Below are 72,089 nucleotides of genomic sequence, written 5' to 3'. Positions count from 1 at the left end.
AAATGTGGGAAGTATTTGTCATGGAAGCTGTTGTCAAATATGAATCAGAAGAATTAGTGTCAGTTCAAAACTGAAACTAGTCCAGAATAAGAAGTATACAGTGAATTTTAACAGTAACAATGAATTTTTTTTACAAGAGTTAATGCATACAAAATACTTAGCTGGGAAAACATAAGCTTTGTCTATCTCTCATTTTATATGAACACATTCATTTTGCAATTCTCTGTGAATCCTACTGAAACAAAAATGTGTTTACAATGTTACATATTCCATAAAACATGTTTGCTACTCAGCAATCTGCTTCCTTCTCTTAAAATGTATTTTTCTGACAAACAATCATTAAACCTCACAACCACCGTGTGCAGATAAATGAAACTAGAGCAGATATTACCATTTGGTTGACACATTTGTTTTGACATTGTAAAAAGTGTTACGGTTTTTTTTTTTTTTTTTTTTTTGTATAAAACTCTTCCTTTTTTTTTTTCCTCAGAAACAATAATATGTTCCTGCAAATGCTGCAAAAGATCAAAAGCTGTTCAGATCATATTTACAGTACTAAAAGCACAATGAATGCCCCTGTAAATGACATGTAAATTACTGAACGATGATTCAACTTCAGTCAGCTTTGCAGATGAATTGAAGGACCTTAATTCCACTTTAGCTTAGAAATCTGATTATTCTACTACTTGTAAGAAATCAGCTTTAATCCTCTTTTAGATGTCATTCAACAGGTTCTTTCTGCACAAAAGATGTAAGTGAATTTTCCTTTGTAATATCTTTTCAAATTCATTTTCTTTCCACAGGACGTTCTTAGAAATTATTTAAATCTGGCCTATCAAACCAATAACTCTCCTTTTCCATATCTATTCAAGACAAATAGTCAAAATTCATATCTTAACTTTCAGGATGGTATAATTCTGTTGATCTGGTTTTCATTCAATAGAAACAACATCAGAAGTTGGATCCCCCATAACATAACAGAAGAATGTGTATTTAATAAAACAAGAGAGTTATCTTCCTTCAGTGTTAAATTTGCTCTGGAAATAATGCAAACAAATATATATCCCTAAGTAAGTCTTGTAATCCATGTAAAATTGAAAAATTTAAAAATCTTTCATTGTCATTTTGGTTTAGTTCTTCAGTTTCCTTTATTCATGGAGTAATTCTGTGCTACACCAAGATGCTTCTAAATTAAGGACTGTCTTTTTGGCACTTAGCTGTACAGTAGATCCCAGTTCCTGATTAAAGATACACTTATCACAGGGAAATGTGTTTCTATTTGTGAAGAAAAGTGCTAAAAATCACAGGCTGGATGAGCAACATGTCCAGTGGGTGTAAAATCAACACGTCCTTTGGGAATTGTGCTTGTTTGCACCAATGGTGTATCTATTATCCCAGGTTAGGATGGTGTTATTTAAGAGAAATCTTCTAGACAGTCCACTTAAGCAAGAAAAAAAAAGAATGTAGCTTCACAGACCATGTGGCATTTAAGCACTTGTTCCTTCTGTTCCTTATGAGAGCTTTTCCTGTCTTGATGGCTGAAAGAAAGTGGTCAGAACTTCAAACAGTACAAAACTGCAAATGAGAGAAACTTCACTCATCATCAACATAGGAAAGTGAAATCCATGCCTGAGCTAGATTTGTGATACTACTGGCTTGCAGGTTAACAGCAGAAGCAGTTTACTGGCAAAGAGATTCCATGTGGCTGGAATCCAGAGACAGGAAGAAGGGGTGTGGGGTCAAAAGTGGGAAACTTATGCAAAGGACGAGGACTTCTAACTTTAAGCTTTACTGGGTGGCGAGAAGACAAGGAGATATTTTTTTCTGTACCATAGGAATGTTTCCTTTCTTGTAGACAATTCTGGGCCTCTTTGTAATTTTAATTATGGTATATACCATGGTAGTATTTTGTTTACCAAAGGAGACCAACCAAGAAGGCCTACAGCTTCTACTGCCAATTGCAGTAGAATATGTATTCTTTATATTGACCTGTTAGATAGGCTGCGACACATCAAAGAATCTCAGGATTAGGTAAAAGAGGGAGAAGTCTTTAAGCAAGTCCTGATGATTCAAGATTTCATCCTGTTTGTTGTATTTATTTTTCTCCAAGAAAGATGTAAAACTATAGGTATTTGTATTATGAGCAGTGTAATGAACAAATCAAGGTTCCCATTCTCCCAAGTAATGTACAACAATAAATACTCAGCCATCACCCAGCAGATCTTTTGGTACAAAGAAATAATAAAAAAAAAAAAGACATAAAGAGAAAGAGAAAGACATAAAAAGAGAAGGAGAAAAGGGTATAACACACATGCAAAAGATGAGGAATGTAGTAGTAACTTCATGATTTGTCCAAATGACCCAGAATGTCAGTACCAAAGGCAAGGAGTCATCGTAGGTCTCCCACATATTGCCCCAAATCTTTGCCTACCCCCACCCCAATCGCCCACTGTCCTATAGACACATGCAGTACCCACTGTGTCACATCTTGCAGCACACATCACAGTGACTTGGAAAATTCTCCCCTTGGTCTGTCAAGCATAAACTTAGAGAGTGTGCCTGTAACACAGTTCTAAAGGCTTTGAAAGCATTAAAGAGCCTGTCTGCTAAGGATGTGTTAAGGTCACAATACCAGGAACTGCTCTTGAAGGAGAGACATTTTTCTACGTGACTTTGACAACAAACAGCATCCAGCTATACTCTATAACAGGTGTAAATGACTTGCACCAACATTTCTCTTCCTAAAGTCCAGGGGCACCACTTGCAAATACAATCTAGAAGAAGCCGATAAAATTCAGTGACACAAATCATTAGTGTGACAACCCAGCCTGCAGAATAACAATAAATAATGCAAAGAAGATGCAAATGTACTTCATTTTAGCAAATGGCAACACAACCCCATTGAAAACACCTGCACCAACTTTGGACTAAAAGGGAATTCCTTTCAAGGCAGGAGAAGTCTTCACATTTAAAATGATTGTGTATAAAAATGATTAACCAACCCTATCTTTGGCCTGATGCTTTCAGTTTGATATGATGTGACCCGAATTTCTGCCCTAATGTAACTCTCTTATCTAGTCCTCATCCAAGCAGTCTCATGGGCAGCAGCGCTTATGCTTTGAATACGAGAAACTATTCTTTGCTTTTGAGGGGGAAAAAAAAAGCACAAGGCACAAAAGTCTCATGAAAAGACACCATTTATGTCAAGGGCAGGGTGATATTCAGGCAACCCCTCAAAAAATGAAATCAAACTGGCAGCTCTAGTAACCTTTAAATCCAGAGGAAAGTGTTCCACAAAATAAATAAACAAACAAGTAAATAAATGATAGGAATTGATTATAGGAAGACAAAAATGGGGGAAAAGATAAGAGTCAGAAGTCTTTCAAAAGGAAAATGGCTCTCAGGTCATCCTATTTGTGTCAAGTCTTTATTCTTTCCTGACATTATGTGTTGATCTGGATTGTTGAAGGAAATCTCAATATGATGAAATCCCTAGATGTCTGATTATTGTCCTAGTGACCTTGTGCCCATTTTGTTAATGCCAAGCATTAACAGAGGTATAAAATGGAACTTAATTTCACTCACCTCCCCTGAAAGTCCTTCAGGTGGGTTGTATTACTGATCCTTTCTGTAACAGGACAGTAATAGTAGTTGATATCTTCAACTACACCAAAGTGCATAATCTCTGTTCCATGCTATTAATTTTCTACTGATGGCTTTCTGAGCAGGCTTTCTGCCTGCACGTCTGGTCCATAGGTGTTCCTCAATACAATGAGTCTTCAAAGATGCTCTGGAGACACACTTGAGATGTCCTCCAGTTCTGCCTGGATTTGAGACTGCAGGGTCGATAACTACCAGGACTATGGGTCTAATCATGTTGGCTGCAGAAGGGACTGCAAATATATCATTTAATGTCCACAAGCATGATGGCTCGATGAGAGTAGTTTGACAGATTGTGTTAGTGAGGTGCATTAGTATGTGACTAGTCACACCTTCCTGACAGCAGAGCATGGTTAGAATCTCTGCTATAAAACCTGCGTAAGGGACAAAACCTCAGAAATTAGAGCACATAAGCAAAATCTGTTCACTCCTTCTCAGCCATTAAGCACATCATGCTTTATAAAACACTTTAGTATGCACATTCACAAAATCCATGCTAATACAGCAGATTTGTAGCAACCATTCTCAGACCCAGTTTTCAAGGAATAGCTCACTTCTGTGAAATCCAAATATTCTGAAAACAGAGTGGTCATGGTCAAAACTCTTCAGAAATTTAATGGAGATGCTTAATTTGTAATGCTACTCTGCTGAAAGCATTTATTGGATCAGAGGTCAAGTAATATGAACAGTCCATGTCCTCACCTTCTAAACAGTGCTTGAATCACAGTGGCTTACTGGGAATAGTGTCTGATTTTACTACATCCATTATTATGACTGAGAGTTGCTTGGAAGTTGATAGCAAAGGTGACATCCTTGTTTGCAGCCTAGTTGGGATTCTTAGGAGACTCTATCAGTGACTTTAAATAGGCCTTAATATTCAGAGGAGGGATAGAACAGTGTCCGAATTAAGTTAAGGAATTCACTATTCAGTGGCTGTGCTTGGAAAGGGAACCCGTCTGCTACAAGTATCTATGCCTTTGATCCAGTAGATAAAGGAATGTCACAGAACTAAGACAGCCAGAGACCACTCTGGCTGTGAAGACGAGTGATGTGGTCTGGCCACATTCACACTGTGTATCGCCAGGTCATCAGTACCCATCACTCATACAACTCTTTGTGTTTCTAAGGAATAATTGCTCAGCATGCACATACAAGTTTGTGCATGTTTCCATTCAAAGTCAAAATGAAGGTACTGCTGACACCCCTCAGAACGATGTAACAAACCTTTGCTGAACTAATCAACGTCAGTACATCCCCTTCCTCCATAGCAAGTGTCTAAATCATTGGTACATTCTAGTGATTTTTAGATATTCAGATCTCTTGAGAACTTACCTACATAACATATCACAAGTCACGGTGTAATGAATGGTTTTCTTTATGTTTGTTATTCCAGCAGCCAGAATGTCTTTCAATCAATTCCCAGGAACACTCTCCTTTCACAATATGCAGGAAGACTTACCAGGTAATAGAGGCTGAGAGAACTAGGTCTGTTCAGCCTAGAGAAGAAAAGACTCGAGGGAGACCTGAGAGCAGTCTTCCAGTACCTAAAGGAGGCTATAAGAATGAAGGAAACAGATTTCTTTCCAGAGTCTGTTGTGATAAGACATGGGGAAATGGATTCAAACTAAAGGAGGGAAGACTTAAGTTGGATGTAAGGAAGAAATTTTTTGCAATATGAATAGTGAGGCATTGGCACAGGTTGCCCAGAGGGGTGGTGGAAGTTTCATCCATGGAGACATTCAAGGTCAAGCTAGACCATGTTCTGATCATCTGATCTAGCTGCAGATCATAGAATCATAGAATCATAGAATCACAGAATCACAGGTTTGAAGGGACCACAGGTTCTAACCCCTCTACCACAGGCAGGGTTGCCAACCACTAAATCAAGTTGTCAAGGATCTCATCTAACCTGGCCTTTCCAGGAAAGGGGCATCTCATAATGTATGTATATCATAATGTATTCCTCTGGGCAACTTGTTTCAGCACTTCACCACTCTCTCAATGAAAAACTGCCCCCTGATGTCTAATCTAAATATTCCCTCCTTTAGTTTAAAATCATTCCCCCTTGTCCTATCACTATGTACCCATGTTAGAGTTGATTTCCCTCCTGTTTATAACCATCTTTCAAGTCTTGGAAGACCATAATGAAGTCTTCCTGCAGCATTCTGCTCTCTAGACTGAACAAGCCCAACCCCTTCAGCCTGTCCTCAGAAGAGAGGCACTGCAGCCCTCTGAGCATCTTTATGGCCTTCCTCTGGATTCCCTCCAGAAGTTCCACGTCTTTCCTGTATTGGAGGTCCCAGACCTGAACACAGTATTCCAGATGGGGCCTCACTTGGGTAGAATAGATAGGGACAAACCCTTCACTGTCCCTACTGGCCACCCCTCTTCTGATGTACCCAGGATAGCATTGGTCTCACGGGCTACAAGTGCACACTGCTTGCTCGTGTTAACCCTAACCCTAACTGTTACCCCAAAGTCCTTCTCAACAGGGTTACTCTCAAGGAGCTCTTCTCCCAGTCTGTACACATACCTGGAATTGCATCGTCCAAATGCAAACCTTGCACTTTGCTCTGTTGAATTTCATTAGATTCTTAAGAACCCACCTTTCGAGTTTATCAAGGTCGCTCTGGATGGCATCCTTTCCTTCTGGTGAATCAACTGCACCACTCAGCTTGGTGTCATCAGCAAACTCTGTGGGTGCACTCAATCCTATCATCTATATCACTGATAAAGAAGTTAAAGAGTGTCTGTCCCAAGGCAGATCTCTGACAAACACCACTCGTTCACTGCAGGGAAGTTGGACTAGATGAACTGTAAGAGTCCCTTCCAACTCAAATGATTCTATGATTAATCCTAGCATAAGATACTCATTTCCGAATTCAAAATAACTTGGTGCCTAATGCCTTGAGTGTTACCCATGTCTCAATCCATAACTATTCCTTGCAGAACAATGTATTTTTTGATTCAGCTGGGTAAAATCCAAATTTATTCAGTACTGAAATTGTATTTCAGATTATTGTCATATGTGTGTTCAATTTAGTGACAGAGAGAGTGCACGGTGAATTTTATTCTGTATGCTGACATAAAGACACTGGCTCCTTGTTTTCTGTTGTTGTTTTTGTTGTTGCTGGTTGTTTTGTTTTGTTTTTTACTTTCCCTCAGAGGTGCTTATGCTGTTATTTCTAGAGGTTCATTGACTCAGGGTGGTAGCCAAGAGGAATTATTGTGAGATTAGTTGAAGTCACAGCAGAATTTCCAGTGAGACTTCTGTTAAGGGTGATAACTCCACTGATGCAACAAAAATGAATGGCTGAGGGTCATTCTGCCATTTCAAACAGCAAAGTGAACGGAGAACCTGATTACAGAACTTTCCTCAATTTCTTCTTTCCTGGTTATGAAAGATCCAGTCCCTGTTTCTAAGATATAATAAATGCACACAACTCCACTGTTCAATTTTGTTCTTACAAAACTAAGATGTTTGTGGAAATGTACTCACTGACTTAAATGGGACCAGAATTTCCCTCTACACAACATTTGTCCTTCCCATTGAGAAGATCACAGTAAGGTATTTCTTCACCTGATTTCATTGGATTTATGGCTCCTGATCTCTATGTAGTAGAAGTTTTCTTCTTTTATATTTTTTGGGGAAAAAAAATTGCATTTTTAGCTGTTATTTTTGAAGTAGGATTACAAATGAATTGCATGCCTGTCATAGGGAAACTGAGGCTAAATGAGGAGATGACTTTAAAAAAAGACATCATCTCCCCTATCTTAAAACTTGTGTGATCTATGAATTTGGTCTATTTTCCAAAGACAAAAGCTCCTTATCTCTCCATCATCATCATAATGAATAAGCAACAGGCAGTGGGAAGGAATGCTGTGCTCTAATTCATGCTGTTTTGTTTTGTTTTGTTTTACCTTAAAAGTCCCTTTGATATTTTTATACCACCAGACAGCAGCTAGCTCTTTTTTTTTTTCTACTTTTTTTTTTTTTTTTTTAACTTGTTCCCTCTGGACAAGTAGGATATTAATATTATCCCTGTAACAAGCAGCAGAAGGAATAAAACATCTAGGTAAATACTGCAAGCGAGATTAAAACTCTCTAGCTTTCTGATGTAACCTTGTGACATAGCGTTTCTAGTGAATTAAACCAAATGTACAAGTATTTAACGACTAATCCTTTTAAGTATTTTAATGCCCCAATGAAGATTTCTTATAGGGAGAGGCAAAGCATATGTGGTTTCCGTTAGAGTCTGCCTGCAGGCAGAGGATTGAGCAGATTGGCTTTTTTTCTTTTTTTTTTTTTTTCTTCTTTCTTCCTCTCCCCCCTCTTTTTAATTAATTAATATTTCCCTTCTTTTGTTTTTTGTTTTTTGTTTTTTTTTTTTCTCGTTGTTTGGGTTCTTTCGGCGGGCGGGCAGGCAGCACGTGGGCGCGGGGTGCTGAACGGACAGCTCCGCTCGGCGGGGCTGCGGGGGGCTTCACCAGGGGGAGGGGAGGGAGGGAGGGGGGAGGGCGGGGTGCAGCCAAATCGCAGCCTGCTTCTCTCTGCAAGAAAGAAGAGGGATACCGAACAGGCTTTCTTCCTCCCCTGGGTTACTACAAACAACTAACCTAGCTGAGGGGGCTCTTTGAAGACACCAAAGAAAAGTAACTTTTCATTTCAGAAACCCATCCTGCAGGGCAGCAGGTATTAAGCTGATGGTAACATTCCATGTATGTATCTAAAAATATGTATGAAAAGGGAAAAAAAAAAAAAACACGCACACGTATGTATGGCTTCTTTTGATGTTATTGAACTTCCTAGCCATAGGGAATAATATTTTCTCCTCTATTAATAGCCAGGCTAGTGTCGTGCACCGTAGGGAGAAAAATCAATGCTCATAGCTATAAACAAAATTGATCTTCTGTTTAAGTTAATCTTTAAGGGTTGCAAATTTAGGGTCAGGGTTAAGGTTACATAGAAAGCAAATGTTCAGATTTCAACTTAGGGAGATGTATCCACTTTCTAAGCACTTTAGATGTAAAATAACCTAAATTAGGGGAAATATTAGTATGGATGCAATGTCTGTACCACAGACTTGCATATATGCAGGCAGATGAGACTGATAACAGGACATCAGTCTCACTTATTTGTGTGATGAGCAATTGCAAATACAATAATTATGTTTCTGTGTATTAAAATCCTAGATCAGAGGTCTTGCTGATAGAAATGGAAGATGAACTAATGGCATTAACTTAGCTACGTTTATTCATGTAAAATCATGATATAAAATAGCTATGATAAGGATTGCAAAGTCTCTCCTGAGACTTTGTATATATTTATTGTATATGGCATACGTAAAGAGAGATGGATTTTCATTGTGGCCATAGACTTGTTTCATTAAGGAAATGCATAGAAACACTTTCTTTTAATAACTTGAAATAGCAATGAGGAGAGAAGAGAAATAGTCTTCACTTGACCATCATTTAATAAATGGCCCAGTGCCTCTTTTTCCTTACAAATATATAAACTAAAATTATATCCTCATCTCTGCAATCTTGAATACCAGTTTATTTTTCCATTCTGAACTAATGTTGCTTACTCATGTTAAGTGCTATTCCTTGTTTGTTTATGTTTGTTTATTTGTCTGGTTCATTTTTTAGTTTGCTTTAGTCTGATTTTATATTTTTTTTCCTGCTACACAATGAAAAATTGTTAAGTAGTTGTGTAAGATAAGCACTTTGCTGCATGGGGTCAGTCAGCTACAGCTCATTATCTTTAAACAATTCAAAACATGGTACTTCAATTGCAGTCATTTTGTTGCACAATCAAAAGTTGCTGATTGTCCATGTTTCATTCACTGGTCTGCAAATAATCATTTCCAAGCAGCCAGGCAACATGAATAGAGTAAAACTGCCTCAGAAAATCACACATTAAGTAACAGTTCAGAAATTCATTTATTAGGCTGTTCACAGTGCTACTACATACACGTATTTCTCTATAGTGCTATAACTATATAGGAGAGTTGAAGGAGGAAGGGAAGGGAAGGGAAGGGAAGGGAAGGGAAGGGAAGGGAAGGGAAGGGAAGGGAAGGGAAGGGAAGGGAAGGGAAGGGAAGGGAAGGGAAGGGAAGGGAAGGGAAGGGAAGGGAAGGGAAGGGAAGGGAAGGGAAGGGAAGGGAAGGGAAGGGAAGGGAAGGGAAGGGAAGGGAAGGGAAGGGAAGGGAAGGGAAGGGAAGGAAGGGAAGGGAAGGGAAGGGAAGGGAAGGGAAGGGAAGGGAAGGGAAGGGAAGGGAAGGGAAGGGAAGGGAAGGGAAGGGAAGGGAAGGGAAGGGAAGGGAAGGGAAGGGAAGGGAAGGGAAGGGAAGGGAAGGGAAGGGAAGGGAAGGGAAGGGAAGGGAAGGGAAGGGAAGGGAAGGGAAGGGAAGGGAAGGGAAGGGAAGGGAAGGGAAGGGAAGGGAAGGGAAGGGAAGGGAAGGGAAGAAGGGAAGGGAAGGGAAAGGGGAAGGGAAGGAAGGGAAGAAGGGAAGGGAGAAGGGAAGGGAAGGGAAGGGAAGGGAAGGGAAGGGAAGGGAAGGGAAGGGAAGGAAGGGAAGGAAGGAAGGGAAGGGAAGGGAAGGGAAGGGAAGGGAAGGGAAGGGAAGGGAAGGGAAGGGAAGGGAAGGGAAGGGAAGGGAAGGGGGATTTTTTTTCTCATGATTAAAAAAAAAAAATAGCCTAACTTTGAGAATATGGAAGTCAGACTTCTTTTTTCAGACATTTTGTATTGCATTTTTTATTGTCTTCCTTCATCAGATATTTTAGACAGAATACAAATCCAAATACTTGCTTAGGCCATTTTCCACAGCCCATTGAATTCCAGGGGAAGAATTCCGTTAACTGGGATGATCTTTGCATCAGGTCCCTCAGACAAGTGCAAGAGAGCACTTGTCTTTTACTACCTGACCCTTCTTCCTTCACTATCATGCTCAGTACCACAGAGGTCAGGGAGACAACTGGCTTATGCAGGGATTACTGACCTGAGCCGAGGTTGCAGAATGGAGTTCGCAGTGAGCTCTATCAGCACGCTCATTATCAGTCCTCTAGTAGCTATTGTCAGGATGTGAATAATGTCTCCTTCCAGAGATACCATTCCAAGTCAGATTTTGCAGAAAGGATCTTAGTTCCAGAAATAAATAAATTAAAATAAAATCTCCTTCTCCAAATGAATTTTAATGTTGAATTTTAAAGTAACAGAAATCCCAAAATCTCTTGATTTTATGCATGACCCATTATGATCAATTGGGAAATTAAAATATGTTTTTAAAGCATAAATACCTATTCCCTTGGTAGAATCTTGTGTCTCTGAAGTAGCTGGCTTCAGTTTTGGGGATACATCTTATGCATTTTAATAGCAAATGCCTGAATACCAAACCAGTATAAAAAATACACCGTGATGGGGTTTTGGGGGGAGGTTTGTTGTGTGTGTGCTTTTTTTTTTTTTTTTTTTTTTTTTTTTTTTTCCATAGCTACCCAGGATTCTTGGGTCAATACAAGTCTCATTTTCAAATAAGTTAACAAATATATGTGTTCAGTGCAAATTATATATTGCTTAACCTAAATACAGATTTATTTGAGCTATTCAGAGCAATTCCAGACTCTTGAGGAAAGAATTTATTTAAAATATTAATACTGTTACACCTAATTTTAAAGTGTTAAGGCTACAAATAACTGTATGTAGTAAAATAAATCCTTGGAAATGTATACCTACACAGACACCCAGTTGGGGAAAATTCTATCAATACATGGCTTGTGAGCTGAGGATGCAGATGTCAGTCTTACCTTTGAATTTGCTCTTTTAAGTTTGTGGCACAACCTTAACGTCATTTTAACATACAGCAGTGCTCTGTGTTTAATTAGGTAAGGAAACTTGCTCACTATTACTGTCAAGGTACAAGTATATGAACACAGTGGAGTACACTCAATAATCCAAAGAACCTGACACTGTATTATTTATTGGAATGTCTGAATTAATTATGGATGATTCTAATATAAGGTACATCTTTAATACATCACAGTCTACAGATGTTTTCATTCTCCACTACCAGAGAGAAGTTTAATGATAATATTTTGCCTCAAAAATCGAAAGGCATCCGGAAAATTATATGGATAATGTCATTTTAACCAGTTTGTGAACAGAAGCATTTCCAAAGGCCTAGTTTAGTTGGTTATATGTGGGAGAGTGTGCTTTAAAATCACGCTGTGGTCCAAGGCTAGCAAGACACACACACTGAGAAAGAAGGGAGGGAAGGAAGGAAGGAAGGAAGGAAGGAAGGAAGGAAGGAAGGAAGGAAGGAAGGAAGGAAGGAAGGAAGGAAGGAAGGAAGGAAGGAAGGAAGGAAGGAAGGAAGGAAGGAAGGAAGGAAGGAAGGAAGGAAGGAAGGAAGGAAGGAAGGGAGGGAGGGAGGGAGGGAGGGAGGGAGGAAGGGAGGGAGGGAGGGAGGGAGGGAGGGAGGGAGGGAGGGAGGGAGGGAGGGAGGGAGGGAGGAAGGGAGGGAGGGAGGAGGGAAGGAAGGAAGGAGGGAAGGAAGGAAGGAGGGAAGGAAGGAAGGAAGGAAGGAAGGAAGGAAGGAAGGAAGGAAGGAAGGAAGGAAGGAAGGAAGGAAGGAAGGAAGGAAGGAAGGAAGGAACAATTCTAGATGTGCTAGTTAACAGCCAGATTTTGAGCTTCAAACCAGTGTTTCCTCCTGAAGAGCAAAACACAATTGTAACAAGCATTCCCACTGAATTTTGATGGACTGGTATGAACTTGGAGAGGAGAGGAGAGGAGAGGAGAGGAGAGGAGAGGAGAGGAGAGGAGAGGAGAGGAGAGGAGAGGAGAGGAGAGGAGAGGAGAGGAGAGGAGAGGAGAGGAGAGGAGAGGAGAGGAGAGGAGAGGAGAGGAGAGGAGAGGAAGAAAAGAAAGATAAGAAAAGAAAAGAAAAAAGAAAAGAAAAGAAAAGAAAAGAAAAGAAAAGAAAAGAAAAGAAAAGAAAAGAAAAGAAAAGAAAAGAAAAGAAAAGAAAAGAAAAGAAAAGAAAAGAAAAGAAAAGAAAAGAAAAGAAAAGAAAAGAAAAGAAAAGAAAAGAAAAGAAAAGAAAAGAAAAGAAAAGAAAAGAAAAGAAAAGAAAAGAAAAGAAAAGAAAAGAAAAGAAAAGAAAAGAAAAGAAAAGAAAAGAAAAGAAAAGAAAAGAAAAGAAAAGAAAAGAAAAGAAAAGAAAAGAAAAGAAAAGAAAAGAAAAGAAAAGAAAAGCAAGCTACTGAAAACTGGAAACAGAAGCAAACTTTGATAAACAACGCGCCCAGCCACAATGAAACTCAACGCGAAGTCTGTCAGCTCCGACCATGAGCTTATGGCACTGGTTGGACAACCAGAGAGATCCCAATTAACTTTCCTGAAAGAATTTCTTTGAGAGCAATTAATAAGTGCTTTGCAGTTTGACTCATGTTATTAATTGGACTGGGGAGGAGTTAAAAGCACAAATGGTCTATATGATTTTTTAGGGTCTGTAAGCGAAGCTAACAGATGGAACTGACCAGTAACGTGCATCTGGCAAGCCGGGTTTCTTATAAACTTTCCTCCAAACAAAACCAGTTTGAGGGCTCTGTTGTTGTTTGAAGCGAAGTTGGGCTCCGAGCTGGCTGGTGGGGTCTGTCGATTTGTCTGTCTGCTCTGTGCGCGTGGGGAGGGGGAAGGGCTCTGGGTGATCGCTCGCAGGACGGATCCCTTGCAGCTTGGGGATCTGCTGGCAGCTCGGGCAGTAACCTGTCCTTATTCCTGTCCGTGTCCCATTCCTCGCTCCCAGGACTGGGCAGCCCCGGGACACTGCTCAGGTGCGGAGTGATGAGTGCCTCGTGAAGCGACTCCCTCAGATAAGGGAATCAAGATAAGGGGCATATCGTGTAACAGCCTCTCCTGTAGTTTCCCCATCCCCTCCGCCTCCTCCCAACCAAAAGGATGAAATTTAGTAGGCAGACGAAGCGCCCTGTGACTACGGCACGGTGACATCTCTGCCGCCCGATTGCGATGGGGATCCCTGCAGGGACAGCGCTGCCCTCTGAGCTTCCCCTGCTCGAGTGGCACCGGTTGTGTCCTATCTGCGTCCCCGTATGTGCACTGAGATTGGCAAGAGCCAGGAAATGCCTTCCACTCCCCATTTACAAAAATAAATAAATAAATAAAAAAGAAGACACTCGGCTGCACTAAAGGAGAAAATAACTGGGAGGAATCTGCAGAGCTACAGGGTGCAGAGCTTTGTGTGGGACGGGGTTTGCCCTCCTTCTGGAAAGAAAGGGACAGATCCCTCTCGGTCAGGAGTGTGTGCTCAAGGTGACTGAACTTTTTTTTTGGCGCACGTCTAAGCCATCTTGTTGGAGTCTCATATGCTGGTGTTGCATTCATCATTCTCCAGAGTTTGCCTATTGCTCTTCGATTCTCTCAGCCACCAAGATCTTGAGAAGTCCAAACAGAATCTGAATTTGGAAAAGTTCCTATGATTTTCTGAAATAAATAATGGGGGAAAATATTTCATTAACATCAGAACAGTAACAGTAGGAAAGCCAAATAAAAAGAAACAGTTCCTTCCTTCCTTCCTTCCTTCCTTCCTTCCTTCCTTCCTTCCTTCCTTCCTTCCTTCCTTCCTTCCTTCCTTCCTTCCTTCCTTCCTTCTCCTTCCTTCCTTCCTTCCTTCCTTCCTTCCTTCCTTCCTTCCTTCCTTCCTTCCTTCCTTTCCTTTCCTTCCTTCCTTCCTTCCTTCCTTCCTTCCTTCCTTCCTTCCTTCCTTCCTTCCTTCCTTCCTTCCTTCCTTCCTTCCTCCTCCTTCCTTCCTTCCCTCCCTCCTTCCTTCTCCTCCCTCCTTCCTTCCTTCCCTCCTTCCTTCCCTCTTCCTTCCCTCCTTCCTTCCCTCCTCTTCCTTCCTCCTCCTTCCCTCCTTCCTTCCTTCCTTCCCTCCTTCCTTCCTTCCTTCCTTCCTTCCTTCCTTCCTCCTTCCTTCCTCCTCCTTCCTTCCTTCCCTCCTTCCTTCCTTCCTTCCCTCCTTCCTTCCTTCCTCCTTCCTTCCCTTCCTTCCTTCCTTCCTTCCTTCCTTCCTTCCTTCCTTCCTTCCTTCCTCCTCCCTCCTTCCTTCCTTCCTTCCTTCCTTCCTTCCTTCCTTCCTTCCTTCCTCCTTCCTTCCCTTCCTTCCTTCCTTCCTTCCTTCCTTCCTTCCTTCCTTCCTACCTTCCTTCCTTCCTCCCTTCCTTCCTTCCTTCTCCTCCTTCCCTTCCCACTATCCACCTTTTTCCCTCTCTGTTAAGAAAGGTGTGTGTTGGGGAGCACACAGCTCTGCAGAGATGAGCTCGCTAGCACAGCACTGGAGAGGTAGAAAGTGTTTGCTGCTGACCCCTGTGCACGCCTGGATAATCGCACTTTTCCATTTCAGACAATGCATTTCAATTCCAGTCGTGTGCCTTTGTCCATTTGTATAAAGAAAAGAGGGCTGAATGACAGGTCCTGTTAGCCTGCATGAACAGATACCAATAAACCCTCCCAAAACCTGGACCTTAAAAAAAAAATAAAAAGAAGAAGAGAGAGAGAAGAAGGAGAGAGAGGGAGAGAGCCACATGCCTATTTGCCCGCGGCTTGTTATTAAGACACCTTCTCTGCTGAAACACTTAAAAGCAAACCAAATTAAATGGCAATTAAAGGCGAGTTACACCCTCATCCTATCTCCGGGCTTATCATTTGTGGAAACTAACCATCAGCACAGCCACCCCGGCGGGAAGTGCCATTTGGGTTGGCATCTCCTCGGGGGGCGGGTGGTTCCCCCCCGAACCTCCCCGGCAACGGGCGGCCCCTCCGGGCGATCCGGGTGCGGAGCCGCATTGAACGGTGGGGCCGGGAGCCGCAACCTGGGGATACGGGGCTGCTCTCCTCTCCGAGCCTGGAAACTCCTCGGAGCGTCGTCCCTAAATAAAGGAGCAGCGTAACCCTACGGTTTTGCCACCCATTGCATTTCCATCACTCAGAGATATCAGCCCCGAGAAAAGAAGGGAAAACCGCTGTCAGTGGTCGTATATTCCCTTTCCCTGTTTTCTTTTTTTTTTTTTTTTTCCTCCTCCTGTAGAGATCAGTGTAATTCCGTCGGTCTATATGTATTTTACGTCTAATTCCATACAATATCGCCTCTGCGGTGATGCTTCGTGGTCTCACCCTCGTTTTATGGTTGAAAAAGCTATTTAAAGAAGCCTGTAAGTTAGCATATCAGGCAGATGTAAAAGCAGGTTGGAGTGTGGGGTGGACTTAAATTCGATGTAAATGCAAGGGTGAAGAAGATAAGAGAAGAAGAAAGAGAGAAAGAAAGAAAGGGAGAAGAAAGAAAGAAAGAAAGAGAGAAAGAAAGAAGAAGAAAGAAAGAGAGAAAGAAAGAAAGAAAGAAAGAAAGAAAGAAAGAAAGAAAGAAAAAAGAAAGAAGAAGAAAGAAAGAAAGAAGAAAGAAAGAAAGAAAGAAAGAAAGAAAGAAAGAAAGAAAGAAAGAAAGAAAGAAGAAAGAGAGAAAGAAAAGACCCCAAACTGAGACAGACCACATCGTTTTCATTTAGAGAAAATATATATATACAGTTAAACAGACACACATACAAATGTGCAATCTTAAGATTCTGGTCAATATTTAAAAGCAGTATAATCAACAGGAAGGAGCACTTACCTATTGAAAAGGACGGTTTAATAATATCTATTAATATATATTAGCTTTATGTCTTCCCAATAAAATGTACTCAAAATACCCCCTTCGATCAGATTAGCTCCCATATTAGCCTGGGTAAGAAAAAGCATTCTAAAGAGTGGAGGAAAAATGTATAAAAATGTTGAAAGAACCTACAGTTCCTTATTAGGCGAAGATACAATATTTATTCCTTGTCTCCTGGGATGAAGCTCCTCTATCTATTGTCCTCCCAGTTCTCAGTGCTGATGCTTAATTTTCAAAACTTCTATATTACCAAGGGACCTACGACATCAGCCAAAGAAATACCCAGCAAGTACAAAATCTGATCCAGGGAGCAGCTTTTGTGCAGAGGGAAAATTTTGTTCCTACAGGTTTTTAAGGAGGTGCATGGAAAAGCGAGAGATCTGATCTATGCAGATACATTGCAAATTCCCTCCGTCTGGAGAGATTTTTTCGAAAAAAAAAAAAAAAAAAAAACACACCAGAAAGAGCGGGGAAATACATGAACTTCGGATTTTGCAAATTTCATTCTGCTTTTTATTTTTTTAATTCGGAGAGGGGGATTTTACTGAGAGTTTGGTGGCTTTTTTTTTTTTTCCCCCCTTTCTTTTTCTCTCTCCTTTTTTTTTTTTTTTTTTTTTTTTTTTTTTTTTTTTTTTAAACCGGAGAACCAAAAAATGTCAACTACCTTTCCAGGTCTCGTCCACGATGCAGAGGTATTTTGTGTGTGTGAGTGCGTGTGTGTGTGTGTGTGTTGTGAGCGCGCGTGTGGGGCTGCGCGTGTGCGTGTGTGTGCATCTGTGTGTGTGTGCGTGTGCTCGTGTGGTCGTTTCCCTTCTTTCTTTTTTTTTTTTTTCTTTCTTTTTCTTTTTCTTTCTTTTCTTTTCTTTTTTTTTTTTTTTAATCCATATTGGACCGTTACGTTTAATTATAATCCGGCTTCAGAGATAACTTAAAGAAGTATAGAGAGAAAATTCGTTATGACATCTGTCGCCAGAAAGGGCAACTCATTACCACGTTAAAACCGTTGCCAGAACGAAAATCAGAATAATACCCCTAATAATATAATGAAGTGGAGAGAAATCACCACCAGCTCGCCAGGAATGGGGAGTTCTCGCTCAAAAACAGGACTCCCCTTTTCTTTCGAAGCTCGGGAAAAGGAGGAGGGGGGGGGGGAAGGGGGGGGATTTGGGATCTGATTCGTTATTTTAAAAAAGAAAGAAAAATAGGGGTTCAAAAAAAAAAAAAAAGGAAGAAGGGAAGGAAGGAAGAAAGGAAGGCGAGCAGGCGGCAAAGCTTTCTTTACGCTGTAACATAGGGACGGGACTTGTGTGTGTTCTCGGTAGTTTCCGCTGTTTGATGAGTTGTTTTTTTTTTGTGTCAGCCCCAGATATTACAGCTGTGATCAGGAGGTGGATGGATGGATGGATGGATGGAGGGATGGATGGAGGGATGGATGGAGGGATGGATGGATGGATGGATGGAGGGGTGGATGGACAGATAGATCTTTTTTATTTCAGCGCGCGGATCCCTTTCGCGTGGCGGTATTAAGGGCAGGCTGGGCTGTTTCTGGTTTTTTGAACAGACCTTTATGGCACCAGCCCAAGGTAGGAAAGGATCTTTTGTTGCTGGGGTTGCAGCTTGCAGGCTGAGACGCTTCTGCAGGGGGAGAAGCTATGCAGGACAGCGTGCTTGGAAGAACCGCAGCCGGGGTTTTAAATGACAAACCTCCAGTTTTGGGGTCTTCTTTTCACTTCTTCCTTTCAGATACGTCATGACGGATCAAACAGTTACCGTTTGATGCAGCTTGGATGCCTGGAGTCCGTGGCCAACTCGACCGTCGCCTATTCCTCCTCGTCTCCTCTCACTTACTCTACCACGGGCACCGAGTTCGCCTCCCCGTACTTCTCCACTAACCACCAGTACACCCCACTGCACCACCAGTCCTTCCACTACGAGTTCCAACACAGCCACCCGGCAGTCAACCCCGACGCTTACTCCTTGAACTCTCTCCACCACTCCCAGCAATACTACCAGCAGATCCACCATGGGGAACCCACTGATTTTATCAACCTGCACAATGCGCGGGCGCTCAAATCCTCCTGCTTGGACGAGCAGAGGAGAGAGCTGGGGTGCTTAGATGCTTACCGCCGCCACGACCTGTCTCTTATGAGCCATGGGTCCCAATATGGGATGCATCCAGATCAAAGACTCCTGCCAGGACCAAGCCTCGGGCTTGCAGCCTCGGGAGCAGACGATTTGCAGGTAAATAGCATGCGATCTCCTTTCGAGGCACCTTCTTCTCCCCTCCCCTGCCCCGGTCCAACCCCCCCCCCACCCTCCCCATTTTCCTCTGCTCAGAGCAGCTCTCTGTAGCTCATACAAAGAAGGGAAGCTTCATCCAAAAAAAACAAAAAAAAAAAAACCTGATCCGGAGCCCTTCCCCTTCAGAAGAATAGCAAGAAAAATATGGAAAAACAAAACAAAAACAAAACAAAAACCAAAAAACAAGCGGTCTTCCTTGGTCAAACAAACAAACAAACAAACAAACAAAACTCGCGCGGGGTGTAGGCTGAGAGCGTGGGACTCGTACGGAGATCCCGGGGTGCGTGTGTGTGTCCGCGTGTGTGTAAGTGTGTCAAATGTAAGCAAAGGTACCGGCGACTCAAACTAAACAGAATCAAAGCCACCTTCCCGTTTTTCCTAAACTTTTCCTTTCCTTCGGTGAACGGGAGCGTTCAAATAACTTGCAGCGATAGGGCAGGTAAATGTGGGAAGGAAGGGATGGAAGAGGAAAAGGGGGAAAAGGAAGGACAGGGAAAAAAGGTCGCTTTCCGACGTGCATACAAAGGGAAAGTCCGAGGCAAGAGGTGGGGGAGAAAGAAAGGGGAGCAAATGTTCGTCAGTAGGTTAAAAATTCCTCGCAATATCCGATCTATTTGTTAATAGGGAGAAAGACAGAAGAGGATAAAGCTGAATTCATCTAACGATGTATTTAGTCATTCATCTGCTTCCCCTCTAACCGGCACCTTGACCCATCAGAAATTTCTGTATCTGTGTATTTTAACCTCAGCTTTATCCGCTCAGAAATCCTTGAACTAAAAAAAAAAAAAAAAAAATGAAGCTGATAACTCAATGAACATTGTTTCCAAAATCGCTAACAACGCCCTCCTGTAAATAACACCCATTTCGAGAACTCCTCCAAATCAAAAGATCAAAAGCAAACCTCTTTTCTTCCGACGAGCTGAGGAACTAAAGCTCCCCAAACAGCGGAAGAGACGAATAGGACCGTATTTACTGTACTTACTTTTCCCCCAAATCTGGCTTCCAGTCATACAAAGCTCGCTATGTTGCTCTTTCCACAAATACGTTGCGGTCAAAAACCCGAAGTCTGTAAAATTAAGAAAGGGTTATTTTATTCTCTTAAAAATCAACCAAAGGAGCACCACCAACAAAAACAAAAACCACCCAGAAACTCTATTTACATTGGAGAGGGGAAAAAAAAATCTTTTTTTTTTTTCTTTGAAGGAGGAAAACAACCCAACAACCCAACAACAAAGAACATTATCTTGTATCTCCGAGGAGGAAACCCTAACTATTTAAACCTGACTTTCTCCATTAAAATTCACTATATAATTTTTTTTTTTATCCTTTCTCTGGGCATTTTTAGGGATCTCCTTATGTTACCCCCCTACAAAAAAAAAAAAAAAAAAAAAAAAAAAAAAAACTGCCATTCACTGCTCAGCCCAACTAAAACCTATTTACTCCTTTTTATAACCACGTCTGCTGCTGATTTTTTTGTATCTGTACAAATTTTTTTTCATTGGCAGGCACAAAGCCTTGTATTTTTCAAAAGAGGGGATTAGGAACGTTTGCAAGACAGCAGACAATGCCTAAGTCCCGGGCAAAAAAGCACCATAGTTTATCCAATTTTCGACTTAGTGCCATTCAACTGGTCATTTATGCAATGTCATCCGACCAAACAACATGTTTCCCTTAAAAAAGAGAGAGAGAGAGAGAGAGTGAGGGAGGTTGGTTAAGCTGCTAGAGGCACATTCTTTTTTGCTGTTGTTGTTGTTTATTTAAAGAAGAAAAAAATAAACAGGATTTCTTTCGAAAATGCTGTTCTATCGATCACACCTTATCTGAGCACAAATGTCCTCATTTCCCCATTTAATGTCTTTGTACCCAATCTTTGCTTTATTTTTCCTCCTCCCTCTTTTCCCCAGCAGATGAGGGAAGTGTGTTAGGGAATCGAAAAGCCTGAGCCGTGAGAAGTTGAGAATATTAATATTTATCTTTATAATTTGGCGGATTCAGAACAAACTTAGACACTTGCGACTATCACCTTGGGCTCGGTGGGAAGCTTTTGGGGACGGGTAGAATCAGGACGAAACACAAACCATTTTAAAGCAAAACTGTAGCATAACCACCCTTCTCTCTTTCCCCTTAGTCTTTCTTTTTAAAACGTTCATCAGCATATGCCTCATTTCAAATGCAACAAATGTAAATATACTTTTCCCTGAACAGAATTTTAAGTGAATGTCCAATAGTTTCGAGGGCGGTTTAAGTCAGCCTAACAGATGCAAACAGTCTTGGAGCTGGAGTGGCATCTTTCAGTGCCCTAAAAAGATTTTCCATGGGCAACAAAGAAAACTGTCACACCTTTTCCCATCACCGCTTTAATTTATGCTCAGTCGCCAAGTTTTTTTCATATTGATTTCATAATCACTTTAAGGCAGAACACTTAAAATAAAAAAGAGCCTTGAAAAGGAAGGTCTTACAGGGCCAGAGCCAATATGGTGAAAGTGGGGGAGAGAGCCAGGACTGTAAAGGTTGTTTTGTAAAGTGGGGTTTTTATTATGCACCGACTCTCTCCGCATTTACTTAACTCTTCACGGGCTGTTGAGTAGGTTAACACCCTTAAAGGCCTCTTTCATGTCCAATACCTCGTTTGTTTGTAGAGGAAAATGCGTCTTTAACACATTTCCACTGGGCAAAGATTTAGGTTTGTTTTGTTTTGTTTTTTTAACCCCCAACATAAGGAAAACCCAAAGAAAACCCAACCTTTTCAAGTCTTTTATGATTCCAATAAAAATATTTATTACGGAGGGCGAAGATCCCCACATAATAAGACTCATAACAGGAGAATAAAGAAGTGAGATCTCCTCAGATGTGCACCAGAAGCAGTAGACAGGCTTTTGGAAGGTTCATCATGCCACACTCACACATGGGTGCCGGTGTTTGTGCACAAAGATACATATTCATACCCACCTATAATGCGGACACAAGCACAGCGACTCGATTCCTCAGCCCTATTGTTACACTCATACGACTTTGCATAGCCGGCAAAGCTCGGTAGGTCTTCTGTCGTTTGTGCTCTTTGTGTACTTCCGCGTACACTTTGTAAGTCGATACGTTTGTGTCACTAAACATACGTATGAATTTAGTAGTATAAGTATAGCATAAGTATATTTTTATGTCTGTGCGTGCAAATGTAGAGTACGAGCACACTATTCTTGCAAGAGTACTTAGTTGTCCCTCTATTCTGCCCATGTAACTGTCAACTTACTTTCCAAATCCAGAAGAAACTCCTATTTAAATAGAAGGAAAAGTGATAATTGCTCTGCATTTCGTGGGGTAGGGACAGACTGCAGGATGGCGGTGTGATTTCTCCAGACCACTTGAGTTGGATGAGAATAACTATGTTTTCCTAGCTCACTCTAACTATTGTTCTTGAGCAAATCGTGTAACAAAGCATAAGCTAAGTGATCCGTCTGTGGGTTTCTGTATCTGATTTTTTTCTTTCCTTTTTTTCTTTCCTTTTTTTTTTTTTTTCCCCTCTTTCTTTTTCTTTTATTTTTCCTCGTTACTTAAGAGCTCAGTGGAGGCCCAGTGTGGACTTGTACTGAACGGACAAGGTGGTGTGATAAGAAGAGGTAAGATGTTACAAATACCTGCGTCTATCAATATTTGTAAAGTTGAAACCGTCTAAATTTCTCTCTTTTTCCTTCTTCCAATGCTTAGTTAGTTTTTACTGCCGAAATTGTGAGCATTTGACATTAGTCCCAAATACGTTCAAAGTAGCTTAGAGCACTTCACAGTTCACAGTCCATTTGCACTTTACACGTGATTTGTTCATCAGTAGCTCTCGGATACTCCCGTTGAATGCAGGGCTTTCTTGACTCATTTTCTCATTTCCCATTTAACTGAATTGATCCCTGGTAATGAGTTTGAGAAACGTGCTCACTGGCGCCGGATTTTTAAATAGGCAGTTTCATCTCGTATGGGGAAAGGAGGGTTTTTTGGAAATGTTTCAGTAGAGCTATGTATCAGTGTGGAACTCGTTTGTGAACTTTGTTTGGTAACTATCTGTCAATGAAAGTATCTCAAGTCTAAGTTAGAAGAAAGATTCGGAATTCTCGCTAAATACTCATTTCGTCACTCATTTGCGGGATCTGACTGTTTGTATTTTGTTATTGTTGTTATTCTTAACATTTATCTTGAAAAGAAACAATAGCAGCCTAAGGGCCTGACGTGAAAACACCTTCTAACAAGCTTAAAATCACGCTTTTGTTCGTAGTATAAAAGGAATGACAGAGTCGGAGGGGAGTACACTTTGTGACTCAGCCTCTTGGAATACGCATTTCTTGCCCCACTCTTGTCTTTTCTAGAGGAGAAAAAAAAAAGAAAAAAGAAAAAGAAAAAGAAAAAAAAGGGGAAAAAAAAAGATATTTAGAAGATATTTTAGACAATGTGACAGATAATTCGGGTGACAGATAATTGACTTTAGCCACTGCTTCTGTAGGCAAACTTTACAGTCGCGCCCAAGTGTGTAGGGAGTGAGCGCAGATAAAGAGAAGGTGTACACGCGGTTATATCCTTATACGAAAGAGTGTTTGACCGGGAGCTCAGCATCATCATAATTTTAGGGGTATTCTCGCCTCACAATGACTGGGATCAGGGAGGAAAAGGACATGACAGCGCGGAGTGGCTTTGTCTGGGCGGAGAGTCGGGCAGCGGCGGGGCCGGGCCGGCTGCAGCGGCCGGAGAGCGGTGGTGCTGAAGGGACAGCTCCCGTAGCGCCCGCCTCGCCGCGGCCGGAGCTGGGCTTGGGCGGAGGGACTGAAAGGGCTGAGGGAGAAAGGGGACACGGCTTTTCCCAGCCCATTCCTGGAGAATGCTGGTGGGTTTGCAAACTCTTGCCCAACTCCTGCTGTCGGTGCTTTGGTCTTCGTCTCTCGGATTAATTATTTTCGGATTTGATCCGAGAGCTGACCTCCGAGAAGCAGAGATCGTTAGCTGGAAGAAAGGCAGAGTTCCCTTCAGCTGGGGTTTGAGTCTGGAGTGTTTGACGGTGGTTTTATTTCCCAGTTGAAGGGCGGCTCAAATCTCAGCTCAGCTCTACACCCGTTTATTCAGTTTTCCAGCTGCTGTTAAGACGATTCCAATTACCTGTGCAGATGATTGTAGTCAAGTCTCTCTCTTCCCTTCTCTCTCGCTCTCTCTCTTTTTAAAGCGATCAGATTATTCAAGGATTTAAAGATTGATAGTAAAGGAAATTCAGCATGAAAATGCAAGGTTTTCTTTACCCTGATCTGAGTGCAGAACTACTAGTGCATTGCTATCTATCTCTTGGCATATTCAGGGAAGATATCAAAGGAAAGAATATAAGTTTCAAATGTATATTAAAAATACATAATAAATATTTTGTCCGACTTCAAAAAAAGCGATAGGTGATAGCAGTAATCAAAACATCCTGCACCTAAGCGCTATACAGTATCCCATATAAATAAATCACACTTCTTTTCTAGTAATACATCAATAAGAATATATTAACTCAAAAGTGGCTTCCCTAATATTTTAAACATCTCGTGACAGACTTTCTATTTTATTTTTGTCAGTAATATATACATATATCTTTTAAAAAAGGTTGCTTTTGAATGTTTTGGATGCAATAGCAAAGGAGAAAGGGAAAAAAGAAGAAAAGGAAAGAAAGACAGAGAAGAAAGAGAAGAAGGGAGGAGGAGAATGGGAAGGAGAGAGAGAAAGCAAGAGAGGTAAAGAGAGAAAGAAAGAAGGAGGGAAGGAAGGGAGGAAGGAAGGAAGGGAAGAAGGAAGGGAGGGAGGAAGGAAGGAAGGAAGGGAGGTAGGAAGGAAGGAAGGAAGGAAGGAAGGAAGGAAGGAAGGAAGGAAGGAAGGAAGGAAGGAAGGAAGGAAAAGAGTAAGAGTAAGAGTAAGAGTGAGAAAGAGAGAAAGAGAGAGAGAGAGAGAAAGAGAAAGAGAGAAAGAGAGAAAGAGAGAGAGAAAGAAAGAGAGAAAGAGAGAAAAGAAAGAAAGAAAGAAGAAAAAGAAAGAAAGAAAGAAAGAAAGAAAGAAAGAAAGAAAGAAAGAAAGAAAGAAAGAAAGAAAGAAAGACAGAGAGAAAGAAAACTTCCCATGTTCTTACCCATGGGAATACCCTATTCAGTAGACTTTTCCAAAAATAAAATAAAATAAAATAAAGCAGTCTCTAAGAAGCGCCATGCTTTGCAGTCCTGGTATTAATACTGATAGGAATGACAAATATCACAAACATGGTTCTTCCCTGCTTCCATCTCTGGCTGCCATTATATATATCAGCTGCCTTTTAGATTGTTTAGTGCAGTGATTTGGTGTTTGCTTTTAATGAGGCTCGGAAAGTAAAAGATTTTTGCAAGGCTTAGGTGCTGGTGAGCTAATTACTAGCTAGAGAAAATATTTGCCACCGATTCCAGGGCAGAGATCCCCATGCTATCACTTTCAGTTAATGGTGTGCAGGATTTAGCCCGGAGCTTCCCTGCTCTAACCATCAGAACCAATAATCTTTACTTTTCCTACTGCTCGTGTATCGATAGCTTCTCTAGCCTCAGGCAGTGGCTTTGATATGTTAATATTTCTGAGTACCAAATTCTGCAGAGATCATATTAATGTTGTACATACAGAGTGGAGCTTTGCCTTAAAGTTGAATATTCAGATCGCTCGTTTCAAAAGAAATCACTTGAAGAAATGAAGCTTCTATTTACAGGAGTCGTCTGTGTTTTTTAATCATTAAAAAAATCCCTCCCCTCTTATACTTTCCTATTAATCGTCTCAGGCTTTTATTACACACCCATTCCCTTTTAATTCCTCTCTAGGTTGCCATTTTAAAAGCAGAAGAGCCAGATTCCTGTTTGATTTCTCTCTTTCTTTCTCCTCTTCTTTCTCTCTCTACTCCCCATTTTCTTTTTTTTTTCTTTCTTTCTTTCTTTTTTTTTTTTTTTCTTCTGATGAGGGCTTTTTTTTCAAACGCCCTCCAAACCCTCTTCCACACCCATCCCTTCCCATCCCTCGGACATGAAGTGTATGAAGGCTTGGTGTCCTCACCTCCATATATTTGGATTAAAAAGACAACACGGTGACATTTGGCCTGCATCGTTTTATGAAATCGAGATGGCAAACTCCAAAAAAAGCTCTTGTTTCGCTTTGTGATCATCCATCGTTCCTGCCCCAGGCTAATTTCAGAAGCTTAAATACTGCTATCGCCTCTGGGCCATGAAGAGAGAAGGGCCAACCTATTGGCAATAGCTCTTTTTCGATTGCCCTTGGCAACATAAAATACAAACTACTTTGAATCAAAACATTTTTGGGGAATTAATATGATCTGAACTCTGCACGTTTTAAGAGATCTTGAGTTTGTCAAATCGCTTAGAGGTGACTGACATCCTAATGCATTAATGCCTAGCTTAGGTACAACCATCAGATCTTATTTGATTAAATAAAAAAAAAATTGAAACAAAAATAAAAATGAAAGGAAAGAAAGGAAACAAAAGGAAAAAAGGGAAGAAGAAGAAGGGGGGGAAAAAAAGAAAGAAAAGAACAAATCCACCCTCTGAATATCTCAAGCATCAGTCACCACAAAGTCTGCCAATAAAATCCGGGGATCCACGCTCCCCTTTCTTTCCTCTGCCTTTCATGTACTCAGTTGTGGTATCACCTCTCATTTGAATGGCACTCGCTAAGTCTTGATCATGTCCCCTAGCCTAATTTTAATTTTTGACATTCCAAACTACCTCTTAATGATTCAGTCCTTAAGGGCGAGACTTGGGGAAGAGGCTGGAGTAGAAAGGTGAAGGGGGGGGCTGAGGGCTTTACAGCAACTCCCCTGGAGAGTGTTCTCCCCTTCCACCTTGGGCACAGACCAGCGGGCGTGAAGAGAGTATTGGGATGTTGCCACGATCTCATCCTGGCACCCCAGGGTAGACAAGTTTGAAGAAGAGGCAGAGGGGACGAAACTCATTGCCACCCCTTGCACTGGCAAACTGGAGTTACCAGGCCAACCTCCTCCCCCAGAAGGGCGCCTAAGGGTCCCGTGCTCCCACTCACCCATCCTCCCTAAGCCCTAAGCAGAGGCGGAGCTCTGGGCTCTGAGGATGATGTCCCGGACCGCAGGCAGGGCAGATCATTGTCTTCCTTTTGTTGTCCTCTTCCTTCCCTTTTCCCGGCTCTTCTGAACCTTACAAGAGCCTCGGGACTCCCGTAATAGCCCACCATTGTGCTCAGATCCTAATGCACTGTCATTAGCACTGTTGTCTTTTTCTCCTCTTTTCTTCTCAATACCAAGGGCCAATTTAAATCGCATTAAAATCCTAAATAGCTGGCTTAATTAATGGCTCTCGCGGCTCCAGCTGAGATAATCTCCAGCCGACTAAAACCACCGCCTTCTCCAAACCGGGCAGCGAGTTTCAGCTCTCAGGGAGTTTCGGGTCGGGGAAGGGAACGGAGCGGGCTGAGAACAGAGGTCTGCCCGGACCCCGATCACTTCTCTGGCGGCTCCCTTAGGAAAGGGTCCTGCTGGGATCAAGATCATTGGGATAACTTTGGGGAAGGGACGTGAGGATGGGTGTTGGTTTGTTGGTAGTTGGCTTTTGTTGTTGTTTTGTTTTGTTTTCCTTTCTATTTTTTCCTTCTCTTTTGATCTGTAAAGGGATCGTTCCCGGCTGCGGGCAGCCCATGGTACGGCTCCCATCCGGTCTGGGAGTTGTGCCGTTCTTCAATCCTGCTCGGATAGAGGTTGTGTATTATTTGTTGTTGTTGTTGTTTTCTTTGTCTTTTGCTCCATTCTGAGCTCGGGGCTGCTGTAATCTGCACAGTACCGTCTTGGCTCTCCCTAACACGCAGCACACAGAGCATCCTTCGAAGAACCCCGGTATCCTTCAGACTCAGGGCACAAGCTGTGGGGAAACACATTCATACACACGCATGCTCATGCAGGCTTAAACTGCCAATGTATCCCTCGCACACCCCCACGGAGAACTCATCATCTCCCTCCTACACCGCTCTCTCCCTCCCCCAAGCAGTTTCCACGCGTGGAACACCACAGACAGAGCTTTAAAAGCTCTATGAGACACACGCACCCCACTACACACACAGCCTCCTCCAGCTTGCAGACTCATGCACCCCACCCAGCAACACACAGCTGTTTTTGCAAAGTGATGATAAGTTCTTATGGGTTGTGTATATGGAGGAAGAATGAAGTAGGTTTCTGTTCTTCTGCCTCTAGATGCTTTATGGGTTATAGCAGTGTAGCTACTTACTGAATCGTAGTCTCACCAAAGTTAGAAAAGACCTCCAAGATCATACAGTCCAACCATTCACCTACTACCAACATTTCCCCACTAAACCATGTCCCTCGGTACAACATCTAAACTTGTTAGAGTCCTGAGTGGCTGAGACTTCAGATTATTTTGCATCTTTGCGATATTCAAAGCTGACTTCCCATTCAAATCTCCCTTATTTATATTATCGTGTTTTGCATCGTAATTCCTTGCTTCTCCCAATGTTGTCTACATTTAAAACTCTTAATGCTCTTAGTAATCTTTAAAGTTGTAGGTGGGTAAGAAGCTGGTCTTAAAAACTGCTGATCATCTCCCCAGTCTTACTGTTTTTATATATAGTATACATATGTATATACATATATGTAATATACATGTATATATACGTATATAATATCTATATACATATGTACATAATTTAGTATACATGTTAAATTGTTCAGTGCACGCAGGCATGTGTGTGTCCCCTTAGCAGGAACACTGTAGTGAGGGATATTATGTCAGAGCTGCTCATGCTGTTCTACATGATGCAAAGTTTATACGCATAAATGAAACAAAGAAACAGACAAAAACAAATAACTGGGGGGAGCGATGGGAGGAAGTCTGTATGTTTTTTCCTGGCACGTGTCAATGAGTTTTAGAACTTGGAGTATTTAGCTCCCGTGTTTAATGATTGGATCATTTGAGGATAATTTGGATAACACTTACAATTGCTTATAGGCCTTTGGGAGATGAACTGGATTAAATAATGCTGAGAAACCCCTACACAGTTAACTGCATGGTTAGGTTTGCTGCTTGCTAGGGGAAAAAAAAAAAAAAAAAGGCTGGGGGAAGATAGGTTTCTACATCTTCACTTTGTAACAGACTGTAAACCTGCTAGAATTTCAGAACTGAAGTATAATATAAGCTGCAGACTCCCATGAACAGCACCTGTAGATATAAATAATAAACTAATAAAAGGCATAGTGCATTATTAATATTTTATGTAAGACAAATTATTAGGCACTCATGCATGCTTATGCTTAATAACATACAGAAGCATACTCACAAATTTATCCTGAAAAATAAAATAAACAGTACTTCTGTGCTGTTGTCATTAGTAAATTATGGCGTTTCCTTCCATTACTACATGATATTTATGAATGAGTATCTTGGAATGGGGAACTATCACTTCTTGAATGAATATGTGTCATATGGCATCTGTTACGATTAACAGATAAGATATAATGCAGCAGAACGCAACTGTGTATCTATAAAAATACAGAAACAGTTTTTAAAAGTTTGTATCTGAAGTGCAAAAAATTGTTCAGAAACAATCAGCATCAGGCCCTCATTATCAGTGTCTCATTTGTAATAGAAAACGATAAAGCAAACAAGAATGTGGATTTGTCAGTGAGAAGCTGCACAAATACTTGACTCAGAGGACATCAGGAAGACTTACTTCTCAGCTGATGCCCAAGTGCATAACTGAATCAGAATGAATCTTCTCACTCTAGCAACCCTATTGTCCTGTTTATCTATGCAAAGGGAAATCTACAACCAAAATGGACCAAGCAATGCCCCATCTCTGGAGGCATTCCAGGCCAAGCTGGATGTGGCTCTGGGCAGCCTGGTCTGCTGGTTGGTGATCCTGCACATAGCAGGGGGCTTGAAACTAGATGAGCTTAGTGGTCCTTTTCAACCCAGGCCATTCTATGATTCTGTGATTCTTTATTTTTCTTGAGTTAGCAGGATTTTAGTCATGTCGACAAGATTGGACTATGTAGTTCTTGAGTTAGAGCATTTCTCTGTTGTTCTTGTTGCTGTCATCTCCACAACTCTTTATCAGCGTGTGCTGCTGGCACTTTGCAGCAATTATTTGATGGGGATAGAGGAATAAGGAAGGAAAACTCTCCCAAATGCTTGCTGCAATTGTCTTTTTAAATATCACTTAGCCTACCTTTTTTATCTTTTTTTTCATTATACACGTAGGAAACAAAGCAAAAGTGTACTTTTCATAAAGTCTGTCAGCTACAAAAAAAAAGGAAAGCTGATAAAAATTAGTGTAGTCTCTTCTTCTTCCTTTCTCTCGGAACATTTGAAATTAATTCAGATTCACTGTAGCCAAGGAGATTCAGTATAGAGCAGAAGCAGGCCTGAGGTCTTTCTCCATGTGTTGTTTGCTGCACGAAATGTAACTTCTCCTCTCCCATTCTTTCCCTTTCAAAATGACTGTATTTGATGAAATCAACAAGAAGGTTGAGATCGAAGGGTAAAATTCTGCCTAGAAGAGGAAGTAACTGAAAACAGTTGGATAAAGCCCTGAAGACGATGGTGTGTGCCTGAAAGTTTCCCTTCCTTCTTTTTATTTCCCAACCCTATCAGTTGTAAAATAACAGATGTCTTCATCTAAATCTTGTCTTGCCAGTGTCTTCAGACCTCTGTGGCTGTAACAGCACAGGTACCACCATCTCCAGCTGTATCTAGTGCAGTACCTTGTGGTAACACATGATGTGCCACCAATATTCACTCTGAGCATATAATCACTGAAGGTATAAGAAGTTGTCCTTTAAAGAGTCTTTTTACCATTGAAAGGCTCATTTCACATCACACCCACAGCAGGAAATTGTCGAGGTGACCTACTAGACAATTTTACCAGCTCCAGCATTCTTTCTCCTTGCTTTGTATCAGGATCATTTGTGTGGGCAAAATCAGGAAGCAATTGACAGTTTTCCTTTCTTTATGTACATAGTAGGCACATTTGTTTGTCTTGATTATGCGTGGGTTGCTCTTCTGATGAATTCACAAATTCCTGTGTATCTTAGCCAAAAGATAGTCTGTAAATACTTCTAAAGAAATTAAAATCTACCAAGAGGAGTAGGGATCTCCGGGTTGATCTTCCTAGTAGAAGTACATTATTTACTTTTTATTTTTGAGGACATTTGAGGACATTTGTTTCTTCAGCCACTGTCAGCATTGCAGGTCTCCAAGTTGTCACAAGATAATCCGAGTGATTGAGCAAGGACTGATCCTTCCAACAGCACCCACAGGAGCATTATGTTGATGGAAGGAAAAGTTTGTTGTTGTCAGTGATGTTCAGTGCATCATAAACATACCTCTTCCTCCCCTCACTAAGCAGTACTTGCTTAGAATATCATTCCTCCATTCTAACATATGATCAGAGTATGGATGAAGGAAGAGTCTACGTGGTGTGTGTTTGAAAGGAACAGCCCTTCATAGAGTCATAGAATCATGGAATGGTCTGGGTTGAAAAGGACCTCAAAGATCATCTAGTTTCTACCCCCCAGATGTGGGCAGGGTCACCAAACACTAACCCAGGCTGCCCAGAGTTCTGTCCTGTAGGAAGGTCCATTGCTCAGGAAACGAGCTCAGATCAATGCAAAAAAGTTTGGCATATTCCATGAAAGAGGATATCGTATTTCTTTTGCTCATTGTGGTGTATCAAATAACTCTGCAGATGTTTCCACTATTATACTATTTTAATCTTTTTTTAAAGAGTTCTACGAAAGTTTTTGCTTCTGGAACAAGTTTCCGAAGTTTTTCAAGAGCAGCTGCATCTTTTGCCTTAATTGAACCTCTCAGCTTTTATTTCATTTCTCATTATTAAACTTTCTGTATCTGTAAGGTTCTTGTTCTCTTGCATCTATCTACACATGCTGTTGGGCTGATATACTTACTGACATATTTTGTCCAGCTGAAGCTTCATCAGCACTGAATACACCAAGTACATTTTACTTAGTTTAGAAATCTTTATGCCTCCTAGACTGATGGTTAATTCTTTGAAAAAGAATGACAGAGATGAGTTCCTATAGTACTTAGGTACTATTTTGCAGAGCTATTGGCAACTCAAATATCTCCCTGTCCCTGTTCAAGGCAGTTCATTTTTACTGTGTAACTTCAGAATGTAGAATCATAGAATCATAGAATCACAGAATGGCCTGGGTTGAAAAGGCCCACAGTGCTCATCCAGTTCCAACCTCCCCCCAGCTATGCACAGGGTCACCAACCAGCAGCCCAGGCTGCCCAGAGCCACATCCAGCCTGGCCTTGAATGCCTGCAGGGATGGGGCATCCACAGCCTCCTTGGGCAACCTGTTCCAATATTTCATCTTTGAGTGGGTTACATCTGGTCTTTCTTTTCACTTGCTTGCATCTTTGCTCACAGTCGCTCCTTTTTCTGTTTACCATCTGATATAAAGCCCAGGACTTGATCCATCTCCTCTCCATGGTGCTGCCTGTGGAAGGAGAGCTTTTCCCTTAAAATTGTGCACAGTTTGTGAGCAAGACATAGCTTTGTCTGGAAAGCGCCACGCCGCTCTCTGTTGTCATGTCAATGAATAATTAATATACTGAAATAATTATATGCAACAGATTTTACCTCCTTGTAATTTACAACTTGTTCTCTGTGTTTCTGGAAAGCAAATTGCTCAGACTTGTTTTCTCTTACTTTTAACCCATACTTGACTTACCTGGAATTGCTTTGTTTAAGACCATACTGCGCAATCAAAATACTCTCAAACACCACAAGCTGTAAACAACCTTCTACTAAATAATAATGAGATATGTTCCAGTAAATTCTGGTTCGGGTAGGAGCAGCTGCAGGGTAACATGTTTTTGGATTTAAGGAACAATTATTTATCTGGCATAAACGGTGCACATACTGACTTAACCTGGCAAGAAGATAACATTAATATCACACTGATTCCATTACAGTCTCGCTCATTATAAAATTTACAGTCTACATAAGTAAATAAATATGTAACCATTGCTACTGTTTTCTTGGCACGTACGTGTAAGCGTGCATATATATATATATTTGTGTATCAGTGTGGCAAGAGATGCCAAACAAACAAATCTACTCAGCGTTAACACTCCTCACAAATGTACCTGGCAGACTAGAAGTTTGAAAATGTTGATGGAAAATATTGTTAGGTTTTTGCGCAGCGTTGCCTCAGATAAGGGGAAAAAAAGGAAAAATCTATCAGGCATGTGGTACCAGATTTCTGTATTTGAGCATCTGAACTCATAAATTGTAACTTTCAGCTCTGCAAAACTGTGCACAAGCACCCTTGATGCTTGTATGTTTTTGCTGATGCACAATTTGTCTCCATATTCTGCCTGAGAATATCTATCCTGTGGTATAATTGGAAAAGTCATAAAATAACCTGCTGTACTGAGTCAGGATCTCAGGATCTCACCCATCTGGGATTTATACCAAGAGATGTTCTTTTCTGGTTCTGCTGTCAGCGCAAATGTTTAAATATACCATCAAGATCTGAAATTTTTGGAGAGAAATTCTGTTTGCTTTATGCAAGCAAGGAATAGCCTGCCTTTAACAAAATTTGATCCTTGTGTTACACTCCTCTGGCTCTGCTTAAGCTAGAACTGACAAAATCACCTTGAGCAGAAAAAAGGAGAAAAAGTGTTAGGATCTGGTCTAAGCTGAGTGATTCTTCTTCTCTTCTCTTCTCTTCTCTTCTCTTCTCTTCTCTTCTCTTCTCTTCTCTTCTCTTCTCTTCTCTTCTCTTCTCTTCTCTTCTCTTCTCTTCTCTTCTCTTCTCTTCTCTTCTCTTCTCTTCTCTTCTCTTCTCTTCTCTTCTCTTCTCTTCCCTTCCTTCCCTTCCCTTCCCTTCCCTTCCCTTCCCTTCCCTTCCCTTCCCTTCCTCCCTTCCCTTCCCTTCCTTCCCTTCCTTCCCTTCCCTTCCCTTCCCTCTTCCCTTCCCTTCCCTTCCTTCCCTTCCCTTCCCTTCCCTTCCCTTCCCTTCCCTTCCCTTCCCTTCCCTTCCCTTCCCTTCCCTTCCCTTCCCTTCCCTTCCCTTCCCTTCCCTTCCCTTCCTTCCTTCCCTTCCCTTCCCTTCCCTTCCCTTCCCTTCCCTTCCTTCCCTTCCCTTCCCTTCCCTTCTCCTGTCTTCTATTTTAAAAGTTCAGATTATGAACTAATTTTTAAGCCTGATCAACTGAGTTCTTACATTGTTAAGAGTTTAAAGTGGTCACAGAAAAAAAAAAATTGAATTATAATGGTATTTTTCAAAACACTGTGACTTTTTAATAAGATGAATGATGAGCACACATTCATTTGTTCTAAGAAGGTCTTTATATGCAGAGGACACCTGAACTCCTTCCAGTAGTGCATTGAACAATGTAATATTTTATATCACTGTTACATGCAGCTGATTCTTTTTTCTCATCTTTCCCACTGGGAAGTATTGTGCATGCAGTGGTAAGATTTATTTCTTCCACAGAATTTTTTTAGTCAGGATGGAGAAGGCAGGTCAAAGAAGAGTATTTTGCACTTGGTGTTAAAATATTTGCTAGTCCTTAAGATTTTTGCTTTATCTTATTGGGTCAGATCCAGAAAAATTTTTTTTTTCTTTCACTGTCTCAGAAATCAGCTTTGACTTAAAAGATCCATTTTACCCAAGGAGTTATTGATCACATTTTTCACTGAAAGTTTTGGTGATCATTCCGCAGTTTTAGACTCAGTCCAAGTAATTGCCGCTTTCAAAAGGTAAACAGTTCCAGAAGTAATCTGAGATAAAATGATAGAGCTCAATAGATTTCAATCATTAACATATTTGAGGATTTGACCTGACTTTAGAAGGACTATATGAGAGTTAAAAGGCATAGAAAGCTGTTCTGTCTTCAAATTACTGCAAGCCTATAGTGCCTTTGCATCCCTGTGATCCTAAACACCTCTATGAGAGTCAAAATGATTGTTTCTCATAGGAAACAATGTTCTAATTTTTTAACCATTTGCATTTTTTAAATCATGAGTGACACCTGAATCTTGTTCAATAGTATGTTTTTACCATACCAGACACACGAGTCTTTCAATGACATTGTGTAATTTTTGTCGAGCATGAAATCTGATGAAGTAGCCATAATGACCTACTTTGTATGTTAAACTTAAGAGATCCAATAGTTTGCTTTTTCTGCACTGAAATAGGTAATCATCTTTCCCAAAGCAAATGATGCAATATTAAAAACAACAACACACTATGCAATTGTTTTTCACGATTGAATCTGTCAAAATAGGGAATTTGAAGATTTCCTCACTCTAACAGTTCATTTGCACTACAGGTGGTACCTGCGTTGTTAACCCCACCGACCTGTTCTGCTCTGTACCTGGTCGCTTGTCCCTACTCAGCTCCACTTCAAAGTACAAAGTGACCATTGCAGAGGTGAAGAGACGCCTTTCACCGCCAGAATGCCTCAACGCTTCCCTCTTAGGAGGTATTTTGAGAAGGTAAGGTGAAGGCAAGAATAACAATTACTAGGCATTGCTGTCATTTCTGTGATTTCATTTTCCTCAAGTAAATGTTGTTCTCTCAACTTGCTTGGGTAGGTGGTCATATTTTGGGAAAGCAGAAGGAGACTGATTAGGAATGAAGACAATTTCTGGGGAAAATTTCAGTGAAAAAAAAAAGGAAAAATTAAGATTACTTTTTTTTTTTTTTTTTACAGAGAGCTTACATTTTCATTTTATTTTACTCTCTTAGTTCAGTTACCCATCAGAGATAGACAAGCATTGCTTGCTTTGTTATAAAATGGAAAAAAAAAATTGTGTATGCGGAAAATCTCACCAGCATTGTAAATCTGACTCCTTTCACAGAATAACAGAATCACAGTTGGCCAGGGTTGGAAGGGTCCTCAAGGATCATGAAGTTCCAACCCCCCAACCACATGCAGGGCCACCAACCTCCACATTTCAGAGCAGCCCAGGCTGCCCAGGGCCCCATCCAACCTGGCCTTGAACACCTCCAGGGATGGACGGGGATCCACAGCCTCTCTGGGCAGCTGTTCCAGCATCTCACCACTCTCACAGCAAACAACTTCCCCCTGACATCCAACCTCAATCTTCCCTTCTTCAACTTCAAACCATTTCCCCTTGTCCTGCTGTTTTGTCCTGCTCCCTTTCAAAGAGTTGATTCCCCTCCTGTCTGTAGGCTCCCTTTAAGTACTGAAAGGCTGCAATGAGGTCACCCCGCAGCCTTCTCTTCTGCAGGCTGAACAAGCCCAGCTCCCTCAGCCTGTCTTGGTAGCGGAGGTGCTCCAGCACCCTGAACATCTTCATGACTCTCCTCTGGACCCTCTCCAACAGCTCCCTGTCTTTCTTGTACTGGGGGCTCCAGACCTGGACACAATATTCCAGATGGGGCTTCACAAGAGCAGAGTAGAGGGGGACAATCACCTCCCTGTCTCTGCTGGCCACCCCTCTGCTGATGGATCCCAGGATACCATTTGCTTTCCGAGCTGCAAGGGCACATTGCTGGCTCATGTTAAGTTTTTCATCTATCAGGACCCCCAGGTCCTTCTCTGCAGGGCTGCTCTCAAGGACTGCTCCTTCCAGTCTGTATGGAATGCCTGGGATTCCCCCGGCCCATGTGCGAAACCTTGCACTTTGCTGTGTTGAACTTCATTAGGTTCACCCAGGCCCACCTTTCAAGCCCAATGAGTTCCCTCTGAATAGCATCCCTTCCTTCCACCGTGTCAACTGCACCACTCAGCTTGGTGTTGTCAGCAAACTGCTGAAGGTGCACTCGATTCCATCATCGATGTCACTGATAAAGCTTTGAGAAGCTATTTCAAAGTAAATTATTTTACCAGGTATAAAACAGCAATAACTACACAAAAAAAAATCCCCAAGTCATGGAGATTTAGGGATGCATCATTCTTACATTCACTTTCTCTTGCCTTTTGAGCATGGAAAGGCTGAAGTTAGCAGAAGATGCAGTTTTCGTTTTCTTCTCATTGTGAGATGCTGAAGGAGAAGCAAGTAATTAGGTATAGTTTTGCCTCTGATCCTCCACTGACCAGAGTAGACACTTGCATAGAGTAGCAACAGAAAGGAGGAAAGACAGACTTTGCCTCACATTACAAGTGGAAAACAAGGAGACAACTGTATTTCAGCCTGGCATATGAGAGTTGCAATGTCCCTGAGGTGTCAACTTAGATGGCATAAGCTACTTAAATGCTCTTTGATCAAAACTAGCTGGAAAGTTATTGGCTATTTCACTGCTGTCACTGAAGGCCACACTGGTCTTCGTACTCACAGTGAAAGTCATTTTATCCAACCTGCTATATTCTAAGATACATAGCGGTCTAATAGCTGTCTCAAGCCATCTTGCAGAGTAAGGACCAAATTGACATCTACAAAAATTTTCCTCTGCTATTTACTTCACCCTGAATATGCCATCAGCTAAGAGTCACAGAAATATTCACTTTAAATGCTCACACCATTGACTTCATCAATGGTATTGCAAGCTGTTGAGAATGCAAGGACATGAGGCTGAGCATGGTGAATCAGTTCTCTCTTTTGTTAAAATGCTAGAATGACCCCCATGAGTTTTTGACCCAGACCAATTATTACTCTTCCGAATTACCCTGGGCTGTGATTGTCAGTTTAGCCAGGGGCTGCTCCAAGCTGGTGGTTTGGATACAGCAATTCTGTTTCACAGGGCAAAGAGTGTAATGCATGGATCTGATCAGGTCTCGCAGAATGGACTCAACCACTGCATAGCTGACAAGTGCAGACGTAGTGATAACAAATACGGTTAATTTTATGTTTTATTAGTAATCACTATCAAAGTATCTCTCCAGCAAGCTGCACTCAGGTCACACTTTCCGACATATTATATATCCAAAACTGTGGTATCTCTTAGTGGGTAAAACCAACCATGAAAACTGGGGCATTCCAAATTTGGTTCCTTCCTCTGTCTGAAGGAACTTGATGATAAATCTCAAAACATCTAGGCAGACACTCTTTTTAGAATCATAGACACACAGAATCATAGACTCAGACTCAAGAATGATAGAACTGTAGAATCATTAAGGTTGGAAAAGACCTTTAAGTTCATCTATCCCAAGCATCCACCTACCACCAATATTGACCACTATACCATATTTCCTAGTATCACATCTATATATTTCTTGAACACCTCCACCAACATCCTGGAGAGCTCATTCCAGGGCAATATCACTCTTTTGGAAAATAAGATTTTCCTAATGTCCATCTTCCCTGGTGCAACTAAAGGATATTCCCCCTCATTCTATCTTAACAGAATGGATTATTCTAAGCTAGGGAGCCCTCAGTCCCATTTTGTGATAATTAAGCATTTGTGGATAAAAGTGAAGGCATAACTGTAGTGGTGATTATATTATCTAATGACCAGATCATTCATTTGGAATAGGGAAGATCAAGGTTCCAGTCACTTCTCTGTTCAATATGTAAGCATTTTAACATTAGTTATGCACTTCCAGCTGGCTGCTAAAAGGCAGAGGTTCAAATTCCCTCAGGCTGAACAAGAAATTGAACCTAAGTCTGCTGCATAAGTGGATAAACTTGAAATGCTTCTCAGGCACTGCAGAAAAACAGGTGTGGGATGCACCAGCAAGCATTCTATGAGAACAAAGTGACGTAAGCATCTGGGATAGGGGTACAGTTAGCCAAAGATGACTGGGATTTTAGCCTTAACATTTCCTGTTGTCTCATCCCTATTCTTAGTAAGTGCTGGCCTTCATAGACTACATTCTTAAGCACTCAGATCTCTATACCAGTCATATGGGGATAGCTAAATCTGGGTTCCACATTGACTTCTGTATTTGAGTAGCTGTCTGGCTTCTTTTTTTTTAGCCAGGTAGAAGAAATTAGCAAATATTCCTTATCCCAGACTTCTGTTTATTATCACAAGTTGATTTTTGTCTCTCTCAACCATCTTGGGAGCCTGAGGTGGCTAGGTCAGGTATAACCGACAACGCTGTCAATATTTATATTCAGTCTTTGCAATCCCAGGTGCAGTGCCCAAATCAGGGCCATGGGTCCCACTAGGTTGAAAGCTGTCTGAAGATCTGATGCCCCCGTGACAGGCATTAAAATACTTAACTTTTGAAAGAGAAACCTGAAAAACTCACACAGTGTGAGTACGTAGTGTTCAACACAACTCTGACAGATTTCCCATCAATGTAATCAGAGCAAGCATTACTCCAGACATTTGCCAATAAGGTAGATGAATTTGTAGATGAAGAAAGAACACGATAAATATGATTTTCTCTCTCCTGACAGAGCAAAATCTAAAAACGGAGGACGTTGCCTGAGAGAAAAATTAGACAGACTGGGATTGAATTTACCTGCAGGAAGAAGAAAAGCAGCAAATGTCACACTCTTGACTTCCTTGGTAGAAGGTAGAGTTTATAATTTTGCGATATAGTATAACCGTAATTTAAATGTCTTGTGTTAAAACAACGTTTCATCTACTCTGTCAAATATCATAATCTGTATTCTGTACAAAGAGGAGAACTGACTTGCCCAAAGCCACAGACAGAACCAGAGGCAACATGGAAGTTTGCTCTGAGATGTCTTGGCTCCCAGCAATTTGTTTGGTCATGAAGTTTCCTCAGCATTGATCTGCGCTTTTTGTACTCGGATCTGACTTACTAATCGATGATCCAAGTGCTCATGTGAGAGAGATGAATGTCTTATACCAGCTCTGCAAGTAGGTTTGTTTATCCTTCTTGTGAATTTCCTGGAACTGATCCAAAGACGTGATATTTTTACTCCCATAAGAAGCATATTATTTAGACAACCCTTTTCCTCCCATACATAAATGAACAAAATCTTTTTTTTTCTTTTTTTTTCTTTTTTTTTCTTTTTTTTTTTTTTCCCAGATAAATTATAGACAGACCCAGGAGATATTTTCTTGGCTTTTATTTGTTGTTTAAATACCATTCACCAAATACTGACGGGGTCTCCGAACATTCAGCTGGGAGAGGCAGGTTCAAACCCCTCAGGCAAAGGGAGGAAACTCTACCCGAATCTCTTCTATTCCGGGTGAATCCACTAAATACTCAGTTTGTTGTCTGGCTGCAAGGAGCAGCTCTGGGAATTTCAGATCCCTCTTCCTTGATGTGGAGAGCACTCAGCTCATCCTAAAGGTCAACACCTTCCAGGATTATAACCTGAAAAGTCCATACAGATATAGGCAAGTAGAATGAGGTCTCAGCACGTATTACCACAGAATCACAGAACTACTGAGAGGCTGATGCTGCAAGGGACCTCTGGTGATCTTCTAAGTCAACCCTTCTGCTCAAAGCAGTGTCAGACTGGGGAGGTTGCTTAGGACCCTGTCTAGTCAAGGTTTTGAATATCTCCAAGAATGGAGACTCTGCACGACAGAAAAAAATATTGAATCCACATCTAGGGAGATTTTTTTCAGAACCTAAGAGAACATCTGAGATCTCCATGGACCACTGAGCACATAAAACAACAGAGATGCTGTTCAGAAATATAGATATGTCGATGTTACACTTTTCTGTAATAAAGAGAAAGACATAATTAAGCTGCAGTCTTATGAAAGATACCAGTATAGGGGAATAAGAGCTGTTCCTTATAGCCTTCAGTGAGTCTTGGGTCTTAGCAGAGAAGAATAAAAAGAGTAATGTGGCCAGTTACTCAATCATTAGAAGTGGAGAGGGAGGAAATCTTTCAATTGCTGGCCTGGGATTGATGGTAATGTACTTTTACTGTAAATCACAGTTGGATCCCTTTTTTCCCAGGGATGAAAATAAGTTTCATAGCCAATTTCAAACCTATTCTTGATTCTGTGCTATTGCTTCTGTTCTTGTACTATTCTACTGTGAGATTCTAAGTCCTAAAGATTTATACTGAGGAGAACAGAGTTGACTTTGACACTGTCCATCTTGCTTCAACATGCTAAGCATGAATGCTATCCAGTGGAATTTTGGGGAAAGGTACTGCCATGTATGTTCATGTTCTAACAGAAATCAACTTGAAGCTCATTTTCTGTACAAATAACCTTTGGTCAAAATCTGCAGTATGGTTGAATTCTATGTGGGATAAGATATTCTCCCTCTGTACATGCAGATGTCACTTCCAAGTTGCTATAATTTGTGGCTGGATGAGGCAGAAATGGAAACACATAGGCTCACTACAGTTTTTAGAGGTCATGAAATAAACAGCATTGGCTTTTAGTGTGTGATGTTAATGCAGAAATTGACATCGTTATTTTTCAGCCTTATTGATTCCCCAGATACCAGGTGGACAGTGTGGACTTCTCATGTAGGTTCTGGACTGTGTCATTCTTGATTAGGGTAGATGGTATTGTTGTTGTATTGTTGGCATTAATATCCTACAGGGTAAGAATATGCTTGACCTCTTGAGCATCAAGTTGAGCTAAAAAGAGGCAAAGCTAGTTGTATGGTTACTACATACATTGTCCAAAGACATCTCAAAAGCCTCTGACAAAACTGAGACTCCTCCTTGTCTAAAATAAACTAAAATCACTATGATCTGGGGAAATCTAAGTTCATCAGAGAGAGATTTCTAGGCTGTAGCAGCCATCTGAAGAGCCAGGTTTTATGAAAACTATTCTGTTTTTCACTTTGTTTTTAAATTTTCCTTTCTACAAATTTGCATCTCTTTTGGTTCAGAGTGACTGATGGCTATTTAGTGTTGCTGCTGCATTGATCAGGTTGCACCTTTATTGTCCTTGGCAAGAAATTCTGCGCTCAAAGTATAAATAGCTTGACAAACCAGCTCTGTTCTCTATGTTGTCATCCAAATAGATCAGCACAATGTGTGGAAAGGAAGACTGGGAGACAGAACATAGCATTGCAGCAGTGATTGGGCATAGCTTTGTATGTCGGGAATGCCCTCTAGTGCCTAAGTTAGAGGAAGGGAAAGGCCATTTTTCCAACCAGCTCTTAAACAAACAGACAGACAAACAAACATGTTAAAAATCTTACACTTTAGCCAGTGCAATAAAGGCTTCTCCATTAAGTATAATCAGTGCTAAGGCTAAGTGTTACTGCTAGCTCAAAGGAGTCAAAAGTACCTCCAGTGAGAATAAGGAAGGATGTGAGAAGATGGGAGATACCCCCATCTGCTTGGACAGGTCACTCATAAGGCAGAGAAAGCATAAATGTGACTGCAGATGCAGATAAAGAAATACATGAATGGATTTTAAAACAGCAGAATTTCATACAAATGTCATAAAAACTATTCATGACAAAATCTGGAATTCTTTTCATGACAAATCTAATTGAAACACTACATTCACTTAATACAGAATTGACTATATTCATCATCTGGGGACAAAAACTCTTGAGAAAAAAAGGTCACTGTTTACTTTTTTCACCCTACCAGCCACACTTCTCCTCCATCAGCCTTTGTTTTAATTTCCTTTCACTTGTAATTCCTCCCTTCTCATCCTCCAAATTGAAAAAAAATCTGTTCACTCCACCTTCTGCTTGTCCCTCCTCCCCCTTGGGTAGCATCTCTGCTATCTGGAGGAGCTGAAGCTGAAGAGAGAGCAGGAGGTTCAGATGCCAAGTGTCCCTCTCCTGGGACACTTCTTCTTGCCTTCACTCTGCATAGGAGCATCTCTCAGTCTTGCCAGACCCAGGAGAGGCTCCCGCTGCTCCTTGCACCTGCCTGCAGAAGCCTGTCAAGGTACGCAGGCTGGTCTCTCCACTGAGGCTTTCCAGAGCTGTCTCTGCCAATTAATCTTCGGTAACTGTCGTTTTCCATCATGCAAAGTTCTCTGGTCAATTGTCAAGCTACATAGGAAAGGAAGCACTGCTTATATGTACAAAGATGTGGGCTGGATTTAAGTAGAAAAAGCCAATGATCCTCAGCACCCATTCTTTGTCTCTGTGGGAGGAAAGTGAGTGAGATATTGTACAGAGAATTTTGATTTTAGGTAGAAACAAAGAAATTAGTTGTAATTGCCAAGAATTCTAGGGGTTTCTACCTCCTTCCTGACGTAAGTAATAGCAAAGCAGAGTAAAGCAAATCATAGAATCACAGAATCATAGAATGACCTGGGTTGAAAACGACCACAGTGCTCATCCTGTTCCAACCCCCTGCTATGTGCAGGTCACCAACCACTAGACCAGGCTGCCCAGAGCCACATCCAGCCTGGCCTTGAATGCCTCCAGGGATGCTTCCAAATCTAAGGTGAAAGCCGAGTAATCGCTCCGTTCAAGTTTCCAGTATTTTCACTTTCTTCCCTATAGTGAATGTTAATCAAAATTTTGATGTAGAAATGGAAAGAATGCATTCCACGACATTTTCTGCAAACCACTTTCCACAGTCTTAGTTTTATACTGTGCATTAATGCCAGAGACTTCCATTCATTGAGATTAAACGTGCACATTTATGTATGGAAGTACATCACAACCCACTTCTAAATACACTGTTATTTAGTTCCAGTTCAAAAATGACATATTGCCTCGACTCTGAAGTATGATAAATCATGTTCAGTACAGTGTTTCCATGTCCAGATTTGCAGTTTTATCTGGAAATTTACGTTGTAATTTAGAATGCTGATTCCATATGTCGCATGGAAGTATGTGCTTATATGTGAAGTTAAATAGCTTTATAATTTACATTCATAATCTACATCAGTTTTCCCTTTCCACTAAAAAAAAAAAAGATATTTAAAAATCTTTTAACTATTTACAGACTTATTTTGTTCACGTAATCACTTATGCAGCCAAATTTTTTTTCCTACCTATGTGCATCGCTGATGCGTAAATCCTTTACAGTTTCTTTTTGCTCTTGACTGTTTCTCTTCATCCTTCTCTTCATCTCTTCTACCAGCAGCCAAGTCACAATCACAATCTCAGCTACCGACAGAACGGGCAGATCCTGTAATTTTATATAATTTTCTAATATTATCCAATCACTTTTGTATTTTCAACTCCAGTAAATAACATATGCATCTGTGGAAGGATTCTTCTTAATGGCAGTTCATGTTTTCTTTTCCTTCTTTTTTGACGTTATGTGAAAACATTCAAATTTCAATTGGTTTATTGCTGAACGTGTTAAATAAATGCTGACATTTTATCACATAAAATTTGGTTTTCTTGAAGATAGCAAGTTTTCCTTTCCAATGGCTTTGCTGACTACATTCTATGTGTCATTAGTTGAGTCTGACTTGTATCAAAATAGAGCTGTCTGGAGAATGGCAATTCCACCTGATGATAGCTTCAAAGGATTTGATTTTTGTCTTCTTTCTGCACTGACGTGAAAACAAACCTGTCAAGTGTTTTAATGGTGTTTTGCTGAAAAGCAAAACTCGATTTTGCACTTAATTATGCCTCTGCAGTTGATTCACTTCTTAAGCATTTATTTAAGGGACAGAAACAGAATAACAAAACAGAAATTTTGATGCCCTTCAATAAAAGTTTAGAAGTTACAGCTGAAATTTTTACCCTTTCTCATTTATGGTGAACCGAAGGATGGATGTTTTAGAAACAAGTCAGGTTGTATTATATGCCAGTTCATTCTGACTCACTGTTAAAATCCATCTTATTTTCACTGAAAACTGTTTGACTTCAGAAAAGTTTCCAGAATGCATAGGCCAAGTAGAAACCATTTGTCTTTCCAACCCAGATTTGGTTGCTAACTTCTTATTCTTCTCAGAGATACTGAAAATCTGTAACTATGAGTACAATTTTCAACTTTTGCATATAAAATCATTTACATCTGAGAAGGTAGTTGTTGACTGATGTCAGCAAACAAGTTGCCTGGGAGTATTCCATGTACTGGTATCTGAGTCCAATTAGGTCAAATATACATATAATCAAGTATTCCCTTATGAAAACAACATTTATATTTTTTTTTGGTAAAGTTCCTATAAAATCTCCAATGATAGAATGGAACATCATAAACTTTAAAAAGGTGGAGAATAGTGATCATTGCCTGTGATCCATTACGCCTTGTGCTGCCTGCAACACAAAACCACTTCTCCTATCAGAGTTTCCATCTTCCTTGACTTTGTGTGGTCAGTACAGAGCAAACTTAGTTTTGCTGAGGAGAGGACTTGTCTCCCCTCATCATCTCTACTGGGATATCTTCTCATGTCCCACTGTAGTCAGTGGGGAGAAATCAGTCTTTTGTGGTGATTAACAAATGAACTAAAATAATTTAATAATTAAATACTGAATTAAGTTGCTTAGAAAAGTTGTGGGATCTCCATGGTTGGAAATATTCAAGCCTAGGCAGGAAAAGGCCCTGAATAACCTTATCTAAAGCCTTGCTTTCAACAGGAGATCTCCAAAATTGCCATCTAACCCTGTCTTTTCAATAAATTATACGATTCATTTGCCTTCTACTTTGATGCAGGTTATGTTCTTCAAGTGCTAGTTTCTACCTTATGACTGTAAAGTTTTAGCTCAGATACCAATATTCTCTTTTAGTCACATTAATCTCACTGCAGGTGTTCTCAAAAGAAGTCGTTGCAGGTCTTGCATCCCCCCTAATTGTCCATCTGGGGCATCAGCACGATCTCCAAAGGGCCAGAATCCAATGTCACCATCATGATGGCACTCAAGTGCACACTCCTGAAAACAAACAAATGGATCAAAAAAAGCCCTAACCCCAAAGTTATTCTGGAGCACAACCCTGTTAGTCATTTATACACATGTGCTCCAACACACACTTCTGGTAGCTGACCTGTTTCTACCTTCTACTTTGAGACAAGAGCAAGCGTGATCTCAAAGTACCTATTTCCCACCAGGAAAAGACTAACTTAGGCACAGATGTTCACACGTCAGTCAGCTGTGTTTGATCAGCTAAATCTCATGCCAGGGTAGTCAGAGTCCCAGCATGCAGATCACGGAGCATTTGGTAAATCATAAAATCTATTTCAGGCTTCTCTGACTTAGTAGAGTGGGACAGATGCTTCCAGAGGCATTTGGTACCCAGCTTGGAGTTGAGAGTCCAGTCAGCTGACGCAGGGAGATATTCAATGCCTACCTTTGTCACAGACTTCTCATAAAGCCTAGTCAAAGTGTTTACACCAATTTCCCCACCAGTAAAATATCAGTTGTGATCTTCATTGTCTTCCCTTTTTATTTTGTCTGGTCTATTTTCTGGAAACGGGATTGTCACTTCTGTTGTACTCCATTGTGGGGCATATGCACTGTGCTTGCTGATTTAACTCCAAGAAAATATGCTGAAATGGATATTATTCCCACAGATCTACCTTGGGGTAGAAGGCTATTCTTCGTTCAGAAGTAGAAAAGTGAAGTGTCGGGGTCGAATCCTGGCTCTTCAGAAAGTTTTGTTCTCACTCCTCATCAATTTTCACACCTTAAATATTGATGAGATGAGTTTACAAAACTTTCACAGCTACCCAGTGTTCTACTGACAAGGGAGATAGCCAAACCCGAGAGTCTTGACTAGTATTTTCTCATGACAGGAGCATCCTTCCTACCTTCTGTCTGTTACCATCTGATGATAAAGCACAAACAGTTGAAATGGACAGAAATCAGTAATAGAGATTGGAAACGAGTGTCTCTAAAAGTGTCTTGCTATTTATTTATTTATAATAATGGTAGAAATCGTATAAGGAAACTAAAATCCTAAAAACGGACTGACCTGTTTTGTTTACCCACAGGGGAAGCATTACATTTGGCCAGAGATTTCGGCTACACCTGTGAAACAGAATTCCCTGCCAAGGCAGTAGGAGAGCACATTGCCAGACAGCACATGGAACAGAAAGAGCAGACAGCAAGGAAAAAGATGATCCTAGCAACAAAGTAAGAAGGGGGAATAATGTCAATTAAATCTGTCTGTTGTTTTTCCATTTTGAATCTGGGGGCTGGAAGAGGGAGGAGTGGGAATAAAGATCTGAGATTGTGGTGACTGCCATCACAACTGCTCAGTGCCAGAAAAGGAGAGCAAGCTTTAGCAGAGGTGCTGTAAAATGCTTGTTTACCATGAGAAGGTTTTAGTGGTGGCACTCTCCTTGCCTGCAGTTAGGGAGATGTACATCTTCCCATACTAAAAAGATGTGATTTGGGAACACAGAGAGAACGCTATCACATGTAAGAGCTGTAGGACAGAGCCTGGCTTTGCCTCCTGCTTGCACCACAGCAAAAACAAGGATGTGTGAGCAGGAGATCTAAGCTTCTGCTGAACCACTAGTTTCTGTTAGCTAACTAATGTTAGTCTGCTGAGGGAGTGTTTGCAGAGGGGCAGAGCCTCTCTGGTTGTAAGGTTTCCGTGAAGTCAAAGGCACTGGAACAATGTATACCAGCAGGGGAGCTTTGCTAAAACCATTAAAGACACACAGAGACACCAGGCTTTACTCAAAACAAGCCACTCACCTCCCTGGAGCAGCAACATCATGTTAGGATAACATTTCATCTGGGTTAATTAGCCTTAAGGAAAGAGGAATTAGGCTTTGTGAGCCATAGGAAATTGGAATAAATAGTCTGCATGGCATAAGTTAGACCTACACTAGGTGTGTGGTATACTTGCATGGGGTGGCCTTGAGTATAGTCATCCTCCTCCTGAGCTTGCTGCAGTATTACACAGGGATAGAGTAGGGGAGCTGAGTCCAGAAGCCAAGATACTGTAAATCTCTTTCCCAATATAGGAATGATTCAGGCTGAGATATATCCAACACAGAGGAATTGCCCTGAATTAGGGGTGAGAGATGACCAGTCACAGGATTGTCCTTTGCATCTTAATGTCCCTATGTGTGATTTGTCTGTGGGGAACAGAATGTATGGCTTTTGTGACCCTCTTGTGTCCAGAGATTTTCGTGCTGAAGGTGACACAGAGGTGACATGCATTGAAACCTCTCAGGCTTGTGAATGCCACAACTGCAGATTATGGTCCTCAAAGTAGAGCACCATGTGATGTGGGGAAACTTATCAGGTGTGAAGTTGAGGAGACCTCTTTAATCATGTTCCTAAGTTGGTTAAAAGGAATAATAAAAGGAATATCATCTTACTCTTACTTACATATATTTTTTAGAGCCCAGGGGTTTTCAGAGACATGAAAACATCCTCTCTGCAAGATGTGTCTCTCCGTTGATACATAGCCCATCAACAGTCTGCACCCTATAACTTTGTAAGGGCTGGACATACCACTGTTCACCATGTAAACAAGCGTTAAGAATGTAAATTGCCCTAGCTCAAAGGTTTGCCCAACCTATAAAACATCATTCAACTTTAATGATAGAAAAAGTTTTCTCTTTTCTGGCTCTAGAGAGATATCATTTTGCTGCAGATTGCGATAATCAGAGGATGACTGTCATGTCCTTCCTCCACTGAGGGACAATACTCTGACTACTTTTTCTCATCACTCCTTATCTACTCTCCCATCCTCCTTTACTCTTGAGGTAGGGAGTCATGGACATCCATTACTCCAAAACTCTATGAACTTTATGCTTGTAGGCTTGTTCTGCACTAGTAAAGAACAAAAATTTTTTTTTTTTTTTTTTTTTTTTTTTTTTTTTTTTTTTCCTCTTTTAATCAGTACTAGCAAACTGATCAGTGCTCTGTCGGCAATCGAAGGCCAGGACAGAACCTGCTGTAGTCAGAGCACTTGCTAATAGGGACCGATGGGTCAATGTGTGAGCTACTACTGCCCTCTCCTGTCTGGAAGGGGAACATTGCTGCACAGACCAGCCCCAGATAGTACAGGACGCACAGGTCCATGACTTCCTTTTACTAGCTTGGCATTTCCCAGCCATACTTCCACGTATCTGATAGCAGGTAGTCTTGTTATTTGACAGAGGTGTATATTATTCAACCTACATAGATAAGATCTAGGCTTCTAATATCATTAAATTCATAATCACTGCCTCGTTCTTGCAAGTGAAGATACTTGAAAATGGAGTCAATTGTTCTTCCTTTAACAAAAATGACAATGAAATTACAAGGTGGTAAAATCATTCAAAATAAATTTTGCCTATGGAAATAAATTGAGTGCCACTTCCTGCGTGTGTTGCCACTGTCTCAATTGGGACAGAGCCATAAAAGCATTCCTTTGGCAGAACTGGCTAGATTTTCCACATTTGGATTTTTAAGGAAAAATAAGGGGAAATAACAAAATTATTTCTGCAATTCCTGGTATATAGGTGGAATTCTGTGCTGGATTCAGACATTCAACTTTGGTGATTTGGGTTAGCTTGCCCAAACACTGGTACCTACAATCATTTGAGATGAACTGGTAAACTAGTTTAGTAACCAGCAGCTGCTCCAAAAAGTTCATAGGCATCTTTTCATTACCGTGTTGCATTTTCTATTTCCTATGGATGTCTTAGATACTACATATCCATATGTGAGCATCTAAATAGAGCCCTTGATAACTGCAGTGTAGAAGTCTCCATTGTCTGGTAGAAGCTCCATGTGTTATCAAGAGCATCTATATCTTGCAATCATGCAGTCCGTCCATCCTGAGCAGATGCATCTCTTCCATGTACAGAACTGTGATCCATGTGCTAATAAAGACTACAGATTACTTCTTTGGACACCAATAGCCCTCTTTATCCCAGGCAGGGCACTAAACCTGAAGTAACTCAGTTCACCAGCCCACTCATTTCTACCTGATCTGAGGCTATATTGATAGTAATACAATGAATGAGATCAGGGATATCTTCTGCTGTGGAACAGACCATTTTTAGTAGCCTGTTCTGCTACAGAACACCACTTTAATGGCTCTGTCCACTGTGCTAAACTACTTGACCTTCTAAAACTACCTCTCTAAAATGATTCCTCACATTTGCTCACCAGGATCTGCTTAGGACAGTGCTAGTTGATGTAACAAGGTATTACTATGGCCTATTCTAACAATCTGATGGTCTAGACAATGAAAACTCAGAGCCCTGGTTGACAATTATCGTGGGAAGAAGAGATGGACTCTGTAGCCAATATGCAGCACAGAACACAAGTGACAGCAAAGGCAGAATGAAGCACACTTTGGCTAGGAACTGAAAGGATAAGCTTGTTAGGGACAGAATCATGAGCTAGATGAGCTCTTGGTTTGACCCAGCACAGATGTTTTTTTTTACCTTTTTCTAATCATATACCAGACCATCCAATCTATCACAGATCATTAGTTGCCTCCCTTGCAGAAGTGTCCAGGATTCTCTACCTTGTTTATTTTTATTTTTATTTATTTATTTTTTTAGCTGAGAATCTTGACACAACTAATCTCTAATCATCTTTCTTTCTCTATGCAAAGTCACAGTCCATCATGGTACACAGCTGTCATCCCTTCTCCCTGTCACTACCCCAGGTAATGTTTTGTTAGTAGTGCAGGCACTGAGACTCCACTTTGAGTAGAAATCCCCTTGCTAAAGTAGGTTACTGCCTTCTAAATGTTTTCATGTATAATAAAAAACTTTTCTTCTTTTCTTTCAATCTGCAACATTCAGTAAAGACTTCTGACATGTGAAGATGGAAGGGAACTTAATTGCACACTTGGTTCTGACACTTCCCTTTGTCAAAATATAAGAACTTGTAAGATGAACTTTTTCAACAGGTAGAAAGTAGAGGTTGGAGGAAGGAGAGAGGAACGGTGTTGACAGGGCCGATTGGGGATAGCAGATTGTTTAGAAGCCAAAATGACTGACTGTTTTCAGTTGTTGAAAGAAACTGTTTTTCCTCTAAGGATCTGATTCATTAAAACTGTATGCCACATTTACATACGTTTCTGCTGAATACATCTCTTTGCCTGAAAGGCTAAGACGATGCTGTCTTTTCAAGCAGTGTCTGAGTCCACACCGATGACAAGTGTTCAGAGAAATCAGGATTGGATGAAGTCCAGTGTCACAGTGGGAAATAGCTTTCTGCATTCCCTCTCCTCTTAGGATATAGCCATGCTTTGTCTGTGTTCAAATCTGGTAGAACAGTGATATAATGAAGAGTAAAAACAAGTTAGCAGAGTTTCCTTACTTGTAACAGGGCCAAGGAGAGACATGATCAAGAACAAAAAGCTGAGACTGCCTGCTTAATTTCTGCTATGTCTCTGGCCCAAAGGACAATCATTACAAGGTCGTGATGGAGAATATCAACTCTATGTAGGATCAGATTGCAAAGCAAATGTATGCTAGCAGAAATCATACCATACAGGTTCTCTTTAGTATTAGAAACTGGGCTCAGACACAAAGTAAGTGATGCACACCCTGTGGCATCATGTTGAGATTTAATAATGTATTATTAAAATTATAAACTGCTTCTTTGATCTCTGCAGTATCTTCTGTGCATGTTGTGGGAGACAGTCTACACCAGCATCCATTTTCAGGAATCAGTTTTTATGTAGTCACATTGTTTAGGAGCAAAAACACATGAACCTTATCTGATAATGCCAGTGGGTCAGAGGATGTGAGAAAACCCCTGGCAACATTTAGTTTACTTGTTTATGTATAGTCAGTACAAATCAGCTGAGTATTAAGCCAGTATCACGCAACATAGCTGAGTGTCCAGATTATCTGGAGGGCACTGTGCCCCTCCTGAATTCATGTTAAGTGCCTGTATTCCTGATACACTCAGAGGAAAAGGGGCCAATCAAAGAAGTCTTGAGACAGACATTTGGACATCTCTCCTTTTTTAATTTACTGAACTGTATCATAAACCAATTGAAAGAAAGTGACTTCTTGCCATCCAAGGTCCAGATAGCATTCTTCTGAGGGCATGCATCAAACTCAGCTGGATTGACTCCCTTTCTTCCTTCCTTTTCTCTTTTATAATGAATTAATTGTACATGCGTTAACTAATTGACAAACTAGCCCAATAAAATAATATCACAAGTATGAAAATATCTTATTGTTAGATCCTATATAAAGATATCCCTAGTGCTGAGGTATCTTGAGAAGGAGATAGAGGGGGAAGATAGACTTACTATCCTTTATAAAGACCTTAGACTGCTGGGAGGTCAGGCAAGACATATTCTGAACTCCCACTGCAAGATGCTGAAACTGGGATCATAGGTCCTACCTACCAAAAGTCTTCATTAATGGGATATATTAATCCTAACATGGTTTCAGAGATGAATTATTCCTCTTCAAGAGATTCTGTATGTTGCCTGTTCTGGGAATTTGGGACAAGGAGGTGAGGGAGGATTAATTTGTCTTTAACTCCTTTAACACTACCTCTGCCAAGCATTTGTTACGAATGAGATCACCCAGTATAAAGTGGCAGTGTTATGGGGATCACCATTTCATAAAGTTAGCTCTATCTCATTTAAGGATATTTGTTTTCCTTTTAGACAAATATGTAAAGAATTCCAAGACCTTCTCAGTCAAGACAGGTCACCCCTTGGATCCTCCAGACCGACTCCAATACTAGACCTCGACATCCAGAGACATTTAACACATTTCAGGTATGATTTTAAAAGAAGAGCATTTTTGTAAATACTACATTTGAAGATATAATTGTATTTGTTTCCTTACTTAAGTCTATATGTCTACATATGGACTGCAGTATTGTCTATATTCTGTTTGTTATCTGTGCATGCTAGAAGCTTATGCTTACCCAGCAAAGTACCTCCAGCTGGTTGTATTCACCCTGCTGCAAGGGTAAGTGAGTCAGTCATTTTCTATATCTACAGGCCCAATATCCTCATCTCTAGATGTGAGCCAAATCACAAGCTAATCAAGAGAGAATGAAGATGATCCAGAAATGTGGAAATAACATTCTCAGCTGCACTGGCTATATAAATGAATTAAAATACCAATGAATAGAGGAACAATTGAGGTGCATCCTTATTAATTTTCTAAATAGTTCCAGTGCTTTGTCTATGCTTGTAAATCCATTTGAGATTATGTCACTGTAATCATCCTATCCTATATAGCATATAGATACTTTAGCCTCCAAACCACACTGGCCTCAAAGCAGATTGTTTGCAGGGAATGGTCTTGCTATCCTGACTCCTGAACAGCTCCTTGGAATGGTCTGATAGAATGGAAGTTTGCTCAGACCTAAACTGTGCCAGAGAGTGCTATAAACATGTAGATCAGTTCTTGTGCCCATGCTCTAGCAGTATTTAATTTATTGGTGTAGGCAGCCTAAGAAACTGCCATGAAATGAAGATCTGCTGTATATGAACTCCAATGGCACACTTCATTGGAATTTTATCCAAATTATGGATAGAACATGTAGACAGCATATGATTTCCAAGACTTGTTAGCCCAGGTGTTGCTGCACATCTTCGTATTTTCACTTCATGTTGTGTGCTACATACACAAGTGATGGGAAAATCCCTTCCATAGGGCCATGCTGAAGTAGTGAGATTATCTAAGATATTTATCAAAGATATGTGATGAAATATCTTAGAGGTTCTTCTGCCATTGCTTGGATCACAGAGAAGAGTATATGATAATTTGTAAACCAAAATATTAAGCATGTTTTTTAATACTGTAAAACCCCAGGTTGATCTTGCATATTCTTCAGTGCAGCAAGATGAGATATACTCTGTTCATTGGATGGGCAGACTTCCATGCCCCAGTATTCCAACATCTTTTAGTTATTAAGATTCTGATAGAGCATCAGAAACCTACCAGCTAGGTGATATGGTACCTAATTTTTAGTCCCTCAGGCTTTGAATGGCATCCAAAACATCCACTTCTTCCACCTATCTGTTTCATCAAGGCTAGAGGGCTGGGGTAATGCCTGGTCCACAAATATACACATTCCTTTTTATGCTTCCATAGAGCTGTGTTTGCCCTATTCATATATGAACACACTAAGACAACCTCAATTCTATTCTTATGCAGTGACGTGCACACACAGGCACACACCACCTACCTCTATGCATACTTTCTCTTTTATTCCAAAACACATAAATACACTTGCATATTAAAGAAAACCTACTTATTTAGACAGAATGTTCAAAGAAGGATCTTAATGAGTTACCTAGACTTGTGGAAAAATAGTTAATTCACAGAATCACAGAATGGCCAGGGTTGGAAGGAATCTCAGGGATCATGAAGCTCCAACTCCCCACCACAGGCAGGACCACCAACCTCCACATTTCAGAGCAGCCCAGGCTGCCCAGGGCCCCATCCAACCTGGCCTTGAACACCTCCAGGGATGGACAGGGCATCCACAGCCTCTCTGGGCAGCTGTTCCAGCACCTCATCACTCTCTCTGTAAAGAACTTCCCCCTGACATCCAACCTAAATCACCCCTCCCTCAACTTCAAACCATTTCCCCTTGTCCTGCAGTTATCTACCCTTTCAAAGAGTTGATTCCCCTCCTGTTTGTAGGCTCCCTTTAGGTATTGAAAGGCTGCAATGAAGTCGCCCTGCAACCTTCTTTTCTCCAGACCCATTACATGCACACAGTGTAATTAGGACAGAGGATAGCTAATCCCCAGGGATTCCTGTGTTTAAAGAAATGGCAATAGGGATAAAATGCTGGCAGCTTCAGCTACAACAGCTGTCAACTGGTACAGCTTCCATCCTTCTTTCTCTGCCTGACTTCAGTGGGTTGGAGTACAAGGCGTCTGTGTGTGGTTCTTGGATCAGTCAGTACTTTCTTTTATACCTGCTATAGGCAGTAAGCACTGGACTGTAGGTGGGTATCTGGAAAAGTACAGGTCTTGATCCTTCACAGATGCTTCCCTGGGCTTAAATTGGACTGCTGTCTCTGGCATGTGTGCCTGGGAAACGCTGAGTATTGCCAGACCCATAGACTGAGATGAGACCACGTACTTTTCCCATCTATTGCACAGAACTTGAGGTTACATCCAACTTCTGAACCAGATCTCTAACTCTACTCATGGACACGTGCATCTCCATTTCAGCCAGGTGTATAATCTCCTGCCATTGTCCATAGGGATCTTATTTCAGCCATTGGAATCTGCAGTGTAATTAAGTAAGACTAATATAAACATCTACCATATGACGAATTTATCTCTAAACTCCATTGACTGATAAGTCTAGTCTAGATCTTGGGATCTGAGCCAACTGGTACACATGTATACACTCAGTTATATTGTAAATACCTAAATTTAGTGTAAGCCAGAAAAAAACACGATTCTCATCTCCTACTTGTGGCAGTCTTCAGAACTTCGTTGTCTATCACTTTACTACAGCTTGCCTTCTTGATTAAATATCACAGAAGGCAAATAAACCTGTCTCAGATGGCAGAGAAGATGTGAGAATTTAACTCACGCGTTTTCAAGAACTGATTATTTTCTGAGTCAACAGAGATTCCTCTTCAACGATCACTTGGTTTGTCTGTCATTCTCTGAGGGATGATCCTCAGACTGAACCAACCCCTGTCACAGGACATTTGCTGTTGATTATTAGTTGGATGAGAGATGAGGAAAAAACTCATGTGCAAGGAGAAGGTCCTTGTAACCCAGGAACAGCAGTCACTGCTGTCTTAGGCGTAGCACAGCCTCCTACTGGCTACAAACATAAATAGCTGTTTGTTATTGTGCACTCATAGGGAAAGGTTTCTTAAAAAAATGTTGGAAGTGTCAACCTAACAGCAAGCTAAGAATTCAAATCTTCAACATACATTAGCCTCCACACTCCTGATCATAGGCCTCCATCTAAAACTAGATTTCTGAAAGAACATGTTGTCCTTATTGATTACAGTGAATTAAAAATGCGTATGAAGCATTTATCTCTATAGATAAAGAGTTTTGCAACTGTACGTCAGAAAAGTATTTGACACCCTCAACATATTCACTGTCAAATACTCTGATAATGTCTACAATAATTAGAGATTATTTGGACTGTCCTAATAAGTGACTGATCCTGACTACGCACACAAAATTAGTCTTATTTATGACCAAAATAGCCAGGAGCTGTTAGTGCTCTGTCAAAGAAAACAAACAAAAAAAAAGTGTAAATCTGAATGAGGAGCATAAAGACATTATAAATTTCATGATATGCTTTTTGAATAATGAATTTTTCATCTTCATTTCTATCTGTGTTCCAGAACTGTAGGATTAATCACAATAAATTCTCTACGTCAGTGATGTATAAATCTCTAGACTGAGATGGAGTCAAACAATTACTTTTGGGGAAGGCAGTCTGTAGACTTAAACAAGAACCTCTGATGAAGGACTTTGAATATTTTAGCATGACTTTGTGTTTTCCAACCATTATTCAATGTGATCTGAATTTTGATCACAAGACCATCAGTAATCCCTTAAAGTTTCGTATAGATTTACCATAACAAGAAGAGGTTAAGAAATTCTGCCTTCAAGCACCGAAAGTTGCTCCCAACAATATGAAATGTTGAGATTTTATACATATGCATATATGCTTATGCCATATGATGTCAGAAAGAAATAGAACTTTTATGATCAGGAAGAAAAAGAGAGGAATCACATAAATATACGTTAACAGAATAACCTTAGTTAGGCCCCTTCTAAAGGGCTATAAAATCTGATGCCTATCAGAATCCAACATCTACTACTTTAGGGTAAAAGAAAGGTTTTTTTTTAGGAAAAAATTACCACTGGTAAATGTGGAATCATGATCCCTACTTGCTTGCAATGTACTTGCTCAACATTAATAATTAAGACTAGGGTTCACAGGCTGGCACAGGTCAAATACGAGCAAAATCGGTTTTAAAACTTTCAGCTCACAGTTCTCTCTGATATTTTTCCACCAAGTCCCAGTTCTTCAAGATCTTTAAGCATGTGTCTCATCCGAAGCACAGGACAGTCCCCACGAAGGGCTCAGAAATGCTGGGTTTGCTCAAACTCCAAACTCAACATCATACAAAGCTTAGAACAGGGGAAATCTTCAAAGAAGCTGCCAGTGAGCCTTAAAACTGCTGAGTTTTGCACAACTTTACCAAATACACAAAAAAACAGAAGCTCATCTACACCCCTGGTGCAACCATGTTTGTGCAGTTGCTCTGAGATTCCCGTCTGACCTGAATACAGAAAACTCAAGGCTGCAGGAAGAATAATTTCTCAGTGTTGCATGACCATGAAGAAACAATTCTGTAGAGCCTCGCATTCATACCAGCAATTATTTAGAATTACCTGTGCCAGGGTCATGTTAGTTATGCTTTATTCAAGATGTCTTCCTTTTCAATGCATTTTGAAATATCTTATTGCAGAGATGCTGAATTGATATTAATAAATAAAAAGGTGCCAGGGTATAGGCATGTGTTGTCTGCTTGTGCTGTTTGTTAGGAGGATCCTTTGTTTTTTGTTGCCTAATCTAACAAGCATTGTACCAAAGGATTCCTCATCACAGTGGCACATATATATTTCTAATATGTACAATTATTACTAATATATATATTATAATAATAGACATACTATATATATTATTAATATACATACAGTCTAAGAATTCAGGAAAGCATTAACCTTTCCTAGAGTTCAGCTAGGTGCTTTACTTGCACTATAAATAACATACTAAGGATAGAGAAGTCCAACCTTGTGTCATTTTACCTCATGGGCAAAGTGTTGAGGCAGCTCACATTTCTAACTATGTACATAAATGTGGACTCATGAAGAGGTGATGTGCTGTAGGGCTATTGATGCAATCCTTCAACTCTTCTTTGATTCCATTGTGATAAATGCAGCAGAGCAAGTGGAATAATCCTGTGGGTTGTGTCTAGCCATGTGAAAGCCATGACTAAAGACAAAATTAGCATTAAGCCATGGGGCAAACAAGAAAACTGAGAAAAATCCAGTTCCATACTGAGATGTCCAGACTCATGACTGTCTCTTTGTTGTCCTCTAAAGGCTGATCTGTGTAAATGAATTTATGAGTCCAAACATCAGAGGGCTAAGTCAGCACAGTAATAGAAAAGAACCCAGAAGTTTCTACAACATTAAAGAGAGAAACCCATTTCTCCAGCCCTTCGCTTTCAAAATGGAGTGAGCATGAGGAAAGGGAGAGGAAGATACCAGACAGAGAAAATAAGTAAGAACAAAAATATGTGGGGGGAAAGAAAGGAAAAAAAAAATATTCAGATAAATCTCAGTTTATTTTAAAATGCTGTCTATTACTTGTAATTCAGAGCTTCTTCTTCCAAAAGCCCCACAGAATCAAGTAAAACATTTGTGTACATATGCATATGTCTGTATGTGCAAGAGGGAAAAGCTGAGATTTTAATTTATCCTGGAACTAAAACTGTTTTCAAATCCCACTGATGTCAGCAAGGCTGAGATTTCATCTTTCTTTATTTTTTCAAGACAGCAAGGTTATACAAATCTCTCTAGCATTGTAAATTGGTTGTCTTTGGATTCAGAACAGGTAAAAGAGCCTAGTTTCACACTCAGTGAAACTGAGAGACAGCTCTCAATTATCCAGGGTGATGGGAGGAAAAATAGAGGTTGGAATGGTTAGAGAAAGCAGAAAGATGAATGTAAATGAAATACATATGTAGAGCTTTGACAGCAAGTCAGATTAGAAAAGCTTGGAAATGTTGAACCAGGGCAATTGGGAAGTACAGCAGAAGAAGACAAGCCTGCCTGGATGCACAAAAGCTCTGAGATACACACCTAGAGATCATATGGTGCAGGTTCGTTGTCATGTGAGACGGTGAAGCTTTGCCTAACCCTCCAACACCCATAATCCTGCCACTAGTTCAGCAGAGCTGAGTGCTGGCATTGCAGACCAACAGTTAATTCTGTTGAATCTGAGTCGTTGCTAACCAGCACAACCAGCTAATATAGTGCTGGTGTTCTGATGGCACATAACATCTCAGTATGGGAAATGGTTGGGGTTAACTCACAAGTCACCTGTCTCTTTGACACCTCTCTGGCATTTATCTCATCCTGCCACCTCCAGAGCAGAGACCTAGGCCAGATTAACTGATTGCTTCCTGTTGCATAGACCCCTGCTGTGAAGAAAGGAAATGCTTCTGTTGTATTTCAGGAATGAAATGTAGAAATTAAGACCCCTCCCAAATACACATACAAGCTAATCCTTTAGACAGTATTGACATGGTCCTGGACCCTTAGACACAGCTGTCTATAATGCTTGATTGCTACTGTAATTTCCTGCATGCATTTGGCCTTGAACAACTCTTCCCATCCCAAACAATTTCCAAGCACAAGTTAGCTTTAACACTGTCAAAGGGATGTTCCCAGTTGGAATCAGAGAAGTTGCACCACTTTACAGTTTAAAATACTTGAATAAAGGAGATATGGACTCTCACATCCAGAGCAGGAGCCTAGGCACTCTTCACATCACCAGCAAGGGTATATGTGACTAAAGGCATGTCCTAGCTCCAGTTTAAGTACTTTGAAGTCATTCACTTGTCTCACAGATCTGGGGATCTAGGGTCAATTTAGCTGCGAAAGAGCATCCTGTCTCATGTGCATCTGCCATTCCCTCAATTCAAGAGATTTTTGTGAGCCCCCATCACATCTACCAGCCTTACCATTATTCTGGATGTCCTATAGGATCTCTAATTGAATGGGTGAGCTTGAGTGGATAACCCTTAAGTTGTAAAATGTTCATGTTGCAAATAGTGAAGAACAGTTGTTATGTATTGATTGGTAGCAATGTCCAGGGAGGTGGTGGAGTCACCAACCCTGGAGGTGTTCAAGGAATTTTTAGACATTGTGTTGAGGGAAATGGTTTAGTGAGAACTATTGGTGACAGGTGGACAGTTGGACTGGATGATCTCGTAGGTCTTTCCCAACCTTGGTAATTCTATGATTCTATGATTCTATGAGTATTCACATTCCATCCTTCCTTTTGAAGCTGTTCCATTTATCAGAGGAAAATTTAAGACCGGACTGAGAATTAAAGCCCCTGAGTATGTTTATCTAATATAATCATTTCTGCCCAAAGCTAGAATTCTGGACCTAGAATCCTGCTCTACCCATTTTACATTTAAGTCAGTTGATAAAGCATTAAGGCAGCCTTCAGTCTAAAAATAAAGATTTTGCATATCCCTCCAACCCAACTAAAAGTTAAAAACACCAAAATAGGATTTTATTTATTTATTTACTTACTTACTTTAGATCTTCTTTGTCTTCTTAGTGGGAAGAGATTGTATCTACTTCTCTTGTCCATCCCACTGCAATACCTAAGCTTCCCAGAGATCCATTCAGAGATCTGGGAGTCGCATTGACATGTGCCTTCTTGTACTTGCATTTGTAACCTGCCCTTGCTTCAGAACAGCTCTCCTGTCTGCCTAGGACTGCTTAATCCTACAGTGAAAGTAAAAGAATGGGTAAATGAAAAGGTATGCTTTATAAAATTAAAGTGTATTTCTATTAACTGCATGAGCAGATGCACATTTTTAGAAACGAGTAGCCTCATCTAGACGATATTAGAAGAATTAATGTTTTACTGAGTAATGGCTATCAGGGCTTCTGAATTTTTGGCAGATGTCTTTTTCAGCTCCTAAAAATCTCATGAAAACAAGAATTGCCAGAAAATCCACCAAAAATGAGCCACATTCTGTTGGAATGGGCTGCCCATGGAGGTGGTGGAGTCACCAACCCTGGAGGTGTTCAAGGAATTTTTGGATTTTGTGTTGAGGAACGTGGTTTAGTGAGAACTATTGGTGATAGGTGAGTGGTTGGACTGGATGATCTTGTAGGTCTTTTCCAACCTTGGTGTTTCTGTGATTCTGTGATTCTGTGAGAAGCCAAAAAATGTGACACAGAACCTTACAAAGGGAATATTTGCTGAGATTGTACTCAAGAGAACTGTGCACGTTTCTTGGCTTCCACCAGTACAGGCTCTCTGATCTCATTAGTCAGTCTCTTAGTCTTACTTTCTCCACTTGTAAAATTAGGTTTAAACATACCTTCTTTGCCTGCGTTTGGTCACTTGTATGTGCAAGAATTTGCAGAGGACAGAAAGCTCAGCTATCCTACTAATGCCATCCATTACACAGGGAAAGATGAATATCTACTGATTACAGAAGTTGGATCCTGTAAGGTTACATTTCATCAAGGTGCAATATCACATCCACATCATCTCTTTTATATATAAAAGATTAAAACAGCAAAATAGCAAAGGGAAAACAATTTCCTTGCAAGTGACACTTCTTTCACTGCAGAAACCTTATATAAACAGACAAAAATAATAGGCTCAGAATACTAAAGCAAGAGAATGAAAGCAGTCATCACCCTCACAAATTATTCTGCATTTTGCCTAGCCATCCAGCTGATATGAAACACCTTTCCTGTGAAACTGTTTGAGACAAGAGTTTTGTCGTTTAGTTAGTCTCTGAGCCTGAAGCTGTCAGCCTCCTGTGAGTGCCTAGCATCACACTGACAAGGTGACACAGAAAGCAACGGGAAAAAAAGCAGAGGCTCAGACATTGGGAGCAGCGAGGAAGCAACGTCATTCTTTCTGAAGGGTAAACGAGAGTAGTGAAATAGGTTTTGAATCTTGGAGCATTTTTATTAATTGTAGCGAAAAGCTAAGACCAAATTCTTTCTGCTGGGTTGCAATTACAGATACACATGCACAACCTTTTGTATTTTTCTCTTTTTCTTACATTTACTTTCCTATCAAGAGATAAAGCATATGCTGTCATAATTCCAATCATCTTAATTGGGGGTAGCAGGTTTCTGTTTGGATGCACTGATTGGAGGAAGCTTGGTGTGACTGTGTGGTGAAATAGCTCTGGTGCCCTCTAGAGTTCCCCAATTGCCATGATTTCTCAAACTGGCTCTCGATTCAGCTGGCTGAGGAGGACCACACCCTCCTAACACTGAGGTATTTGCAATCAAACCTCTAACCCTAACCCTAATCCTAACCCTTACCCTATTCCTTTATTTTTCATTTTGTTCCTTCTTTTACTTGTTTTTATGTTTGCCAAACGCATTATAGTTCATTCCTTTTGTATTTTTTCAGCATTCTCTTTCCAGAGATTTTGTCTTCAGTCTTAGAATCATAACCATAGAATTATAGAATGATTTGGGTTGGAAGGGACCTTTAAGATCATTGCATTCCTTTGCTAAGCGGGGATTCTGTCATCTCCTTCTGCTCTATTCATAACCAAAACCCTTTTGAAAGGGTTAAGACTTTTTTGTGTGTGTGTGTGTAGAGGATGAATTACTAAGACAAACAAATCATTTGACTTTTATAATGGATCTTCTTATAGTACTTCTTCACAGAGGGCGAAGCATTGGAACAGGCTGCTGAGGGAAGAGTGAAGTCTCCATCCTTGGAGGTTTAAGAGATGTAGGTGTGGCATTAAGGGACTTGGTTTAGCGGTGGGATTTGGTAGGGTAGGTTGACAGTTGGATTAGATTATCTTGAAGGTCTTTTCCAACCTAAATGATTCCATGATTCCTCTAAGGCCATCATTTATGGAATTAAGAGATCTGATGAGAATCTGTTTTCTTTCTCTTCACTAACATATAAGTGCCTGCTTATCGAGGAAGGGACAAATGTGCATTCATCAAAAATCGAAAACTATGGAGACTAGACATTTTTTCAATTCAACACTTCCTCCTGATTCCCAGGAAAAGAACTGATATCTCCACAATCCTATATCACTGGGATATAATGTTGCTTTGACATCACTGTGTTCATAATGCTTAGCTCTTCAGTTTTTCTCGTCTGAGGAGAGCAGTATGGCTTCTCAGCTATGTTGTCTGCTCCACAGTAGAAGTCTACACATCATAGAAAGTTGGCTGAAACCCATTTGCTTCTTTGCTTTGTCGTGAGGCAAAGATATGATCACTAAGTGAAAGCAGAAGTGAAAGGAGCTGTTGTCTGTGGGAGGCAGGTGTCTATGCTTTCTCAAGTTAACTAGTCATCTTGAATCTCTCTATGATTTCACTGGTGTATTTGGCTCCTCAAGAAGTAACGGGCAGCAGGGCCACTTTTCATCCACAAGGCAGAAGCCTGCATTTTTTTTCTTCTTTTTCTCAATGAAAACTAGCAAGTCATGGGGTTATCCAGTGTTTTATTGGGGAGATAAGATACGCTGTGCTGGAAACATTTATTGACAAACATCCAAGAGCCTCTACAAGTGCCATGTGCACCGCAGTTCAATGGCTTAATCTTTGGTTCGTTGCTTGAAAACATTTTATAGACACAGTCCTGGGTATTTCTGAGACATACCCTAGGTAATTCTTTCAAAATCCTGGAAAATCATCCTTAAGATCCCAAATCCGCAGAGCTGAAATAGGATACTTTGGGATCAGAGAGCATCGGTTTTAGTGCTACCCTCTCACTTTTTCTTTGCTTTTATATGCAGTAAAGGGATTTAACCATGTGGTTAGGAGAGCATGTCCTTAATATACGTGTTTGGTTATGAATGGAAAATAAGCATGAGAGCCTACATTTGAAGGCAGCTTTTTATATGATATTGTCCATTCTGATCCTATTGACTGTTTATCCCTGTAGCACATGCTGGTCATATTCCAGTGTTCATCACAATTATCAGTCTAACTTATGTCATAGTTAGGAACACTGACCTTCTGAAGTGAGGTCATCTCAATTTAGCTCTCTGGGCAACCCTCATAAGGAAGACCTTGCAATAAATAGAAATCAGTAGAGGCACCTATAACTTAGGAAGTTATTTGTATCAATAAGATTTGAATCTTTTTCCATTTCCTTTACAGCCATCCAAAATCTTATCAGATTTCACTACTTGTTATCTGCCATGCATTGTTAAATTTGAAGTGGTTCTTCACATTTAAAATTGTGGGAAATTTCAAACAATGAGTTTGAGCTTGCTTTTTCTTTATTGTTTTGAACTATTTATTTATTTTAAATGAGGCTGTAAACATTCAGTGCAGATGGCCTCTTGCCCCCCGCGGAGAGAGAATCTGTTTCTTTTGCCACAAGTCGAAGTCTCACCAGCCTAGGGTATGGAGGAGTCCTTGAGGTAGATGCCAAATGAGAACCCAAGCCTTCAGGCAGAGCTGGATCTTTTCATTTTTAAGTAAGGCCATCTTTAAAACATGAGCAGACATAATTGCATCGTAGCACCAGGCAGGATTGCAGGGAGATCTGGATGTCCTTAAGCATAAGGATTTATAATATGTTGGCCTGCTATTCACAGCCTTCTGTACGAATCTCTCTGTGAACAGTATCCAAATCAGACATTTTAGCCTTATCTTTTAGAACAATAAAGTTTCTTGCTTACAGGAGTTGCAATGAAGTGTTCTAAAAAGCTGTGAATACCCAGATGATTCCATTATAAAACCTTTGTGTTTAATTTTAGGATCTTAAACACAAATGAAAGTCTTATAATGAAAGCAATTCTCTTTGTAGGTGTGAAGCACACCGAAAATGAACTGACTTTAGTGGGAGCTCAGTCAGTCGAAAAATCATGCAATTAAATATGACTTTCAGGAAACATTTTAATACTTTGCTATTAGTCTTCTGTCTGTTTTGCCTGGGATTTAAATGTAAAATCAGATTTTCTCCCTAGATTGAAACTTACTTTCATCAGCAAAGGGATATTATCCAACTTTCTTAGATTTTTCAAAGTCTTGCAGATAAACAAAGCTCACCAAAATTAGAGTAGTGGGAATTACTGATAAAAATGTAAGATAAAATAGCGGATAGTATCTCGTTGCCTTTCTATGCTCATTACATAGAGTGGGGCCAAAAAAAAAATATACCCTCACAGGAGTATAACATGGAGAGCTGGTCAGAAATTTTCTACAAAATAGTTTCTTTCAAGAAGCATCATGGGAAATTTAATAAGTTTTAATAACTCCATCTATGGAGAACACATGCGACAGGAATCAAAGCTTGTGTTATCACTAGACTTCAGTGCTATTTCAAGGTTGTTGAGTTTTTCTCGTTTTGTTTAGTTTTAATAAGAAATACAAAGTAATCTTTTTAAAAAATCTGTTTTTTAATTACTATTTTTGGTATGTAAGATACCATAAAGCAGATCTATAAAGGAGATAAACCCATAACTTATCCCAGAAAATCCTTTTCCTATAAGCATTAGTTTTCAGGCACATTCAAGATTCTGCTCAGACTGAAATACCAACATCAAGGCATCTCCTGATCAGCTGTGTGCTGAAGGTTCCCAGGTAGACAAGAGACTTGACTGTCTATGAAAAGATACAGCTCAGGAAACAACAGCATGCAACTTCTTTTTAGATGCTACGAGGTGTACCATCAGTTCATTGCTTCTTTTAAATGTCGCTATTCTCCTGTACATACACTTGCTTGGCTTAAATATCTTGTTACCATGAGGCATCTGATGTGGCATCAAAGGCACATTCTTACTCAGCTTCACGGTGCAGCCAGAATCAATAGAGTAGCTTCTCATAAAGGAATGTCTCTTCTTCAAGCGCCAGACTCCAGACATCTCTGACTGTATTGAGTAAAGCCCCAGGACTCAGTTCGGTTGCCTAAACACTGGCATCTGCTACCAACATGTAAAGATGCATAAAAGAAACCATAAAAGTGTCTGGCCTCTGAACACCTAGAAGCAAGGTGAACTTAAAGAAATTCTGTATCTTGTCTACCAATTCCACGTGAATGACTCAGGTGCCGTAGGGCATCTCAAATCAATGAAGACTCTTCCATGAAGGAAACTGAATTAAGTCAATTTGATTGTAAAGGGAATTTAGGCACTGTTGTTGGATACAGCTACAAGTTAACACCTTTGCTTACACACCTAAATATCAGATTTTGTCCCATTCTGGTGCTTACTGCAGTCTTGTTCAGCATTTGAGAACATTTTCTACCCTCATTCTTAACCCTGTTTTTTCTCTCTAAGTTTTCACTGTGGTATTCCCACTTCACTCTTCAGGGCGTATTGAGCTATTATATGAATACAGCACTACTCCTTTTGCTCAAGAGTGGAAATGTTCAAAGACAAAAAGGCCAAGAGAATTCTTTTCTAGTCAATTCTTTGTTAAACTTACTATTCCTATCTACTGGAAATGAATGATTATAGGTACTTCTTAAACAGATAACCGGTTTCTTTCGCACATAAGTTCATAAATATTTTACGTATTTCTTGGTTCGGTCAGTTCCCCAAAACGTGGCACAGAAGACCACATAAGCAATGTAAAAACCATGAGATATTCTAGCTAGTACTGATGTATTTGGACTTTATTTTTTTTGCTTTCTGATAATGTTAGCTCCTTCACATTTTCATTTCTTCAGACTTGCAAAAGATAAAAATGAAGATGAATTCCAACACAAAATTTTTAAATCACCTGACCCCTTAATATTGGACTAGAAAGGGCTAAAAATACTCTTATATCTTATATGCTTGAGCTGGTATTGGTTTTGCAAATATTAAACAGAGAAGACAACTATGATGATTTCTTTTCTTAGTATGCCAGACATTTCCCAAAAAAGTATATAATAATAACAAAATAAAAAAATGATTCTAAAATTAAATCCATTTTCTTTAAAAGATTCAGATATTACTGTAAGTCCAAACTTGAAGAGTCATGTGGTATCATTACTTGATGCCTGTAAAATAGTCCATGTAAATATTTCATTATCATTTTCGTCTCGCTACTAACCAGGGATAAACATAGCTTCCTGCTTTGAAAATGACTGGAATACTGGTGGATAAACATTCCAAAACTGAGCTATTTTTTTAATTGCTTTCAGAACATCCTTCACAAAAGACTGGGCAGTTCCCAGTCTGAAACAGAGACAGAGTTCCACACTGAGCCCTCCTTTTGGTTAGGACTTCCTTAAGCATGGTGTCTTCCTTAGCATTCCCAACAAACAAGGTTCCCACATCCAACAGAGACAGAAAGATCACCCTGAAAGACATCTTGGAGTCTTTCCCATGCTTGTTTTTGATATGTCCAACATCTTGGCAGTCGTCCATGTCTTGTATAAACTCTTTTCCCCAGACCACTCTTTTTTTCACTATTTTCTAAGACGGCTTTAGAGACTGAGAAGCCAAAATGTGGAGGAAAGGAATTCCCATTGAAGTGAAGTGTTCCTATTTCTGACCTACCCATGGCTCTGTGCATTATATCAGAGTTTACTGGTGTGGTGCCTCAGACACAGTTACACAGGGGACAAGACCTTAACTAGCACAGGATTAACTAGTTATTATTACCGAAATAAGTATTTTAAAACTGCAATATTTCAACATTTGAAGTAGTTTTCCACTTATGTTTTTAAATGGAAGAAAAACATTTGGAAAGATTATTTTGCTTTGATTTGTTTGCTTTGGGTTTCTTCTGTTTTTGTTCACATTCTTCTACCTAGAACTTATCAAAATTATTCATTATAAGAATGAAAAGAATTTAGTTACCCATCTTAAGTTGTCTAGTACCACCTGAGAGGCCCTGGGCCTTACGCAAACAGTTTACGCTGCACACACATAATTTGAACAGACAGAACTGGAGTCAGTTGCTTAAAAACTGATCTCTGGTGCCATTTCTGACATTCTGAAATCCTTGCAGAGCTGATAACTGGCACAGAAAACTGTGGAAAATAGGAACATTTCAGGATCTGCAAATAGAAGCCAAGCTGGGTGCCTAAATGCAGTATGTACCTATATGTGCACTGAAATGCATCTTTAAACTTAAATGAGATTTACCCACTATAAGACTGCTTGGCAACTCCATTAAGGCTTCAATTCAGTAACTGTTACGTGAAAAGCACTACTGAAATTCAGACACTTTACACTGCAAAAAAAACATGAAGAACAAACTACTATCTTGAGAAAACGGCTTATATGGACTAAAGGTGCAGTAAGGTAAATCTGCCCTAGGAAATTCAACACCACCAAGGCAAGGGTATTGGAAACTGCTTATTTTTACAACTCACTGATCCTGGTCCAGTATTAGATATAGAAATCGGTGGCCATGCATGCAGCAGGGGGCTTGGAACTTGATCATCCTCAAGGTCCCTTCCAACCCAAGCCATTCTATGATTCTACAATGATTTGTCTGTGTATTTAGCCTGGCTGAACTAGTTCTAGGTGTAACATTTCCTGGGCATTGTTTGGGCCAAGAGTTATTCCCAAAGGGCAGTTTGGACTCCACACTGTTGGATGCTCAGGGTACTTAGCAATCACAATCATGACCAAACTATGCCAATTGCCCTGGCACTGTTTAATTTCCTACTGTGTATGCAACCGTACATGCCTCCACATGGAATCATAGAATTATCATAGAATCATAGAATGGCCTGGGTTGAAAAGGACCACAATGACCATCTAGTTTCAACCCCCCTGATATGTGCAGGGTCACCAACCACCAGACAGGCTGCCCAGAGCCGTATCCAGTGGATAATCGGAATAATCAGAGCTTGCTTGCAAGTCTGACCTGTGAATAAGCCACACGGACTTGGCTACTTTCACCTAAGGAAAGAGGAGCCAGTCCTTCTGGGACTGGAAAAGTAGCAGTGCTGGGCAGCCTAGGGCATGGATCCCCTCTTGGCTCTGAAGTCAACAATACCGTGTCAATCTGCAATCCACAGATCTGTCCTACAGTGCTTCAGAAGTGATGCTCCTACCAAAAGCAACCTTTGAAGCTGTATGCAGTCTGCTCTCACTGCTCTGCTCTTTTATTTTCTGTTTCTCTCACAGGTAATAAATAGTTTAGGGAGTAAGTCTCGATTTTCAGTCTAAAATATTTGTACTGTAAACACTTCCACGTATGTAAGTCTATATATATTTATGTGCGTGTGTGCACTTCTTTTTCTTTCTCTTTCCCATCTGCAGTTTGATCACTCACGGTTTTGGAACTCCTGCAATATGTGCTGCCCTAAGCACTTTCCAAACTGTTCTCAGTGAAATGCTGAACTACTTGGAAAAGCACACATCGCACAAAAACGGAGGAGCGGCGGAATCCGGCCAAGGACACGCCAACTCGGAGAAAGCCCCCCTACGGAAAACTTCAGAGGCTGCTGTGAAAGAGGGCAAAACAGAAAAGACAGACTAGCTACATCAAACAGAATCTATTTCAAGAGAGTCTTGCTGCTGATATTTTTTTTAAATATATATATCATTGAGGGCGATTTATCTCCAGTGGACCAAATCCAAAAAACAAAACAAAACAAAAAAAAAAAAAAAAAACAAGGGGGGGGGGAAGAAAAAAAAAAAAGCAAAAAGCAAAAAAAAAAAAAAAGGAAAAGAAAAAAGAGAAAGATTAAAACAGAGAGAAAGAGAGAGCGCGAGAGAGGAAAGTATTCAACCCTAAGAACAGCAGTGTACAGTAATTGTGTGATGAAATTGTCACTTTTTTAAAAATTTATGTTGCTCTAAAACTACTTTTCGTGCATGTAGTATTTGATTGTTCTGAATGATACACTAACACTGTTTTTTATAAGCACTTCTGGACTTGGCTGAGGTGGCACATGGCGTTTGTTGCAGGCTAATGTGAAGCACTTTCTTCTCCAGCAGCACAGTCAGGGCCAGCACATCAGTTGTGGGACATGCAGTTCCAGTATACTGGCTTTGCTTGCATGCTAGATAGATTGGAAGAAGGGCTTCCTCTGGTCCATCAGAAATGCCTGATCCACTCTCCGCTGGGAAGACTATGGAAACCTGGCAAGAGAGGAATCCACAGGTCATGGGACAGCTGAACTGCTCGGTGCTGGGGGCTGCATCTCCCCACGTGGGAATGTATGATAAAGCTGCACTGAAATGAGGCCAGAACCTGTTAGGAATCTGTCCTGGCTATTCAAGCAGCAACTGAACATCTCCTGTGAGCAGAATATGGCAGACTAAATGAAAAACAACACGCCTCGGTAGTTTCATTAAGAGCCCTGATCTCCTGTGAACTTCAGATTAAAAGACTGTATGGGCTTCTGTTCTCTGTCTTCTCAGTCCCTGGCCCCACAGCGCCTCAGTCTGCCATACCCAGGTCTCTATTCAACAGGATCAACGCAGGCAATCGAAGTCTTCTTTTGTGTTGCCTTCATTTTACGATACTTTCTTTTCTCCAGCAGCTTGTTTCTGCAGCTTTACTGTCTTTGGAAATCCAGCTGGGGTGCAGAGGTCTAACAGAATCCACACACTTACACACACACAAAAAAAAAATCTATAAAATAATAACAAAATGACATATGTGTCAGATTGGCATGGTCCACAGCAGTTAAGTGGTTAACAATCTTACTAATATATACCTGAAATATTTCTTTACCACTCAGCACACATCCTCACAAAGGAAACATTGGAGATGTAGTTTGAACTCAAGCCTCTTTGAGTCTGGAGGCATTTTGGATATTCTGTATTCTTCAATGAAACATTCATTCAATTTCTTTTCTTGTTTCTCTGTTATTATTTTATTGAGAAAATTAGGAAAGATTGATGCCATAGGGTGGGGTTATGCTGACCAAGTAAACCCTTTCTAAAATCAACAGAATCATTTTATTTCTTCCCAAAGATAATTCATCTCTTTCTACAGCAGGAAAAGAAATATAATTGTCCACATGTAAGTGTTTAGAGCCATTTGAGATGCTTTAGGGTATCTAAGACAGCCACAATTTTGGTAGAAATGACACAAAACGTGTAGGAGATTGGTATTCCTGGAAGGGGAGCTGGAGGACCCCCTAGGACAGCACTACAGATGTATGAGTGGCCACTTGACATGCACACCAAGTTTCTAAGACAGATGGGAGGGGTCTGGAAGTTCATGCCTTTCTCCACCAGTAATGACTGGCATGTAATGGTGGTGTTTTGTACTGCATATGGTTAGTACTGGACTAGTCACCCTCTGCTCCCCATAATCAGAAGAGAGGGAAAGGTACTTAACAGTGTACAATTCATCCCATCTCAAAATAATCATGCCCTGAAAGTGTGTCTTTTTTTCAACTAGATATAAAGGAAGACAAGACTAAAAGCATTCATATTCTTTGAAACTTTCTAGTGCTAGTTAAGACACGCAACATTCTTCATGACCTGCTTCAGATTTATCAACTCAGAGACTGTAAAAACTCTCCAAAGGCATTTACATCTATGATGTAGGGAACCAGATGATTAACTAGAACAGTCTCACTCTTCAAATGTATGAAAGAAAACAAAACATTTATGGCATGATACTGTCCCTTTTGAGATCAATAAAGACACTGTCATCAAGGTGAGAAAGCATGCTAAATCTAGCTGAGCCCCTATTTCCTTGTGTGAGGAAATCTGAAACGAAACAAAAAATTCCTATGATTTTGCTCAGATTTGTCTTTGCTCAAGTGTATAACTTAAGTATCTACTTTAATACCATCAATCTAGGCTCCCTCTTTGCAGGGAAATGAGGGAAATACATGCATCTCCGTGGGATTCAAACTCCTTAACTCACTATTATCAGCTAAGTGCATAACAGAAATTAAACTTTGCTGAATTAAGTTGTCACTCCAGCATCTCTGTGCTAAAATCAAGTGAATGTTCTTCAGTGATGTCTTCAACACCGTCTTCTTCACTGTGGAACCACTCTAGAAAATGAAATAATTGAGTGTGGACATAGGCAACCACAGATTAAAAGTGAAAAGGAAATTCATTTTCTACTATCCAAACTAAAGGGGAGAAAGAAAAAGGGGAGAAAATTAAATATCTGACTGTGTCACTCATGCAGATTTGCCTCATGAAAATGTACTGTGAAGAAATTTAATTGTGGTTCTCTACTTCAAGATGTGAATATATTCAAATTGTTTTAGTGGATGGAGAAGTAAAAATGTTTGAAAACCCTTTTCACATTTCTCAGTAAAGTATCAGTGTTCTGAAGGTGGGGAAATGACTGTGTAGATTATTCTGTAAAACTGTTGAGAAAGCAATGACTTATTACAACCATGCTTGATATTTGAAATAACATGTATGCAGAATTATTTGAAATATTCACCTATTTGTGGTATAATCCAAGGTTCCAACAATAATTTATTTAAAGAGTTGCACCTATTGTTATTGCAAAATTCCTATGAGCCTTTGCTCTGCTGGCAACAGTTTTTTTTTTTCGTATTAATGATCACTTGATCTATAAATACTAACAAATCTGGATATTCTTAAAGACCCAGAACTTCTAGTTTTAGCCTTAATGACCTCTGTGGATTTTTGGAAGGATTCAGTAAGGATTTGGTTCAAATTAATTGAACTCCTAGAAATTCTTACCATTAAGAATCTGTTTGCATCTTCCTCTCCATTTTTCCTATTTTTCCTTTTCCATATTAAAAAAAAAAAATCCTTTTTAAAAGTTAACTGCAATGTTTACTGTCATTCACAGGCTTTGCTATTTGTTTTTCCCAGTACTTAATTTTATTGAAAGAAAAAATATTTGCCACTCCCTTTTCTGTTGAATTATCTATTGGAATAGTTTGATTTCAGAAAGCCTTTTGTTTTCAAAATTGAATCTTCCAGTGTGGTTTTAACGGATTAACTCACTGAGGTTTTGATTAAAATCTCAGCCTAACTTCTCATCAATTTTCCACACATACATGAACATTGTTCCCATGGTTTTGCTCTTATTTTTGTTTTTGCTTTTGCTTTTGTTTTTGTTTTTG

At 40.3% G+C, this 72,089-nt stretch overlaps 1 protein-coding gene across 2 annotated transcripts; it reads left to right on the top strand.

Moving 5' to 3' along the window:
• The first annotated feature begins 16,566 nt into the window (after positions 1-16,566).
• On the top strand, positions 16,567-68,545 carry TFAP2D (transcription factor AP-2 delta). Of its 2 annotated transcripts, XM_085218531.1 has the most exons (8): positions 16,567-17,080; positions 18,132-18,629; positions 22,243-22,303; positions 35,056-35,221; positions 39,038-39,156; positions 46,398-46,539; positions 52,004-52,117; positions 68,326-68,545. In XM_085218531.1, the coding sequence occupies exons 1-8, from the start codon at positions 17,042-17,044 to the stop codon at positions 68,543-68,545; spliced, it is 1,359 nt and encodes a 452-aa protein (XP_085074657.1). In that variant the 5' UTR covers positions 16,567-17,041. The 2 variants fall into 2 exon arrangements, with proteins under 2 accessions (XP_085074657.1, XP_085074656.1); XM_085218530.1 differs by lacking the exon at positions 16,567-17,080 and having other exon boundaries at positions 18,084-18,629.
• Positions 68,546-72,089: the final 3,544 nt, after the last annotated feature.

This window comes from Meleagris gallopavo, chromosome 2 (assembly GCF_905368555.1).
Source record: "Meleagris gallopavo chromosome 2, MGAL_WU_HG_1.1, whole genome shotgun sequence".
Taxonomy (NCBI): domain Eukaryota; kingdom Metazoa; phylum Chordata; class Aves; order Galliformes; family Phasianidae; genus Meleagris; species Meleagris gallopavo.
The sequence above is the reverse complement of the archived record's forward strand: the minus strand, read 5'-3'. Positions and strand labels throughout refer to the sequence as shown.

What these genes read in the sequence shown, in the direction of transcription:
- TFAP2D (XM_085218530.1), top strand. Translation starts at nt 18,084, where the DNA reads ATGACAAACCTCCAGTTTTGGGGTCTTCTTTTCACTTCTTCCTTTCAG. An exon ending in AGGTGGTGTGATAAGAAGAG is followed by an intron (nt 22,304 to 35,055) that starts GTAAGATGTTAC and finishes TTTGCACTACAG; the next exon opens with GTGGTACCTGCGTTGTTAAC. An exon ending in TTAGGAGGTATTTTGAGAAG is followed by an intron (nt 35,222 to 39,037) that starts GTAAGGTGAAGG and finishes CTCTCCTGACAG; the next exon opens with AGCAAAATCTAAAAACGGAG.